The sequence below is a fragment of the Saccostrea echinata genome, unplaced genomic scaffold, assembly GCF_033153115.1.
Source record: "Saccostrea echinata isolate AGI-Se365-2 ecotype Australia unplaced genomic scaffold, CSIRO_AGI_Sech_v1 ptg000017l, whole genome shotgun sequence".
NCBI lineage: Eukaryota > Metazoa > Mollusca > Bivalvia > Ostreida > Ostreidae > Saccostrea > Saccostrea echinata.
Genome location: NW_026889766.1, coordinates 7310831 through 7382919, shown reverse-complemented (window position 1 = coordinate 7382919; position 72089 = coordinate 7310831). Strand labels below are relative to the sequence as shown.

At 31.7% G+C, this 72089-nt stretch overlaps 3 protein-coding genes across 3 annotated transcripts; all 3 read right to left on the bottom strand.

The window, feature by feature from the left end:
- Window positions 1-19324: 19324 nt before the first annotated feature.
- LOC133189173 (uncharacterized) lies at window positions 19325-24239 on the bottom strand. Its single transcript, XM_061324584.1, has 3 exons — window positions 23852-24239; window positions 21100-21471; window positions 19325-19707 (listed from the first exon to the last, which is right to left on the bottom strand). Exons 1-3 carry the CDS (start codon window positions 24225-24227, stop codon window positions 19325-19327), a joined length of 1131 nt encoding a protein of 376 aa, XP_061180568.1. The 5' UTR covers window positions 24228-24239.
- A 15140-nt stretch (window positions 24240-39379) lies between these two features.
- Window positions 39380-50042, bottom strand: LOC133189307 (multiple epidermal growth factor-like domains protein 10). The gene is made up of 12 exons (XM_061324702.1): window positions 49769-50042; window positions 49297-49536; window positions 48926-49063; window positions 48482-48622; window positions 47993-48133; window positions 47009-47149; window positions 46453-46590; window positions 46193-46333; window positions 43670-43801; window positions 43132-43269; window positions 39533-39673; window positions 39380-39423 (listed from the first exon to the last, which is right to left on the bottom strand). Exons 1-12 carry the CDS (start codon window positions 49899-49901, stop codon window positions 39380-39382), a joined length of 1668 nt encoding a protein of 555 aa, XP_061180686.1. The 5' UTR covers window positions 49902-50042.
- A 5208-nt stretch (window positions 50043-55250) lies between these two features.
- Window positions 55251-70766, bottom strand: LOC133189368 (ephrin type-A receptor 4a-like). The gene is made up of 8 exons (XM_061324752.1): window positions 70678-70766; window positions 70273-70483; window positions 67174-67338; window positions 66721-66919; window positions 66300-66423; window positions 62891-63039; window positions 59173-59295; window positions 55251-56402 (listed from the first exon to the last, which is right to left on the bottom strand). The coding sequence occupies exons 1-8, from the start codon at window positions 70680-70682 to the stop codon at window positions 56260-56262; spliced, it is 1119 nt and encodes a 372-aa protein (XP_061180736.1). The 5' UTR covers window positions 70683-70766; the 3' UTR covers window positions 55251-56259.
- Window positions 70767-72089: the final 1323 nt, after the last annotated feature.

Here is a 72089-nt window from a genome sequence, read left to right as displayed (position 1 = left end):
TCTTCTATGATTTTTCAGTTTTATGATGACTACAGTGTATATACATGTATATTCATGGTGGAGAATAGGTTATTGAAATGTGTTTCTCACGTTCCAGCATGTACCATACTTTTGAAATATATCTCCAAATATTTCATTTTATTATTGAAATGCATACTGCATGTATATATAAACAGTGTACTTTACATGTAAACAATAATGCACATTTATAATTAACACATCATAAGTATGCTTATCTTGCTTAGTGCCAGGTTCATGTCATCATATTGTACAGAAATCAGGGATAAAAAAGTTACTTTCATTATTTTCATTACACATTTTCATAATTTATTTAATACAAAGAATTATTTAATGACAAATAATACTCAAAAATTTCGTGTATTCTAAGCGAGAAAAACTTATTAGAGCAATTAAAAGAAAAGGAATTAAGGTTTTCAACCTTAAACATGCTAAAGGTGAATATACATGTATATAGAATCCCCCATGATATATGGTTGAATATGATTTTTATTTTTAAATGAATACATTTTACAGATGACAAAATAATAATATCAGGGGTGTAGCTCCAATTGTGGCAACTGCCTCATAAGATTTTTCAGCAACATCCCTTAATGCACTGCAGAAAACATTTGTTTTAAAACTAATGGTTTTTATCCCATGTTACCCCTTTATCCCGTGGATATCACTCATTGGATTTTTTTTTTTTTTTTTTTTGATAATTGATAAAAGGAATGTCCTGTATGGGATTTGTGGTTGGTTATGATTTTTATCCAACTTGTGTGTTTTTATCCCCTCACCAAGGCTCGGGGATAAAAAAAAAAAACCCACACAACTTGTTGGATTAAAATCATATTCAACCATATATCATGGGAGATTCTATATATATTCAAGATTTAAACAAATCTATAAAATGTTGTATTTTCATATAAAATTAATAAAATATGTATTGTAGGTACGTTATGTTGCATTTCCATAGCAAAGTCTAAACTGTGCCTATATTTCTTTGTAACAAGAATAAAAAAAAGTAAAATGTAAGTATAAGAACCAAAATATCATTTTTACAGTTTCATCGGGATATGACATGAAGTCAGTGTGTGATCAAATCTATAACGTCCTTTGGGCATTATAGAATTTGATCACCTGACCGACTTCATGTCATATATCCAAATGAAACTCTAAAAATGATATTTTATTTCTTAAATGTGTTAGAAGTTTGACCATGTTGAAAAAACATTTTTTTTATTTTAATTAATATATTAAACCTTTTTAAAAATTTTTGCAGTATCTAATGATTATATGCAAACTGAGGTTTAAATATTGAAACTGGTAAACCTTACGAAATTTCTGTCCAAGACAAGTATGATTTTTACATTCTAGGCCTAAAACCCCTATAAAAGAACAATGCATTTTTCTTCGGGTGGCTTCGCACCCTGAACCCCCCATTCATGGCTCCTCCCTGGACCTACTGGGGGCCTAAGGTGCTCCCCACACCCCGGCTGCAATTGTTTTGCCTCACTAGAATTTTAAGTCAAGCTAAGCCCCTGAATATACCTACAGCTATCGTTAACACACAAGATTGTTGTGCTTACCTTGTCATTCATTTTGTAAACACTGAAAATGCAGCACATTACAGAAGTTGTTGAACGTGAATGAATCGCTAAAATGTACGTAGAAATGATACCCATATTCTTATTATTTTGTTCATCATCTCTGACATTTCATTAAAGCGAAACACCCTGAATTAATGTTGAGATCCCGGGTTTCTGATTGAACACGGTGAAAATGAAGTTGTTTAACGAAAAACCAGAAGTGCATGCATTTATATTTCTGATTATATTTTAATGAATTTAATTCACTGAAAACCCTAGAAGTATTGTTTTTTTTTATTATTTTAATAAGAATGACCATTTAAGACTGCTTAAGAATTATTTTCAACTTAGCTTTTGTTTTACAACTTATGCGCGTCATCATGCGCAGAAGGCGCGAATTTTTAAACCCGCGACCTACCTTAAAAGGAAACCCTCGTTCATCACAAAGCATGGGATTTTATGCCACTTGTTGACTTTCTAAGCTTTTTAAAAAGCTAACCTCTTAACTTACATTATTTTGTAATATTGAAAGAAAAGGAGGAAAACAGACTGAATCAAGAAGGGATGTCCCATTTACCAGATGGAGGGCGTTTGTTTATGATTGGACTAGTCCACTTATGGGATAACCGGGAAACAAGATAGTAAGAATAATTAGCAAATCCATTGCTTTAATGCCTGCCCATAAACAATGTGTTACTAAAAAATGAGATAAAATTTGCACTAAATTAAAAAAAAAAATCTGAAGCTTAAGAATCAGTTTAAAAGAAAAAAAAAAAACTTATTTATTTCCATAAAAGTTATCACACCCATCTAATAGAACAATCCAAGAAAAAGGCGCCAAATTAATTTAACCGAAATGATTGTGTCACCCCTTTCGTAGAAGACAAATGGTCTGATCCAGTAGCTAAGAAACGCAGAAAAAATGTTACATGGACATGTCCGTATAGGGAATCGCAAAGAATAAACAGGTGCATGCAAAAAAAAAATGAAGGAAGTAAACATATCATTATTTTGCATTAGTAATTCTGCGAACCGTATCTGTTAAAATGCAGGTAACAAATTCCAATGTAAATCAGCTTGCACAAAATCTAGCTCACTAAGTATGATCGCTTAGTTTCGGACCATGGAAAAAACTATCCTTGTACTGCCTGACTCTCGTGCCTTAGGTACATATAATAATCTTTGTTTGCTCATTATTACAACTGCATTTTCATGAGTATATCGTATAGCAATTTTCAGACAGGGAAAAGAACACCTCTTTTGTTAACCTTAAGAAATAACCCTTTTGCTCATAGAAAAATGAAATCAGGTAGTTTTGATTTTTACCTGTCCTTTGGTTGGGAAATATATTTCTACACTATAGGATTTACTAGGTTTTTTATAAGATACGAGGGGTGATCGAAAAGTTCGCGAACTAATTGAATAACTTCCATTAAATAAATGTAATTAGGTTTCAGTGTTCATTATTTTTTTAAGGAGTCCTCTCCGATTTAAATGCACATCTGCCATTGTTCTGCCCATGCGCGAATCACGTGATACAGGCGGTCACGTGACATGCTCCGAAGCGTTACGTTCACAGAAGGTAAAACATTTTTCCGAGTCTTATATTTCTTACCATGCAAGTTATTTTTTATAGCAAGAACAGTCTACTTGTCAAAAATGGCAAAATCTCGGCAATAGGATGGTTGGATAAGGATATCCTTTCCCAGAATGAGCATGGTGACCAATGCAACCCTAATCTTCTGTCTTGGGAGCGTCGTTTATCCAATGTGGATATAAGGCATGGCGCCTTCTTTTTATCATATCTGATATGTTTAAAGTCTAAAGTAAACGATATTTTAGGGATTTAATAACTATATTATTGTTAAGATATTCAACTATTTTTCTAACTGAAACTTGGCGGTCTTTCATATCAAATTGCTCAACTGAGGACACATCTCTTCCCCAGCTTGCTTTTACTGGGCAAGAAACCAAACACCATTTTTAACCCTCTCCCTTCTTTCACTGAAACAATCAATCCAATTAATGATTGAACTCCTGGCAAGTCTTATGCCTTCATGAACTTTGTACAAATTATTATATGCTACTGCAAAGGAATTTCCAAGAAAAATATTAGACTTTACAGCCGTTCGTTGCTCGAGTACGACTGAGTCAATCATTTTTTGTCACACGTAACATATCTAATGACGTCATTTTCACATTGTGACGTCACACACATGGAGCAAAACATTACATAAAACTGCTATATATAGAACACGTGTATGACTATATGTGTGCCAAATTTCATTCTGATCTGAATTGTGGTTTTGAAAATATAGAGATGGTTTGCGAACTTTTTGATCACCCCTGGTATAATAATATTCTTGTATTCATTTCGTTTTAATATTTTTTTATTTTAAAATTTCAGATTGCTAAAAGAAGAGATTCTGCGAAAAATAATCATGTCCTAGACCATTGAGACAGGTAGGCAGTACTTTTTGCATGCCTATTCTTCTCATGATCGAAAATTCCACTGTATTCATGGGCCTTCTCGATCTGATGACCTCTTCATGTACTTGTCAAGGAATTTTTGTTAAGTAGTGCCCCCTTAAAAAAAAACCTGAAAATGTTTTGTTACCCCTACCCCCCCTACCCCCCCCCCCCCAAACACACACACACACACACAATAAAACGAAATTTCCCCAACCGTTGTTTGATAAAATTTAAAAAGTTAATTCTTTTTGTAATTTATAATTTTCTTCAATTTTTGAAGGCTGGAAGCGGAGGTGTCATTTTTGACTATGTTAAAACCCTTGAATTTCTTCCTCTATAATTGAATTAGACGCAGGGAAAGATGTGTAGAGGTAAAAGTACATGAATGATCTTTATTTTGACGCTAGCTCGTGTTACGTAATCTGTTTCCACAAACCATTTCTTTTTTGAGACTACATCTTTCTAAAATAATAATAATACAGTGCTGCTTGGTCTTATTTTAAACTGTTATAGTTTGGTATACTTTTGTTATCTGTCTTTAAAGAATTAACATTATAATGTTGTGGATGTTTAGTCATTCTTGATATATGTGGAATATGGATTTTTGTGAAACCACACATTCACCAAAAAATAACCCTTAAAAAAAAGAAAAGAAAAACATTCAAAGTTTTCATATGAATGCATAATCTAAATGTAGAAAATTACATTTTCCTACGGGATCTTAATGATCAATTGAAAAATTTCAAACAGTGTAAAATGCTCCAGGGTAGCATAAACTCCTTTTTAATCATTTTAGTGAAAGAACTACATTACACAATATCAAGGGAGTACAGATAATGGTTAAAGTGTTATTGTAGCCTGTAATTGAATGTTTGTTTCTGCATATATTGATAATTGTGACAGATCATCATCATAAATGTATACTTTTATTGCTTTTGCACTAACTCTCTACAGTGTGCATTCCATTATGAAATGCTTTGAAAGTATAGCACCTAATGTAAGATCAATCACGGGTATTGCTCGGAGGTATATTTATGGTATTGGTTGTAAATGTGTTATTATATAATTGACAGTTTCAAGGATTTCTTTTTCTTCATTTAAAATATTTTAAAATGAATGAAGAAAATGAGTGGACGCAGGAGACACTAGTTCTTTAAAAATGTCACAAAAATAATCGACAAGAAGAAATGAGACGCAGACTAAAACAAACACTGATATACAGGAAACAATAAATTGCACTCATTTAACGTCAGTGCCCAGAGGCTCTATAAAAAAAAGTTTGCTTTAAATGTACCATATACAATCGCCTGTTTGGAAGTAAAAAAGCTTCTTACCTAGCATTTTATATTTTTATCTTTCTTTTCCGCGACTATGATCATCTTCTGTAAAGTTAGTCCTTTTAAATTATTGCTTTATCGTCTCAACGTTTTGCACTTTCAAAATTCTAAGCGACAGAAGATAAAACCTTAAAGAGAATGTTTTTTTTTTTTTTTTTTTTTTTTTTTTGTTTTTTTTTTTTTTAATAATTTTTCCCTCTCAGATATTAGAAATTATGCATGTATTTCATATGATTGTAATTTATACCATTCAAGAGCTTAACCATAATGAATTAGTTGTACTATTCGAAGTTCATAGATAAATATTCTGAAAATGAGATTTTAAGGGGGGGGGGGCTTAGAAAAAGAAAACTTGAAAACTTGTCATTTATTTGTATATTTAATTACCGTTTAACGGAAGTTAATAAATTTCATATCATTGAAAAGAGCTGGAAAGTTTGCACTTATTTCGATTTTCCTTTTGTATTTGTATGGCGCAATAACTTCGAAAATGACGTCAAAATCTCTTGTTTCTTCCATTCATATGTCGACTCAATATATTCCAGTGAGCTTGAAATAAAAGATACATGTACCACAGAGTCTGACACATCTGTTTCATATTTAGATATTTTAATAGAAAAAGACGTTAATGGTAACCCAACAACAACGATTTATGATAAACATAATTACTTCAACTTTTCAATCGTCAACTTCCATTACTTATATAGCAATTTACCCTTATCACCTGCAAATGGGGTTTATGTCTCTTAGTTGATTCGATTTGCAAGAGCATGCTTTGCGTAAAAATAATTTCTAAAACGAGGCAAGTTCTTGACAAACAATTTGATGAAACAACGATATCAACAGTCTCGTTTGAAGTCATCATTTTGCAACGACCTTGTCAGCTCATACAACCTATCATTAGGTCAAATGCTGACTGGCGTTTTTCATTCTAATTGTTAGACCATTACTTATACACTGGACTGTCAACGGATTTTTCTGTTTTTCCCCGATCAAGGAGCGCACGGCGGGTATTACCCACCTCTAAATTTTGAGGTCCGTGTCTGCTCTGCTTCTTTGTATTGTTTCATTGGACTTTCGAGATTGAATGCTATTCATTATCTTCATATTTCATGACAAAATAGGACTGTTAAATATAAGGGCTCTTGATAGTAAATCATTAAAATGTTGTGTGGTTTCAAGTTCATTTAATTTCTAAGCGCATGTGTGAAGTAGTGGCAACAATATTGTGTTGACAGTTGCTGATACATACTGATGTAAGCTTTTCAACTGCATCAAAATTTTTGACCTTGACTTTTCCTTTGACCTTGACCTTACTTTTTCTTAAATTAGTGTCTAGATCAGTTTTGAATAAACAGTTCAAGATATATTTATCAAACTTCATAGGCTGATATATACTGCTGAGAGATATCAATTGCATCAACTTTTTTGACCTTGACTTTTCCTTTGACCTTGACCTCACTTTTTTAAATTGGTGTTTATCTACGTTTTAAATAAACCATTTCTGATATTTTTATTGAACTTCTATGCTAATAGTAAATACATACTGATATAAGCTTTTCAACTGCATCAGCATTTAGACCTCAACCTTTCCTTTGACCTTGACCTCTCTTTTCTCAAATAAGTGTTAAGCTCAGTTTTAAATAAATCATTCAAGATATTTTTGTCAAGCCTAATATGCTGATATGTATTAGTGAGAGCTATTCAACTGCATCAAAAACTTTTCACCTTTCACTTTCCTGTGACCTTGACCTCCCTTCTCTTTAATTTGTATTTTGCTTAGTTTTAAAGAAACAATCTAAGATATTTTTATGTAAGCATGCACTTATACATAATTTTGTGAGAATTTATCATCTATATCCATTTTTTTTTAGATTTTAGTTTCAATTTTAAACTGTTCAAGATATTCTCATCAAACTTCATACACTCATACAAATTTTCATGTTGAATTAGTAATATACATTCGGCGGGGCATTTATGTCCTATGGACATATTTCTAGTTTTCAAATCATGACCTCCGAGGATAGGGTCAGGCCACAATAAGGGATCAAAGTTTTATAGAGATTTAAAAGGGAAAAAAATCTTCAAAATTCTTCTTTTTAAGAACAACAAAAGCATGATTAATATGGAAACATTCCCAAGAAGTGTAGATTCAAGTTTGTACAAATCATGACCCCATGGGTTAGGGAGGGGCCATTTTTTTCCTGCCCTTATTTGCTATCCACATGGAAATGCAAATTTTAAAACCATTTTACACATCCACAGGACAAAATCAATCATTTCCAAATGATCATGATTTACGGCTAGTGCATAAAATATAAGGGAAGTTCTGGGAACCAGGATGTTTAAACATGTTAAATATTTTTTTAAAAAAATTGACCCCCATTTGACCCCCAGGGGGAAAATAAGAATTCCGAAACCTTACTGCACATCTATAGGACACCACCAACCATCTCTTAAAAGATGATTAGGCTACTGTGTAAAATGTAAGAAGAGTTTGAAAAATAAGAGTGTGACAGACGGACGGACGGACGGACAGACAGACATGAGTAACAACAATATACCCGAACTTTCTTTAGAAAGTGCGGGTATAATCAGTAATACTTTTCTAGTTTATACATTAGCTGCGATCAAATTTAAAATATCAGACCAGCAAATAAAAAAGAAGTAAAATCTCTTTTGAAGAAAAAAGACAATGACAACTGTTATAGTACAAATAGAATTAACTAATTAAAGTATCTTGCTAATATTGACAAATAAGGCGTTCTAACATTCTGATCAGTTAAAAAAATCTATTTAACGTTATACTTTTACATTTTCATTTCAGTAATGTGTTAATGAAAAGAACAAAGGGGATGTCTCTGTTGATTTCATTTTGTCTGAGTGTGCAACTTATTCTAATTCAATCTGCCACTTGTTTCTGGTAAATACACGAAATGTCAGTTTTAATCCCTTAAAATATTAAATTTCAGAATAACTCAAGTGTTCTTTATATTAGTTCAAGTGTGAGCGTGAGTGGTTATTTTTTACAGGGTAGTGAACGAGTGTTTTGAATCTTATTTGACTCCATATTTAGCTGTTTCTCTTATGTCCCCGTCTTCGTAATGCTTTAAATGAAAATTTCATTTAAGCACCTTTATTGCTTGCACAGATTGATTAAGGTTAGCACGCCTCTCTTTACCCCCTTTCTGGATATGAAAGTCAACGTGAAAATATTTGTTCGAATTAATTTAGGTAGCATTTAGATAAAAACACAATTTTAAGTTTCTTGTTCTAGAGACAGCCGAAACCGAATATTAAGCTTAATCCTTTCTATAAAGTCCATAAAATTGCATAAAGTCCATTAAAATTGCCTGCAGTGTCTGAATAAGGTCAGTATAGATCAAGAGATCCTGTTTGAATATCTATAGGGATTAATTCTTCCGTACATAAGTATTATGTATATGTTATAGAAAACCATGAATATTACGAACAGTACTACTCAAGAACATTACAACAACACGAATCACCGAAAACAGCAGAAGTAGGGAATCACCTGCTCATTGGTCAAATCCGCGGTGATTTGCCAAGTAGCTACACTGTATATATTTTACAAACGAGCATGCAAATGTAACAAACATATTGTAATTATATATATTGTTCGTTGTATATTCTTTCAGCGTTGAATTTGTTAGAATTGATTGCCTTACTCTTTTATATATATTTAGTAACGAAAAACATTATCTGAAAAAAATAAATGCGTTCAAACTACATTTAAAGGTATGAAAAGTATAGCTTATTGTGATATATTTTGGCAATGCCGTATATTATTGGGTCCATGGGAAGCAAAGAAATTGCTTGATATTAAAAGTTTTTAATAATTTTATTATTGACAGTGCCAAATAATGTTCTTTTTTGAAGTATATTTTGTAAACATTCCTTGAAATTAATGATAGAAATTACATTGAACATGGTAGTTTAATTACAACATTCTGTCAAAACATTTCACAAGATGTAGTCACGTGATTGAAAGAAAATTAACGTGTTACATTTGAAGTTGCCGTCAGTGATCTTTTAGCGTATCCTAGGGTAAAGGACATTTTTTTTTAATCATAAATATTTACGTAATGTTTCAAGCATTCTGTTCTAAACAATTCATTGTGGCATCCCAGGAAAAAAATACACGTATACTTAAGCCACATCAGTGAAATATCCCGAAATTTCCTTACTTTATGAATTTAGCATTCATGTATAGTAAGCAAATGATTAACTGAAATCTATGTAAATCGTTTTTTTTCCCCAATGTCATAGTTATTAAGGACAGTTGACAAAAACAAAAATATGAATGCCTGAATGGTTTATATCTTGGACCAATTTAGATTGTGAATGATGCAAATAAAAAATTTCTAAAATATTAAGCATTTGTAAACATTTTATGATGTTTGAAATCTACTTTTCTGCACCTTCTATATTAATGTATACATTTTTTTGTCTCTAAAAATCACATTATGGTGAAACTGTGAATAATTAATTGAATCTATGCGGTTAAACTTATTCTTTTTACTCAACTAAACATGATCAAAGTTATTTTCAAAATTTTTCATAAAAGTTTGCTTGTATCGTCTGTCCTTGATATTCAAACCTCGATTTTTAAAAATTTGGGATGACGAATTAGGAAAGACTGACTGAACGCTAGACGGAAAGATGGACAGACATCAAATGTCTACTCATCAGAGTAATACCCTTTCATGATTGGTATGGGATTAAAAAAATATGTCACTATCAACAGTTGATAACGATTGAGGAAATTCTTCAAAATCATTCGTCAGTTTTAAATATATTTAATATTCTCAACAACCGAAATGAATTTTAATTACCATACCTATACTGGATTCCTAAACTTCATAAAATCCCTTACAAAAATGATACATAGTGAGTTCCATTAAATGTTCTAGCAAGCCCCTTTCTTTGCTCCCCACTAAAAAATTAACAACAGTGAAGGAGAAACTTCAGGAGAACTGTGCGACAATATAGTTGAGAAGTGATGAAAATCAAATGTGGATACTTAATAACTCCAGGCAACTCAAACCATCATGATTTAATTGACAGTATAAAAAGTCGAAGTTTTTATTCGAAGCATATAGAACAGAAGAAAGCTTAAGGGTCAAAGATTTTAAAAAATCGGGTATAATTGGAAGACCTGTAATAATAATTAAGTCATTATCAGAAATTATGCGTCTCGTAAAAATACTAATGATAGAGTAACCAGGTGATGGACGATGTTTGAATAACTTATGCAATTTAATTAAGATTTACCTGTATGATCCCAAGTGATGATCAACTTTAAAGTGCTCAAAAATACTAAGAGTACTAATTTTATAGCCTTCAGGTTCTGAGCTGAATGGCAATTATCATTACTCTCATACATACGATATTGAAACATACGCAAGGCTTTTTTTTTTACTTCTGTGAAATTTTACGCCTTTAATTTTTACGGATTTATAAAAACACGTAAAAATTAGTAATAATTAGCAGCACGTAAAAATACCCATTATACAGTATCCTCAGGTAGTGTAGATTCAAGTTTGTTCAAATCAAGATCCCCGGGGGTAGGGTGTGGCCACACTTTGTGATCAAAGCTTTACATAGGAATACTTACAGTGGCTGAAACGTTATTGTTGAATACACACAGAAACGATCACTTTAAACGAACGATTTCGCACGATTAACGCACGATTAAATCCGTTACATGAACGATCCTTCACTCACAAGATTTTACATGGTACACGGACAATCACGATCACTAACGCAAACCCAAGATTCTTCACCCAAAATAGTTAAAAATATATTTAGGAATGTATAGTTTCAAAACGAAATTAATCTTAATAATTATTTTAGATTATTTAGATTACAACTATTTACTGGTATGTAATTCACCGACACAATTAAAACTTGAGATGCAAGTTTGTTTGTATCGTTCGATATGTTAAGATGTAATTTATGATCGATTGCCACATATTAAATCAGATGATATAAGTAGGCCATGAACATTGATTCCATTGGATTTTATGATGCCGAATTTAAGAGGAGGGTAGGATTTAAAATAATAATGAAGGTTTCACTTGAAATAAATCACCCTTTTATTTGTGTATCTGCAAAATAAGACATTTTTAAACACTTCATTCATCAAATTTTGCAGAATTTATTAAAATTAAGAGACCATCCAGCATAAAAGTAATCCCTTCTATCATGTCACATATACTATCAAATTTAATTAGAATTAGTTTAAATTTAGAAAGCTATATTTTTTTTTGGATGTATTGCTATTAATGAAAATATCTAGACCACGATTAGCAGTAAACTAAATTAATATCAGAAAAAAACACAAGTTTTTAAATACTCTTCGTCATTAATCGTTAAGCTATTTTACGAGAATACAATATTGTACGATATACTTTTTTGTGGTAATTTATTAGCGATAATTAATTCATTCAATTATGTAAATAGCACCAGAGCAACACCAGAAAGACCGTTCAACCGGACGTGTTTTATACGGGCACAGAACTAGTGGTTAGCTTAGTAGTCTCTTTAAAAAAATGATACCCAGAATTTTGTGGACAAAAGTCTGACAAAAGTCTGTGGACAACATCACTTACCTAAGAACTTTGGTTAGAGAAAAGCAGAAATCAGTTCAGTATTGAAAAGGAGAAGGCGAACAAGGAGTGCAGAATGCCTATAGCTTCAGATGTCTGAATATGTGAAATTAGTATTTAACGTAAAGCCCTTACGAATGAAAGTAATGAAATTATGTCACACGAAACTTTTCTGTTGAAATTTTTTTCAGGAAAAATCATTCTATGATTTGAAAAAATGTATTATTCTTTGGTTTCGATCACAAGTAACAAAAATTCTGGGTATCAATACTGTTCGTTATCTCCATATATTTCATTCTTTCTAAGACACTACTAAGCTAACCACTAGGCTACATAACTCATTACAAATATCAGGAATTAAATGTTTGTGAAATGACCCTTGACTAAATGTACTTCAAATATTTCTCGGAAATGTAGGATTGTTGAGTCATAAAAGTGTATTTTTCAGGTATACAGGTTGAGAAGATTCTATCTTTCTTGTTTTTGTTAACTGAAATTTGAATATTATTACGCATACTTTGAGTATCATCTTTCAAAAAAAAAAAAAAATGGAGCGAAGACCGACTCATATCGAAAAAAAAAAAAATGTGATATTATATGAAAAAAGACCATTTTTGCTTCCTTTGGTATGTATGTGCTATATCATAGCAGAATAATTTCAATATTTGTGAGATTGTTGCAAATTGTGGAGATTTTAGGCACGTTAATGTTTAGTGAAATATGAAGAAGTTTTGTCATTATTGAGATTTGATTTTTTCACTTTTTTGTTTGTCACACAAGAGGTAATTTGCTCGCCTTGGTCACCTATCTTCTGAACTATATGTGGCCCCACCCTACATGTACATCTAGAGGGGCAGGGGAGGGGGTAATGATCAGAACAAACTTGAATCTACACTACCTGAAGATGCTTCCATATTTATATGCCTAATCATGGCTTTAAAAATGGCCCCGTCCTGCCCCCTGGGCTCATGATTTGAACAAGCGTGAATCTACATTACACATGATGTTTACATATTAACATAACTAATCATGGCTTTGCTGTTCATAAGAATAAGATTTAAAAGATTTTTCCTACAGTGGCTGCAACGTTATTGTTGACAAACCAATCGTGTAGAATCGTTCCTGAAACGTTTAACGTGGGGATCGTGTGTGAATGGGGCTCAGTTGTTTGCGAATTTAATCACGCGTGATCGTGCATTTAGAATCATGCAAATTTCATTTTGTCAGTTTCTGTATTTCTTAAGAGTATATTTAAAAATGGAAATGGGAAATCCAATCTTCTTAATAGACTACTGATATATTGATAATTTTTTCTAATATTTACATGTATTAGGCAAGTCATACAATCTGAAGGATGATCCGAAATCGCTGTTTAGTTATTTATTTTTATTTAATTAATAAAGTTTCTGTATAAGCACAAGCTCTCATAAGTGTGTACGTCACTAGATATTTTACTATATTCGGTCGGCTAATATAGATGACATGATAGCCTGGATACTTACCTAAATTTCATAAATTCTGAGAAATGTTGAAGTTTTAAAAATTCGACAATTTTACTGCTGCACAATTGTTAAGAGAGCTCTCTCTATATATAAAAATTATTTTTTTCTTGACAAAATAAAACTTCATTATTATTTTGAATCTAATATGCATTATAAAGTCCTATAGAATCAAAACTGACGTCCCACTTAATTTATCTAATCTAATATGCGGTAATCTTTTATAAATTGCACCTTAACATATAAAACAATTCAAAAATGTTTTCAAGTTTTTATGAGTTAGACAACTTAATAAAAATAGTTCCGCGCCTGTATGAAACACGTCTGGTTGAACGGTCTTTCTTGTGTTGCTCTGGTGCTATTTACATAATTGAATGAATTAATTATCGCTAATAAATTACCACAAAGAGGTATATCGTACAATATTGTATTCTCGTAAAATAGCTTAACGATTAATGACGAAGAGTATTTAAAAACTTAAGTGTTTTTTTCTGATATTAATTTCGTTTACTGCTAATCGTGGTCTAGATATTTTCATTAATAGCAATACATCCAAAAAAATATAGCTTTTCAAAATTTAAACTAATTCTAATTAAATTTGATAGTATATGTGACATGATAGAAGGGATTACTCTTATGCTGGATGGTCTCTTAATTTTAATAAATTCTGCAAAATTTGATGAATGAAGTGTTTAAAAATGTCTTATTTTTCAGATACACAAATGAAAAGGGTGATTTATTTCAAGTTAAACCTTCATTATTATTTTAAATTCTACCCTCCTCTTAAATTCGGCATCATAAAATCCAATAGAATCAATGTTCATGGCCTACTTATATCTGATTTAATATGTGGCAATCAATCATAAATTACATCTTAACATATCGAACAATACAAACAAACTTGCATCTCAAGTTTTAATTGTGTCGGTGAATTACATACCAGCAAATATTTTTAATCTAAATAATCTAAAATAATTATTAAGTCTAATTTCGTTTTGAAACTATACATTCTTAAATATTTCTAACTGAATATATTTAGACTACATTAATTAAAAAAAATATAACTTCAATATTGAGTAAAAATGCAAAAGGAAGTAGGATACTTTGATAAGGAAAAGTCTGAAAATACGAATGAATTCTGTTTTCAGTGAAGTGAAAATTTGTTTCTGCATTTTTAAAAGAAAACGTCTAAAAGATATGGACAACGTTTTCTATTTTTTTTTGTAATATGTTTTATGCACAGGTAGGTGAAGGCTTCCCTTAGAATATTAAAAGTGCACTCTGTGCCTTCTCTTCTCTGAAATACTAATATATAACTTCAAAATAAAAATGACGTCAAGTCATTGAAAACTTGAACTGTTATGTCAGGGAGAATGTTATAAACTTTACACATTATTTCAAACTGCATGTCCAATGTCAGAATGCTATTGCAGAATACACGTGTTTTATTTATATTTTTAAATCTTATTTGTCCGAATATTTTAACTCAGCTAAATTACACTAAGTTGAAATTCAAAATGCTTATGAAAAATGTACTTTTGAAATGTAGTCTGTTTTATACCCGTGGAAAGAGGTAGAATCCATTTTGCGTGATATTCAAATATAAAAATATATGTATATTGATGCGACACATTCAGAGACTTGTGTAAAATATTTCTAATTGTGAAATTATTTTTATTGTTTAACACCGAATTGACGTTGTACGGAAATACATGTATGTTTGTAATTTATTTCATTAATCGGAAATCTCCTCTTTCAAAAGCTACGTTATTGTAATCGTTTGAAAGATCAAATTAAAAAAAAAAACAGATATGTTTTATAAATAACTTTCACTATTGTAATTAATTACTTCGATATCAGTTACAATGTTTTACGGAGATCAAATTTCTGTGACTAAACAGCTTTATTTAAATATATTATATATGTGCATAAAATAGTGTTAGAAACATGAATAGCATTTATTATTATATTAGTAATAAATATTCTATAATAATATACTAGTAGAAGTCTAGATGATTTTAGCGTTCAATATCTTGGTGTTTTATTGAACGCTGTGTTTCCATATTATATACTTAGATATTTGTAATTTGGCTAAAAATTAAAAGGTTATAAGCTTATAAATGTAATGATCTATTGAAGGGCATCTACCTTGCAACTGTTCTGATTGTTTGTTTATTGTTTAACGTCCCTCTCGAGAATTTTAAACTCATATGGAGACACCACCACTTTCGGGTGGAGAGCTGCAAATTTTGACCTATACTGGGCACTCAGGGTCATTGAGCAGTGAGGGATCTTTTTCGTGTCAGCACCTACTGCGATGCGGGACCTCGGTTTATACGGTCTCATCCAAAAGACAGGTCTCCACGTCCCACAGTGGGATTCGAACCCGCGACGTTAGGATCAACTCCTTACTCCGCGACTCTAGAACGAACGCTCTAACTACTGCTCCACTCGGGCGACTGCCTTGCAATTGTAAATTAGTGTCAAAGATATTTCTGAATAATTGCTTTGGTTAATCATTTATCTCAAATTACTTATATACTAAACACAAATCACATATTATTATTCTTGTTTAAAATGGCGCTTTTAGCAGCGGTGTTTGAAATGCTGGGACTACCACAGGACTACTTCACAAGCACTGGCAATCTAAATAAATCAATATATTTTCGATTTTCGTTCCTTTTATTATTTTTAAATCGTAAATATTGGGTCAATTGAAAATCCTTCCCTCTTTCATTTTCTGAGATTCTGGATAGATATATATTTTGTAGATATTGTTCAATATCTTGAAAAAAAACCCAGCCTTTTTAAGATTGAGGCTGCCAACAATGACAAAAACGAAACACCACCTTATCGTCGAGTACTAAATAATAGACAAAAAGGAAATGCATTAGAAAACTGAACTGCATGAATTAAATCTTTTTACTGTGGAAAATGATCGGCGAGTATTTTTTTTTTTAAATTGCCGATTTCTCTTATATTTTGTTCTTCATTTTTTGAGAAATGGTTGTACTGGTCGTCTTACAATGAAAAATTCAAGATTTGTCTTTGCACTTAGAATATAGTTAAAAAAAAATGCGTTTATGTCCATTAACACGAACAGCAGAGCTGAACCGAAACGGTGGATGGAGTTGAATATGTAAGGAATCAATGTACTACATATACGAACTTCTATAATAATCATGGTTATCAATTTCATATGATTTTTTTCGTGCTTTCATCACATATGTACATCTTTTGAAGCTTATGTTATAACTTTAACCGTCTATCTAATTTTTAGACAGTTATTAGTAAATATCCACTGAACAGGTACCCGGAAATTTCTCACCGTGGCAATGGCCCTGCACTACCATAGATTTGTCTGTTTTGCTTTTGTATTATCTCTTCTATAGAGTATGATAACTAAAATTTTGTCATCTGGAGAGAAGGAACGGTTGTATGGAAAGGAACATTTTTAATAATAATTAAACATTAAATACTCATTTTCCTGCAAAACCTTAACTAGAAATGACGTCTAAGCATAGTCAAATGTTCTTCATGGTTCTTTAGGATCTTGTGACATCTCTGAAAGTCAGGGGTCATTGGTATATGAAAGGACAAGTTTTCAATGTCGAATACATTTTCAAACAAAAAACCTGCCGTTGGTGTAAACCTATAGGGTTTGAGACAATTATTTTAATCAGAAAATAAACATACTAAACCATTTACAATGTACTTATGATAGAGTGCATAAATGAGTATTATGTATTGTACATTATAAAATACGATCTACGGCGTACTTCACGAGAGACGCTAAGAGCCACTATACGATCAGCTTTACGACTCACAACTTTCAGTAAATAAACTCTTTGCAAACATTTTGGGTTCATTGGCTTACATTGGTATTGCTGAATAGAAATTAAACGGTATGTCATAATAATCTGTTTATTGTATTGTTCGTGATTTTTATATTGGTTTGATTAAGTACAACGTGTATGTATCATGTCCTAATTTGTTTATTCAGTTTCTGGCATTAAAATAAAAAACAAAATAACGAACAATGCAACTAAACTTGAAACATAAATCAAAACCAGAAGACCCGTTGTACAAATAATACTTTGATTTTTATCATGAGGAACAGACAAAGAAGATAAAGTATCATTTACACACTTACTGCATTTTAATACATCTACAAGGAATTGTCTAAAATATTAAGTGCCTGCTGAAAATTGACGTCTTTAAATATATACATTACTGATTGCTAAATATATACATTACTGATTGCTAAAGATATGAAATGCATACATTTATATACACACTGTTTGACGAATATATGCACTGTATATATGTTTCTATAATTTGATATTTGAAATCATGCTCTGTCTTTCATATTTTGTAACATTATTTTATGCAAACATTATTTAATGTTTGGTAATCCATGTAGAATTGAATCTATTTAATTTGAATGAATTGATTTACTTTTGCATGACTGCAGATGTCCATTCCTACGTAATAAGTTGGTTGATAGGGAATGACAGTGTGTGTACATTGTAACTTTCATAATGTGTGTGAGTATTGGTTGTATGGGAGGTGGAGAACATTGGAATACAGTTTTAACTACTAATACATACAATTGTACATATACACACTCGGTTATGAGCATTGAGGTTAACAACTGGTTTGTTTACATGTTGGTTCCTATGGGAATTGCGTTCATATGTATAGTAAAACCTAGTTATGTATAAGATTGAGGAGGTACGAATCGTGACTCTTTATTGCGAGAAGCACTGAATTTTGTATTTGAAGGCTTACTTTGACATTTAAACCTGCCCTATGTACTAATGTATGGAATGATAATAGGAGGAAAAAACATTCTGGAATGAAAACTAAGCAAGAGTTGGCCAATTTTGGAAGGGAGGGGGTTCAGGGTAGGTTGGTTGCCGTTCCCTTTCTAGACAACGTAATATGTGCTTTGAAATGGCCTATTATTATCGTTTGATTAACTGTAAAGCTTAATATTTAATTATATCGCAAAAGAACTTCCGTATATTGTTCTGGTGTAGAAGTATGCCGTCGATTGTGAAGTCAGCGCTTCTCGCAATACGATCAATATCTTCATCACTACCCATTAAAGAAATAAATAAAATGAATAAAATCTATGATTGTTATTTATCCTTGTTGTAAAATAAAATACGTGACTTCTGTAAATTCCACTGTATACAACATTCCGTGTCACAGAGAGCAAGCGCTTGCCTGAAGCTGAATGCAGCCAAGCAACTCGATCTGTAAAAGGCAAATTATTTCGACTACATTTTTTTTGACAAAAAAGGTATTGTTTATTCATTTAAGCATTTTAGACGAACGTTCGTTTAATTTGTTTCTGCAATTACAACTATCAGCTTCATGTATATTAAGCTCTGTTCCTCTAAAAAGATATACGAGGGTGGAACATATGTCACTGCATCACACCTCATCATGATCTCATAACCATATCATTTTTCATTGGTAGCCCAAACGGTACTGCGCTTTCAAAGCTGCTGTTATTTACCTTTTAGGGAGCATCATTACCAGCATTACCTTTTAGGGAACATCAATGACTAGGGTAAATTGTGTTTTTGAGGTCACCCCAAAGGTAGACCGGGCATGATTTCTCGGTATTTCATACATAATTTTTATGTTGTTTATAAGAATGAAATTACATTTATTATTTGTTAATGTATAACAATATAATTACAAATAAATATCGTATAGAACTCTATTAGTTTCATCTTAGATCCAAATAAAATAAAGGTTATTTTGAATGCAAAAACTTTTTGTTACATTTCACATAGAAGTATTCCAAAAAACAGCGACTGGTAACCATCAACTGTCCCGAATTTAACTCCTACGGAGACATGATCGTTCGAGGATAAACGAAGGACAGTGGCAGCGGAAGTATCGTCATAACCAGAATGGCGTCCGTCCGACCTCGTTTCGAATATTTCCACTCCATTTACTCTCAGCGCAGTACGCACAACTTTGCTTTTACCCTCTGTATTATACAAAAACAAATACAATCCATCACGATCGGCAGTGAACACTCCCGTGCTTGTTGAGTAACCATGGTGATAGCCTCCGTGAGCTATATTATAAACAACTGGGGTACTGGACGAGCCACCACTTATATGAGCGAGGAAAGCTGGGAAAGTTGATTTTGACACTATAAAGAAAAACAAAATGAAAAAAAATAATGATATCTAACAACAAAACATAACCAACAGTTTAGCTACTGAGCACTGTGATTTGTATAGATTATGGGATATTCGTTGTTAGAATGAACATTTTCTCTTTTTTCCTACAGTTGTTAGAAAATGTTACTTCAAAATGTTACCAACAACTATAACAACAGTAATGAGGATGATGATAGTAATAGTATTGATTGCTCTGTCTTCATTTTCATAGAAGTCAATCACCGAATAATTAAGAAATTTATTTCTCATAAATAAGAGTCCTCTGTTTCATTTATTGTTTATGGTTGCAAAGAAAAATAATAAATATGAAATTTTTGTAGACTAAAGCCACTTTTTTAAACTGAAAAATAAATTACAAATGAAAATCCGAAAACTCATCGAAAATTCATGGTCTATATTATTTAGACTTCTATTAGTGCATAGAATCCGTATTCTAAGTACTCTTTTTAGCATATTTGAATCCCATACTGAAATCTTAGAAAAAATGTAATTTATTCCATCGCCGCGTCTTTATGTTAAGAGAACCCCTGCGAGCATTTGATTGATTGCTATGATCTCACTAATTTCCGTGATAAACGAAGTAAAATGTACACAAACTTTTGAGAAATGTAGTTTACGCGAAGAAATTTTTTTATTCTGCTATTTAGCACATTTAAAAACATCGTGCAACCTTTTTTTTCAACTCTCGATCCGCTTGTCTTTTGTCAGTTAAAAGAAAATTTAGAAAACCAAGTTGGATAAACATCGGTAACTAATTGGCAAGAAATATGGAATATATATTTGCCTTCTTTCCACAAAGTTAGGCAAAATCTTTGAAACCTGGGTATAATAGTAAAAGGTTATTTCGTTATCCGGGGATACAGATTAATATTTTCATTTTTTAATTGCATGATTTGGTTCTAGACCATGCTAACTTCACAGAGAAGGTAGAGATAAAGTTTTGCTAAAATTCGATAGAGTAAATAAAACAAATAAAGTTTCTCTATAGCTATGTTATGTTGAATCTCAAATACAGGTACTACGAAATTTTAAATTTTCCTTGAGGGAAGAAGAGAAATGAAATAAAAACGACTCGGCGATCACCAGAAAGGTTTGTCGTATATGAATAAATACCAGTTAATTGAAAGGAGAAAGCCAGTGACAGAAATATATTCTAAATTGTGAATAGATTTAAAATCTCGTTTCAAACTATATGAAAAATTAAGATTTTTTTTAAGTTAACTGGATTATTTGTCTAACAATCAAGTCAAAAGAAGGCAAAATTACGGACCATAGAATTAAGTTTCTGAGAACTTTAATTCCCACTTTTACCTACTTTAGGTGGCATATTTAATTTATTTATGGAAAAAGTATCAAGTTACCGTTTCTGTCATCGACCATCAGCCATCCTGCAAACATGGACTTGGCTGCCATTCTCCCGGCTTTGATAAACACAGAGTCGCCAGTGCTCATCCAGGCAAATGACATGTAACTGCTGCTGTCATATTTCCCGCTGCTCGAGTCTACCCATACCTCTGGCTGAGAAATTCCGTTACTAAATGAAAACTTGCAATTGAATTCGTAACTTCCGTAGATAAGTCCTGACATCATGAAAACGTAGAGACCAGAATGAGGCGCCACAAACTTCCCTGTAGATGTGGAGTAAGAATCATCCGTGTCTAGGATTTCGTTGTTAAAGATAATGCGAGAACCGTTCACATCACGCGAAAGAGAGGCATAAAATACAGCGCTATCTGAAAATAACAGTAAACAGTATAATGTAAGCCATGATAGTTTCTTTTTTTATATGAAAGTAATAATCAATACAAGACAGAAACTAAAGAAAAAAGCAGTAAGGAATCAGTACTTAATGCTGTATATGTTTTACACTGAAATTTTGCAACTATTATATTTTCAACCAGTTTGCCTCCCGATCAACAAGAGTTTATATGTGCGAAGTTATAACGGAACAAAAGTTGTATGCAGTGCATCCTGTATGCAGTTTTATAAATGATCATATTTACAGAAATTACGTCCGGACTATAATTGTACAGCTCCATAAAAGTTCAAACAAAAATATTCGCGACTTTTTTTTGTTGCTATTGCCTTCAAACTGTAAGCAAAAGAATGTTTTCAAAAAATAGAATAAGGCTTTGATCATATTAAAAAATTCTAAGAAATATTTAAACAATTATTATTTCAATGTCCTGACACTGAAAAAAGCTCATGAACTGAACACACATGCACACTTACCATTGTGTCGTATAATAAAGTCGGGGTTTCATTTTATTTTTGTAATGGTATTCATGTGAGAACTATTAAATCATTTATAGATAACGAATTTTATTACTAATACTACTATGGATGAAACTGAAAATAAGCAAATTCAAAGAATTATGGTCCCTGCTTTCGGTGTCTTAGTGGAAGGGAGATGCCGTTATCATCACTGATAAAATATTTGAAAATTAAGTCATATCTGACGGCCAAGGTCACGGGGACAAATATCATAGCACATTTAGAAACATTTTGACACAGATCATGCACTCGTCAAACATGGATTCCCTATCATATGTCATTCAGAAGTAATCACCGAAGTTCAATTTTTTTTGAAAATTAGGTCAAACATGAAGGTCAAGGGGTCAAAGATAATAGCATGCATAAACATCTTGTCACAGGTAATATACATGTTAAATATGGAAGCCCTATCTCTTCTCAGTCAAAAGTTATATGCAAAGATAAAAAATTGAAAAGTAGGACAAACATCAAGGTCTTGTCACAGGTAATGTACATGTATAATATGAAATCCCATCTTTTCTCAGTCAAAGGTTATGACCAATTTAATGTAATGATAAAATTTTTAAAAGTAGGCCAAACTTCAAGGTCAAGGGGTAAAAAATCATGGCATATTTGAACTAGTCTTGTCACAGGTAACGTAAATGTGAAAGCCCTATCTCTTCTCATTCAAGAGTTATAACCAAGGTTAAAGTTTTGTGACAGACTGACAGACGGAGAGATGGACAGACAGACGGACAGACGAATAGGATTTAATGTCCTCTCGCTTTCGCAAAAGCGGGGGATTATAATAAACTATTAACACGAACTAAAATTATATGTTGTAGATATATATTTTTATAAATAAATAATAAATGAGATATTTTAATATAATTGAATAAATAAAGATGTCTTTCTAATACTAACAAGGTATTTTGTGATAATCAACTTTTGCTCAAAAGGTTTTAAATTGTATAGAGTTTTGGTGAACATTATTCAGCTTAAATTTGATGGTCATGGCCATAGGAACCGGGGGGAGGGGGGGGGGGTAGAAAACGTAGAAAACATAGAGCAACTGCATGTATATGCCTGTGACCCCTCAATAATAACATCTGATGACCTTTTTTCCATTTTTCGTTTGTCAACGAATTTTTGGTAGATGATAGTGCCAACCCTCAACCTGAAAATTTATGGTTGTGTCTCCCCCCCCCCCCCCCCCCACAAAAAAAAACAAACAAACAAACAAAACTGAAATTGCCTCCTACGGGCCTGGTGGTTCGAGACATGCAGTACCCATGGTTTTCTTAATTTTTAATCCATTAAAATTTCATTTCTGACAAAGAATTTTAACTACCTTGACAATGTCAAACAATTCATTACCATTATATTGAAGATATACAATAACTGTTGTAAGTTCCATCAACTGGTATTAATATTGCTTTCTATTAAGCGTATTTTGTCATAGAAGAAAGAGAGCTCTTCACTATTGCATTCATGATAAAGTTGTAAGAGTTATTTCCCCTTATGCATACAGTGTATAGTGAGATAGGTATCATTTGTATATATATATATATATATATATATATATATATATATATATATATATATATATATATATATATATATATATATATACATTGTACCATGATTTCAATATATATCTATTATTTTATTGTACCCTTCTCAGTTATACCACGTTTTTATATTGATTTTTTTAAAATCTAGTTGTTATTAATGTTGAAAATTATGACAGATATATAGTGAATCAAGATATCCCTCGTGTATATGTTAGGAATTTCCGTAATATATGTAACCACTTCTACAGAATTATCCATTATTTTTTTAAAAATAAGAATATCATACCATTTTTATTGATCATCCAGCCAGAAAACATCGTATGCATCGCTTCTGCACGCCCGCTTTCTACTCTGACCCAGACTTTGTCCTTTCTTGTAAGGTTAAGAACAGCGAAGGAAGTTGTTGTGTCGTAGTATGATGAGGCTTGGTCAGACTTTGACGTTCCCATTTTTAATCCGTTCACTAAAAGGGCACATTCTGTCAACTGTCCGTAAGTCTCTATGCTCCAGGAAAACACATAAAAACCTGTTGTAGGCGCACTAAAAACTCCGGAGGTAATGTCGTACCCGCTTCCAATATTTGAGATCACATGATCGAAAATAATTACTCCAGGACCGGAATTACTGTGGGCTACCACATGGAAGGCAACGTGGTCAGGCATCACTATATATTTTCAAATATGTTTTAATAAAAATATAAATAAGGAAGGAAAACTGGAGAGAAAAGATAAAATTATTTCTAAATTATACACATAATTTAAGAAAAGACTTTGCATGCAACGAGTCAAATCCAAAACATTTCAGATTTAATAATAAAATATACATGGAGTACTGCATTCAGTGAATGCAATTATTGTTGTTTTATACGTCAATACGTTGATTTAGTCAATTGCGGAGTACACCATTCACTGAACCCGAAAGGCGAGGTGAATATTGAACCTTGAAGGTGGCTAAATCATCGTATTGACCGGAAAAGGCGCTGCAATAATTGTTTTATTATGTAATTCAGTGAATAAATGATGAGCGTTAAACATTCCATGCCATCCTACTATGTATTGAAGTCCCAGCCAAACACGATAAGAGAAACTAAGTTAAAATAAACATAACCAGTTGTATAAATTTTGAATATATTTTTCAAATTTATGTTACTTGCAATGTAGAATAAAAATAATGTCAGAAACGTTGGATCAATTTTCAAGGGGTAGGGAATGAATGAAAAAGAAATGACAACGTACAGTGTGCCTAAAAAATTGACTAGAACCTACCCTCCAGCCACCCCCCCCCCAAAAAAAAAATAAAATGAAAATAATCTTCCTAATATCATTGTTTTATTTGGGAGGGGGGGGGGGGGGTAGGTGGGAAATGTTAGGATCCAATCTCAGGTAGGGCAGCCTTTTAATGAACATTTTCATACTACATCAAAAGTAAAATTTTACGTTCATACAGATAATAAAGGTAGAATCGGGCAATCTCCCTCCCAAACCCAACACCGATCGTTATTTCTTCACTGGAGAGGAAAATGGGTGTAAGAAAAGCACTTATCAGAACCATTTTATAATTTTGGAATTTCCTGGTCTATTTTTAACGTTGAAAAAATCCTTTTGTTCACGTGGATGTCACGTGCAGGTGAACACAACGAAGTATTTTTTTTTATAATGTTGGATGTCAGCCAATTAGATATCTAAGAATTATTCAATCAGAAAATTGATACGTGTACAATTACTGCAAAACCAACTTTTATTCGCGTGCGAGCAACATCCGCGAGTGTCACGACCTAATTTGACTCGCGAATATTAATTGCTGCGAACCAATTATTCTGCTTTGTATTCGTACAGAATGTTTCCTAAGTCGGAAAAAAATCGTCGCGGATTGATTTCAAACTGACGAATAAAAGATGATGCGAATAAAAGTTGGTTTACAGCATTACCCCAGAACGTGATAGGAAAATTTGAAATTATTATTATATATTAATCAATAAAAATGCAAAACGTTGTTTAAATAATTTCTGAAAAGGTTCTTACATATGGACAGTGCTTCCGTGATTGAGTTAAATTCTTTCTCAAGCATTTCCGTTTTGATAGCCTGATTGTTGACAAGCTGCTGAAGAACTGATGTTTGAGCTTTTAAAGTGTTTATATCATCTGGCCCAGAACATGTGGCCGAGTCGGAATAAAGCGTTTGGCTTGTGCAGAAATTTATCCACTGTATTGCGGATAAAATGGTCCAAAATACAATCTTTCTTTCTGTTGCCATGATGCTAACTTTCCAAAACTCCGTCACATGAAAATAAATTTCAAACCTGTGGAAGTAAAGGAGACATTATGTTATAAACAAGAGTCTGTGGAACACATCGCTCATCTAAGAACTTTAATTAGAGAAAGCAAAATTGGTTTAGTTTTGAAAAAAAAAATTATATACATAAGTGGCCTTGTATCTACACTTTTACCCTACCCCCCAACCCCATTTTCATTATGGATCAAGAACGGAGTTAAATATCCTATTTTGAAACGACTACTAGTATATTGAATCGCTGCCCATAACTTAAACTAATACTAGCATGTTTTTTCCCTTTTAAAAAATGCTTTATAATTTAGGATGCCAAAAAAAAATTTTCAAAACAAAAGGTTTGAAACAAAATTTAAAAAAAATTTATAAAAATGGCTCTTGCCCTTACCCTGGGAAAAGCTTGAAGTCACTGAGGGCATTTGAAAACATAGCACGTTATATTTCATTATATATCGCTCAAACACGTGACCACAGTTTGTGAAGAGTTTTGGCAGGATGATGTACTTAATCCGTGATGATTCGATATTATACTGAAAGGAAATTATACATATGTAACCGTGTAGTTTGGGTCTAAAAAAAATATGTCGTTGTCCGGGTAAGAGGGAATGTTGGCAGTGAAATGAGTGGCGCTGCGGGCCGGAAGTAGAGTGCTGTATTCCTAGGGCTCTTCCCGAAAACACATGTATATGATAAGTCCAAAGTAACGAGTAATCTGGTTTCCGAATTTATTAAAGGTTTGAACGATGGACAACACTTTTAACAATAAAGAATTAAAAGCGGGGACACAGACGGAAGTGTCCGGTAATGCGTCTGGCCTCCGAACTGACCTATACAAATCAGACACTGGTATATAAATAAGTTCTTTGACAATAATTAGTGAATTGAGTAATAAAATGACAAGTGTTGAGTAAATCACAGTGTGTGAAAAGCTTTGATAAGATGGACATAAAAGAAGGATGAATTGAATATAATTACTTGAATGTTTTTACAAGGTATTAGAAAGTCCTCAGGGTAATTGACACTGTGTCCCTTTGTAGTTCAAGACAATTGTCCAGTAAGTCTCACTATGCAATTATAATTAAATAATTAAGTAAATAAGTCCTAGTCCAAGAATAAAGATTTGGAATTCATATCAAGAAAAATAACTATTAAAACATATTCAAATTTAAAACAAAAGTTCAAAATAAGATTTACAAAAGAGTCAATTTTGCACGGTGATACATACCTAAAAATAAAATGTTATCAATTATTACTGTGCGACACAATAATAACCAAATACATTTTTATGTAACATTTCATTCATAATTTTCATTATTCAAGGCAATATATCGAATCAAACGATATTTAGTCACCTTAGCTATTGAGAAAAGGAATTAGGGGGTCAGACTTTTAAAACTAAAAATTTCAAAAGTTATTATCAAGCGTGTCCTCACGCCCGCCTGTATAGCAGCTGGTACCATTTTAAGTATAAATTTTGATTAGACAGTTAATTTTTCTAAAAGGATGAGATTTCAATGTTCCATTAGTTCTCCCCATAGCTCATAAGTGAAGTTTACAACTGAGTATGTAAGTCAAATTTGGCAATTCATTTTGTCCAAATATTGCCGAGTTGTACACAATTCAGCAATTCATGGGGGCAATGCTGTGCTTGTAGGTTGTTGGTAATGTTGAAATTTCGGCAACCTGTGTTCTCTTCATGTGAAATGTGGTTGTTAAAAATGGTCTGGGTACATTGAGGCCCGCCCTACAAGACTATAGCGTGCCGTTTCATCATTAATTCTGACACTGAAGTGTCCAGGAATTTAACGTTACTAGACGTTTCATTTGCAATATGAAACGTTTCGTCAGTTGAATAAACGGAGCTTATTTTCTGTTTCTTCCTGAAAAGATCTGCTTCTTTAACGGTCTTTGACCTTTCCTGTTTCCTTGAATCTTCATTCATGACAAGATAAAGTGGACTGCGACACATTAAATTACTCAACAATTTCATTCTGTTGGTGTCATTAAATTAGGTAGGCAGTTACCAGATCCCTTTTAATTTCAGTAAGGCGTGAAATCTTTAAAGAAAACAAAATTTGTTCCATTTCTCACCAAACAATTTCAAAACAATCGCTGCAAAAATATGTTTCAACTTATCCAAACTGTTAAATATATGGCTTCCAACCCAACACTCAAAGGCAATATATACAATATAAAATAATTTAATTTTCCTTACTTTTATCACTTTGAACTAATTTAATTCTTTGGAGAATTTTTTCTGTTCGCTTTCCGATGAATGTACTGTTCAACTTTAGTAACCGAACTTCTTTTCACTGTACTTTTTGATAAGCTGCATGATTCTCACTGTTCGATTCTATCCAATAACTGTAAGAATGCGACTGTGCTATGAAGTAATACTATCTCAAACGAATGAAAACTTTCAATTTTAACGTAGTGTTACTGAAACAATTTACAGATTTGTAACGTGAATCAGGCTATTCTACTCCCTAAGTTTTTCGTTCAACGAACGATAACTATTGTGGGAAAATGCAATAGGTCTCCGAAGAGGTTAAATATGATGAAAAGTATGACGACGACAGGGAAATATGAAGTTTTATGGCCCTGTCACGTGATAATATAGAACCAATCAGATAACGCGTTGTACAGAATAATTATAATGAGGTATAATAATTCTTTTTGATATTTCATTGCACTCCACTGGACGAATCACCGTTGATCGTTTGCTTACTGACAACAAAGCAAGTTTCTGCCTGCTTTATGTTGTAATCGCTTTCAAAATTACACGTGCAGATTTTCATAACTTACGTAATCGATAACTTAGTAAGTTCTTATACAGACAATATAACATAACGGACAAATCTTTATTTTTTTAATTTTTAAAGGAAAATTATACCCGCCTTGCGTACTACAGGCTTTTAGATCTGCGCACGAGAATCGTGTAAATTTCCATGCAGTCGATATATTTCTACGCTGCTGTCGGCATGTGAATTTTGTGCACAATATTTTGAGTTAGCGAGATAATGAGTATGTACATGAAAAGTAACATGTTTTTCATTGAAATTGAATTATAAGCATTGGCTATATAAATTACATTGTTCATGAGAAATGAATCTTTAAAAAAAACGAATCGCACACTTTTTTTATGAAAGCCTTTGACAGCTTATGTCTTAACTACAAAAGTATTCTAAATTGTTAAGTTTGTAAAACAGTAAAACTTGTCCAATCTAGACATCTAGACACTACTGTTTCCAAAGAAACTGGTCGGATTAGACAACGTTCCAGATTAGAAAACATATAAAAAATATTGAATTTAGCGCAAGAGACTTAAAGTTTACACTGCACATGTATTAGACAAGATTTCGGAGCACACAACATCCGGATTAGACAGGTCTCACTGTAACATGTTTCAATATCGATAGTATCTGAACTGAAAAGGAAGAGTAAAACAGGCAAGCTAGGCTCTGTGACCGTAAAGTGAGAAATTAGGTTATTTAAGGTTATTAAAATCTTGAGTTATTAAACAAACATGTTTAAATAATTGAGAGAGAGAAAAAAGAAAGAGAGAGAGATTAATAGTGAATTAAAGAAATAAGGTTTATTTAATAACATAATACGTTTACAACAGCTTTTATTTTTTAAGTGGGATGTTTACTTCAATGCATTCATATTAGAAAGAAGTAGGAATTTTTTTTCGCTACTTATCCTCATCTGATAGTATCTGTTCATTCGATCTCGTTACTTTCGCAAACTTGTACGAAATCAAGTACATGTAGTTGCTATATTTCTCTGTCTTTGAAACAGATTACATCAGTGGAGAGGAGATGAGCACTGAATTTCCTTTGCCTAACGATTGTTCTTATGGGAATAATACTAAGAAAAAAATCTGAATTTTCTGGTCTTATTTAAGAAGTGTAGGATCAAGTAATTAGCATCATCAAATGCATTTTTCTCTCTGCAAATATAATAATCACACGGGTATAACTGCATATTAATATTATTGTCCCTCTGTAAACGCCTTTGTTTGCTCCGAAGATGGCTGCAATAACTTTGAATTTGTAGATAATATATCTGTTGATATGTGTACTATGATGCAGATTTGAATGTCCATGTGTATATAGCTAATACATTTAATGCTTAAACAAGTTATAATGATGACCGACAGAAACTGGTATAAGGGGGATGAAAATGAGAAAAGATTAAAAATGTTTAATCGGAAAACACAAAATATGAGCATTGGTTATAAAAACTACGATAAGAATTAATGTCTGACATTTGAAAAACAAATTGAGAGAAAGCAAACACAGAGGACGAAGGAAATGTAGAAAGAAATTTGTGATAAAAAGTTTGAACGCATGAAAAAATGCAAACTCTTACTAGTATCTTTTAAATACCTTTTCTATCTGATCGCCGTCCGTTAATGGAAAAACCAAGAAAATAGGGAAGAAAAGACGGTCATGTGAAAGTTAAGATAAGGAAATTTAGTCGGAAGAAAACATATTAAAAAATCGAAAGTCCTGATTATTATCTTTAATTTCTGACGTCCGTCCGGACACGGAAGAAACAAAAATAAATTAACGATAGATTGCAAAAATAATCAATATAAAAATGTTTAAAAGAAGAGTAAATGTGGAGATATTGAATATATTTTATTGGCCTGATAAATTTACATATTTTCTGTGTTCGCTCTTGTTAATCACAACAATTAAGGAGGTTGGATCATGCCATCAAAAGTAATGAGAATTTTTTATCAAGTATATTTTAAGAATTTATACACATAACTTAATTAAAAATCAAAACAAAAAATGGGGGTCAATGCGCTTCTTTTGGCACTACAGAGCATTTAGTTTGACCTTTTTGCACTGTAAATACGTCTTACAAATAACTCAATTTTTAAAGTTTTTCCTCCAATATTTTTTTTTTAAATAAATTATGGGAACAAACACAGTCTTATTTCATCTTGAATAGACACATTAAAATTTGTGACAACTAAAAAAATTTCAAATTACTCCGCATGTTCATTTATTTGACCTTTTTGCACTCAAAAAATTTCATTTTTCTGGCATTAAAAATTTAATAGCAATTCTCTGTAACCGCTTAAACTTCTTTGCCACGCATGGTCACCGATTTTGATGAAATTTTGCCCATTATTACAATTTGACACCAGAAACATATATCAAATAAAATTTTGCTGCTATGTGTATTGGTTGCCATGGTAACAGCCAGAAAAGTTGAAAAAATTGATTTTCAGCTACTTTAAATCTTTATTAAGCCTTAATAAAGACTAAGAAAAACAAACAAACCATTCTCCCAAAAACATGACACCTTGTTGCCACTTATGCTATAAAGAAACTATTCAGAATTTATCTCTAAGTAAGTGGTAACCATGGGTACATTTGGAATACATTTTAGATGCTGAAAAATGCTGAAAAAGGCTCTATAGTCACAAATGATAGATGTTACATGATCAAACTCAATCAACAACGTAAGAAAAACAATGAAAAATATTTGACCTTATGTAATTAGGTATTGGCAATATTATTCTAAAAATAACTTTCATGGTTGCCATGGTAACACAGTGTCACCGTGCAAAATCTGTTGCTATGATTGGGTTAATGCTACTATCGTGAGGAGAAACAATAAAATTCATGACTGGCATATATGCATCCTTAGAACCTTGCAACACCGACAACAAAAGAAAAATTGAGATTAATTGTTACTTTGCAGTGTAACCATGGAAACAACTTACTAGTTGTTTAAAGTGATATTTTTTTTTGCTGCTTTAGGAATTTTCTAACCTTTTAATCAAGAAACATATTATTTGAATCACCTTGAATAGTACTTATCTCGTAGAACTAAAGTTGAATATCATATATTGATAAAGGTTGTTGAAACATACAACACTGTTGCTATGGTTACCAAGAAGAGAAAATGTTCGATTTTGTTAATTTTTTGTCAATATTAGACCCTATGTGCCAGCTTTTTGCATCCAGTTAGAGATTGGGTGATAGTCAAAATTGAAAGTCAGGTTAGTTGTTCACATATATCAGTCATTAAAGTTTTGGGAATCTACATACAACGGTACGTATCCAAGGAAACAGAGTATTTTTCAGATTTTTATGCATGTTTTTTTCGCCTTATTTCCATAGCAACGAACTATTTAAAGAATTGAAATTGAATTTTTTGAAATGTGAAAATTAGGGTCACACCAAGGCCTTTAAAAATTGATCATCAGTTATATAGAAATATGCTTTTTAAAAAGATAGGATAAGATTAAATCACTAAGAGAATAAATTTAAAATTCCTTCGTGGTATTAAAACCATGGCAACCATTGCCAACCTATAAGAAATATCATATTTAGTCCTTGGTTTATGTTACAAGGATCTCTTCTCTATTATTTGCTTGCATTTCAACCTATAATTGTTTTTATTTATAAGTGTATGACTTCATATAATTAAATGAACAAAATTATTACTTTTGAATACTTTGTTTCCATAGTAACGTATGTTATAGATGATTTACCAAACATGTTTATCATGCATTTAAGACACAAGGCCTTCACCTTTCAGAAACAGTCATTGCCATTTGTTTGCTTTGCTGCAAACGTTAACTGTGGGACTCTGAAGATGTTGAAAAATGCCATTTTTCAAACTTTAGGACGTGTTGCTATGGTAACCATGAAACGTAGCAACCAATTTTTGCCTGATTTGAGTTTACGGTATCAAAAACTTTTATCATAGTGAGTTTGGAGAAATTCTGAGACTATGCGTGCCACAGCTCCTATATAAAAGTTCAAGTCATTACAGAGAATGGCTCTTAACAAGCAAAAATATCATTTGAAAGTAATGACATTTTACTGAATTTAAGAGGAATGGTTAAAAGTATCTTATATATTTAGAAAAGAAAATAAAAAGTGGGGGCCTGTGATGTTAATTTTTAGATATGACTAAAGTAGTGCTAATTTTAAGCTTAAAATAGGGATATTTTTTTCTTGATTTTCACAATATATTTGCTATATTTATCAAATATGATGATAGAATTCATGAAAGTTTATTTAATATATAATTTAGGACCAATATAAAACAGTTCACTGCACAAAATTACTCTGTGTGCTAACTGCATGTAAAAATAGGAATCCAAACTTTACATACTTTAAATACTTCGAATGAGAAAAAATGATCATTTTCTTCTAAAAAACACCTTCCGCCACAAAATATAGTTCCTCACTTAATACTTTTGGTATGGAATTTAATCATGGAGTTTTAACTGAATATAGTTTAAATGGCATTATAGAATCCAAAATTATTGTAAGAATTAAAACTTTATGCAGAGTTTTTGAAATATAGGTTAAGATATAAATCTGCTAAAAAGCTCAGGAGCGAACCTCGTTAATTATTTTTTATCAGATTCACGGAAAAGTTATACACAAGGGGAATAGGTTTAATTAAAAGAGTTCTAAGATAACCAATGAAGCAAGTCAGTCAAAATACGATTCAATGATAGGTTATATCAGGTAACAAGATCTTTATAACTACTCTAGAATGTACGAAATGCTGACGATGGAAAAGTTGAAATAATCCCGTTTGTCATACAGTTTATTTTAAGTTGGCCCTTATCGTCTATAGTCAGTAAAATATATAAATATGAAGCAGATATGACAGACTCTGTGGAGTCTTTAATTTCAAATTCATTGGGATATAACGAATCGACATATGAATGAAAGTAACTGTTGTTAATTGATTATACGTTGACATATCTAAATGTCGAGTTGAAGGCCACAGCAAGAGTCTTCTTATTCTTGTTGATGTTTTTGAATTAATTCTATTTCAGAGGAATATAAAACATGTTGGCTAATAAAGGAGCACAAATAGTGCCCAACGAAACTCTAACAGTCTGTTGGAAGACCTGATTTCCGAAAACTACTTGGATATTGACATGTGATTTTGAAGAATTTCATTTTTAGAAAGTGAACTGCGAGTATAAGTTGGATTTCCTGAAGTAGAAAAAAAACAAAACTTCTAAAATACAGTTATAATAATAATTAGCCTTTCAAACAAAGCCGATATCGTTACAATCCTTGTCGGCTGGAACCAAAACAAATTGTATTTGCGTAGTCTTCCTTTGATAAGTGAGCCCGCGGGCTGACTAGTTATCTTACGAAGAACTTCAAATGCGCTTGCTTGTTCTGGAATTCTGGGAGGTAGACTGGTACCCTGACATTGGTTAAGCTAAGGAGCGCAAACGATTCTGGGAGGTTGACTTAGAGTTAGTCACTCCTGTTGATTTCGTTTCAGTAAAATCAATATTGATTAAACAACGAAATCCCTATTTTAACACCATATACCAATAAAATGTAAATACAGGTTAAAACAGTAAAAACGTTTGGTGCTGATTTCTTCGGAAAACTGCTTATATTGAGGTTTTGTAGTTTGCATATTTAAACAGTTTTATAATTTAGTTCGCAGTATTTAACTGGTTCGCATCTATTCATTAGTAAAACGTGTTCTACGCAACGGAGCATAAAATTGTATAAATTCATTTTACTCAGTGCTTGGTGCGTCAGTTGAAACTCTTTTGAAAAGTATCTTAAATGTATTTTACATGTGTATTCTATTCTGCGGCATAAATATTCATATTGGATTATATTTCAGATTTTGAAGCTTGGTTTTACTTTCGTTTTCATTTAAAGAATTTCGATCCCGATGTTAATTATCAAATTGGCTAATATGATTTGTAAAGGCATGCAAGGAATAGATCGAGAGAGAGAGAGAGAGAGAGAGAGAGAGAGAGAGAGAGAGAGACAGCTGGCTTCGCCTGCTACATTCTTTTTTAGCTCACCTGAACTGAAAGCTCAATTGAACTTTTCTGATAACCCGTTGTCCGTCGTCCGTCTGTCAACTTTTCACATTTTCAACTTCTTCTCAAGAACCACTGAGCCAATTTTAACCAAAGTTTGTAGAAAGCATCCTTGTCCAAATGAAGGGCCAAATCCCCTTATAAGGGGAGATAATCAAGAAAAGACAAAAATAAGGTGGGGTCATTAAAAAATCTTCTCAAGAACCACTAGGCCAGAAAAACTGAAACTTATGTGGACGCATCCTGGCTTAGAGTAGACTCTAAATTGTTCAAATCATGACCAGGGGTAGGGTGGCGCCACAAAAGGGAATCCAAGTTTAACATTGAAACATATAGAAAAAAAATCTTTAAAAATCTTCATCTTAAGAACCACTGGTCCAGAAAATCTGAAACTTATGTGGAAACATTCTGGGTAGTGTAGATTCTACATTGTTTAAATCATGACCCCTGGGGATAGGGTGGGGCAAAAAAAGGGAATCCAAGTTTAACATTGAAATATATAGAAAAAAAATCTTTAAAAATCCTCATCTTTCATCTCAAGAACCACTGGGCCAGAAAATCTAAAACTTATGTGGAAGCATTCTGGGGTAGTGTAGATTCTACATTGATCAAATCATGACCCCTGGGGGTAGGATGGGTTCACAATTGGGAATCCAAGTTTTTCATTGAAATATATAGAAAAAATCTTTAAAAATCTACTTCTCAAGAACCTCTGGGCCAGAAAAGCTGAAACTCATGTGGAAGCACCCTGGGGAAGTGTAGAATCTAAATTGTTCAAATCATGACCCCTAAGGGTCAGGTGGGACCACAAAAGGGGATCTAAATGTTACATTGAAATATATATAAAAAAATCTCTGATATCTTCTTCTCAAAAACCCCTGGGCCAGAAAAGCCGAAACTTATGTGGAAGCATCCTGGGGTAGTGTAGAATCTAAATTGTTCAAATCATGAACCCCTGGGGTAGGGTGGGGCCACAATAGGTATTACAACGAGGAAAATCTGGTGAAGAACGGCAGGACTAAAGTTACTTAGTGGAGCGTTTTGGCCCATGGGCCTCTTGTTTCTATGTTCGTCTGTCCATCATTAAATTATACAATTACATGTATGCTGTGGGAATTCAGGTTGGCTTGTAATTATATAGTTATAAGCATGAAAAAATTCGCAATAAATTTGTAAAAATGTTTTATTTTATTTTCAAATTCTACATTATTTCAAATGTCAAGTAAATCATTAAATCTAGTTAGTAAAATAAGAAAAGTTGATAAGAAAGGTCGATAGAATAAAATATAAAATAAAACGCAAAGTACAGGCTCTAACAAAGCTTATATGTTTATGATGTTACATGCATGATGCCTGTGTTGTTCAGTAAATATTTATTTTATTATATTCTAAAAGTTGCAAGTTTATTTTGCAATTGTCATTTATTTATAATTTTGATTAGGGGGTTCAGTATGGCTGCTAAGGATAAAGGTGTCTCCTCCTTTGTCTGGGTGCAGTTGACCGAGACGATCTCTACCAGAGAGCACTTTTTAAGTTTCACTAACACCCGTTAGTGAAGTTTACAAAGCTCCTTCTGAAAGAAAATGCCGACGTGAATAATTCAACGATCTTTTTCCCTAAATAATAATGTAATTTATAATAAAGTTTGAATAAATGTCTTTGACAAATTAAGAGGGCGGATCCAGAAGGGTGGTGGTCCAGGGGATTCAGACTTAGGAAAGTCTTAAAATCAACGAAAGTTGTCCCCCAAAAAATTAAATAGAAAATTAAATGTAAAAGTGGCTACAGAATGTTACGTATTAAAGCAAAAGTGTAAATGGGTGCGAGGTTAGTGTAGGGGGTTTTGAGAGCTACCTAAATGTCTTTGTGGCGAATACGCCACCCCCCCCCCCCCCCTTTTCCATAAAATCCCAGATCAGCCTGATGTGAGCGGCTACTGACTTTGAATTATGCTATGAGAATTTAAACATAAATAATGAAACTTTTCGTTTTTGTATTTAATTCGCAAAAAATGCGAGAACCTGCATGCATGGGGTCGTTTTAACCTCCAACTCTCCTCTCCCATGCTGAAAAACTGGATCAATTGGCCAAATCGGCTAAAAATAATGCTGAAATCGTTTTTTCTTACACAAAATTTCGTTCCTTATGCTTTTAAACATTATCACGAAAAAAGAAAAATACATGAGGCATGTTTTTATTCAAAATGAATATCGATAATTGGATACACCTTATGTACATATCCAATAAGGTCATAATGCACTAAATAATATGTTGTATCAAATTGTATAATAGCATAATTTTCATCTATATCACTGAGATACATGTACCAATCGTTGTAAAGCCTGAATTTTTTTTAAAATTATTTTTATGATACGCAACTAAATATATTTTTAAACGTATCAAAGACATGTAAAAATTCCTTTTTTGAATATGTCAGAGTTTTACAGATGATTTACATTTTCACTGTAAAATTTTAAGTTAATGTTCGTTACAAAATCAAACAAGATACAACTTTTTAAGCAAAATATGCCTTGTTTCCTCTTCAACATCGTTGGATGTTAAGTGCCTTTTGGTATGTATAATTTCTCAACAAATAGCACAGAAATTAAAAATAATGATTTTTCTTAAATTCAAAAAATTGTAAAAATGTATTTAATTCACAACTAATGTTATGAGGATTCCTCACACTTTCTTCAATCTTTATCAGTATGACCCTATTCCCTTATGTAACATTCTACGCAAAAACCCACAATGAGACCCCAAAACTGTACGCCATGCTCTGGGCCATTTTGACACATAATAATATCCTGATAAACCCTTTAATAAAAGACTCGAAATCAATTTCAATACAGGAGAAGTCAACCAACAAGTATATCTTTTGTTAACAAAGCATTTTCCTGTTTGTGTATTCCTCTTTTGTTTGATAGTTTCGAAAAGTAATAACACGTTTATAGATCAAAACACATTTCATTTAATATTCTGCATCATTAAAAATCTAAATGCTAAATAGAATTTTCGTGTTTTAATTTCCTTTGCTTACATAAAAGCACAGTTTCATTATTGGAGCATACAATGTAATAAACATATGCTTGACATTTATTTAAGATATTCTGTAATAAGTTTTTTTTTTTTTTTTCGAAAAATTGAAAAGAAGTTAGTATAAATTTACATTGTCACATACATGTGTATATATTTTCACCAAAAATATCAAAATATATAGAGGATATTCAATGCTTTATAGATGAATATGGAATTTATTTCACGAGTGGGACAGGATTTTTTTTATATTTTCACGAGTGCGAAGCACGAGTGAAAATATTTAAAAAATCCTGTCTCACGAGTGAAATAAATTCCATATTCATCTACAAAACATTGAATTTCCTGTTTATTACATTTTCTTTCATTTTCCCTTTGCCTCTGTCTTTTCTTAACACAGTGTCATAGGCTTGACGTCATAGTTGAGCGGTTGAGACGTCATAGCAGTTGTGAGATTGAAAACATTACATAAAATGGATTTTAGCAACATATTTGGGAAGAAATTTGCCGTTTTAGCTCTATCAAGATGGTTAGTTACTAGCTCTATCTTATGACAGGCCAGAAATTATTTTTTACTTCCTTTGATATCCTTTCACACTGTGAGAGAATATCATTTTGGTATCCTTATCACACTGTGAGAGAATATTACTTTTATTCAATAAATAAATCACAGTATTTCACTGTTGAAAATATAATAAAATGTTGTACATAAATAATACGCACGAGAAAAATCTGTAAAAGTTTTATAAACGTGTCTAAAAAGAAATGGTCCTACACATTGCAGAAACATCAAATAAACTACCTTCTTAAGAGTAAGCTATGATTAGTTTATCTACTTTCATAAACATTTTAAATTGATTCCTTTTATCCTTTAAATACACAATATTTTTTTCACCAAAGAAAGGTTAACTCTTGCTTAATAAATAATTTAAGATTCTTTTTATCCAAATTAGGAAGGATAAAAAAAAACCTGCACTACACAAGCACAGTTCATTATTGAAATCGATAAATCTCACATAGTGATGGTTAGAACAACATTGTCTTATTTTATTAAAAAAAAAAAAGAAAAGAAAAAAAGGGGGGTCTAGTTGGATAATGAATCCGCAAATCAAAACTAAAACTTTTCAAGTGCTATCTCTTTTTGTTATCAAAAAATATGGGTTCATAGGCATTATTTGTCTTGATTTCTATCTCTTGATAACCTTGGTTTTCGTCTACTACATTATCTGTTAAGGTGTTTGATGACGATCCCATGGTTTCTTCGTATCTTTCATAATTTGGTTTTCTTTGGTACATGCTCAATCTCCTGCAGAACAGAATATAATAACATTCAACTTTGCAGTCATAGATCTCAAATTATAAAGGAAACGTAGTACATATAAATCAAGTAATGAGAGAAATTACACACTTTTCTTTCAATGGATTTCATTACCGTATTGGAATTGATATAAGTAATGCCAACACAACAATGCCGATGACAGCAATAAACACATTTACGGTCATGTTACATTGATTCAAACTGTTGCATATTCTCAAAGGGAAAGTCATTTTAGAGTCCAAACGCACTGTAATATCAAATTAAAAATAAATTATATATTTATTTTATGTGAAATTCTTTGGAACAAACGAACGTATTCATTATGTTCCAAAAACGTCTAATGCTTGATACAAGTCAGATAAAACTGAATTAAAAAAAATGTTCAGATTAAAAAAAAAGGCGGGGGATATTCGAAGAATGAACACGAATTAAAATATAGATAAAATTTCAAAATCAAAATTCAAACGATTTACCTTCATCGCATTTATATCCAATGTATCCAGCATTACAACCTCGTGGGCAACTTCCGTCAGTTTGATTGCATGAATCATTAAAAGCACAGTTCCAGCTACACTCATGACAGCACTTCACCCCGTAATAGCCTTTTATACATTCTAAAACACCAAAAATGATGTTTATATATTTCATTTCTTTACGAATATTTATTGTAGTTGATCTGACTCGGAACTTTTCTCTAAAGGTAAATATACAATTTACTTTCTTTTCTTGTATTGTAAATATACTCACCTGTCCTCGTTTTCTATAAGAAAATTAGTATTATGTAATGCATTTAGTGGTTGATTAGTGTTGCAAGAACCATTCAGGTACAGATAACCGTTGTTAATTCATTGTCTATTCTTAGGAAACATGTCTCCGATTTCAATTTTTATTCTATTTCATATATTTATTTACTTATTTATACGTTTGTTGAAAACAATATATTAAAAAAAAAATATTTTTATGATGAAATATTTACATTTCCAATGTACTTTTGTCCGAGATAAAATTTCAAATAGTAAAAATACTTTATTTCTACATAAATCTACTGGTTCATCGATAGGCGTGGTGAAAAAAAAAAATCATGTGCGGGGCGGGACAAATAGAGACAGAAGCGGGTCTTGTAGCACATGAATTTGCAGAATCAAGAGCATGTAAATATAAGGAATAACTGTCAGATTTTTTGGTTTCATGATGATGATCAATCGATTGGGTTGCGTGATAATTTTATCCATAAACGCCGAAGGCGTTTATGGAAATTATCACGCAAGCCAATCGATTGATCACATCATGAAACCAAAATATTAGACAGTTATTTCTTAAATATATGGAGATAACAAACAGTATTCTAGCTCAAAAGTCCATTAAACGACATAAAATAGGAGCAGAGCAAAAAAGGACCTCCAAAACATCAGAGATATAAACCCCGTATGCAGGTGATGAAGGTATATTGCTGCGGTCTTCAGATATTTAAAGCTCAATGTTATCCTAGGTGTATTTATTTTTTCTTTTCTTTTCTTTTTTTTTTAATTCATCTTCTTTTGCTGTCTTCTATTTTTGGAAGGCTTTTACCAACTATTTATAAAATTTTCTTTCACACTCAAATAAAATACTTGGGCATGTGGATAATGATGCTCCTCGAAATTATATAAATATATATTAAGTGGCGAAAACTAATAAAGGTTACAAAGTTTATCGTTCATAAAAATTGCAGACTGAGCTTTGTATAGTGTAAAATCACTTTTTTCACGCAGGGCTTAATTTTCGTGTCTAATGCTGGCCCCGGGGCCATAAAACTTAGACAAGCTCACTTTTGATCTTAGTCTCACTTTTCCACTATTAATTCTTTTGGTAAAAATGAGACAGATCCAAAGTGAGCTCGTCCAAGTTTTATGGCCCCAGAGCCAGAGCTGAGCGACACTTAGAGATCACTTTAACCTGCGTCAGTCCGTTTGTTCGTCTGTCACACCCTATATGTCTACAACTGTAAAAGATATGGATTTGATATTTTTGCAAATATGCTGCTTGGCATTTTGGCTTTTGTAAATTACCATGGATACCGACATCGTGGCCTCTGAATTTGACCTTAAAGCTAGTTCATTGTGCCTATACACGGTATATATATATATATATATATATATATTTATAATTTAAGAGGTACATTTTGCCTTTAAGCATGTGCACTGTTTGACAAAAAACATCATAAAAATTTCCAGCATTACAATCCACTTTACCTTGACCTTTGACCTACTTTGCAAAATACTCCAAACGGTTGATCTCTTTTGATTTTGTGAGGCAGGGTTTTTATGATAGTATCTTGTTTATGAGCTCATGACACTGTATTTTGAAACTATACAGTGACCACAGAAACTGAAATTTAAATACTATGAAAATACATCAAGATTGGTATACAAAAATGATCCTTGTAGAATACTGCAATAAAGAAAGACTGAAATCTCTTTTGGAGAATAGTTGGATTCAAAACGTATTTAACATGTTTTAAAATGAAAAATAAATATTTCTATACATATATAATATACAATTTCAATTTTATTATTCACTTAAGCTTTGAAGGCTGGGGGTTCATAGTTCTATTTGAATGTCAGACTTTTGTGATATATGCTATTTTATAGGTCTTAATATTTGTGGATTTTTTCTTTGCTTTTATATATCACCTGTCATTTCCAGGGCATGGCACCAAATGTAATAAGAGATGAGAAAAAATGACAATAATAGTAGCAAATAAAAAAACTGATCACCCTTCGATTTATTGTTTCTTTAATGATGTTACTTATATAACCATTGAATAATACAATAGTTCGTGGCAATCTGAGTTCAAATATGGCACTTTATATTGTGTACATCAGTTTAAACATGTCTCTTTTTCAATGTAGAATTGTTTTTCAAAGATGAGGATTTTTTTTCAATGTTTTAATACTTTACATGCCTTGTTTTTTAATAATTATTCTTTATTCTTTGTAGCATCATTAAGGAAAGAGCTCGATGAGGTGTAAAATTATGTTTATTTTCTATTTAATGACAGGCCTGGATTTACTTAATGATCTGGAGTATATTTCTATTTAAATGTCAGATTTTTTAGGAATGACTCTAATTCTTGGCCAAATTATTCGGGTTTAACCTGGTTTGGGTCAGTTTACGCTTTATAATCCGCGAATCGGATTAAAAACAGCTTAAACTGATCCAAACCAGGTAAAACTCGAATAATTTGGCCAAGAATTAGAGTCATTCCCTATAATTTAATTTTAAAATCATTAAACAACCATGGGTGTAAAATTTCGTCGCCTTTTATCATTTCAAATTTGCCGCTCAATAATACAACCGTAGTAAAGGAAGTGAAGGGAAGTTGGGGAGGTAAAAACTGATACATAGACCTAGCAGTCATGTTTTTTTATATACATGTGGTAAGATCGAGTTATCTTTGAAGTTAAATGGACATTTATTAAATCTGGAATTTTCCATGAATTCTGAGGACTGGAATGAGAGGACTGCATGGATACAGAGGATTCAACTGGTTGTCAGGGGGTATGTCCCCATACAAAACCAGGTTAGACAGAAATAATTTTTGTTCCTTTCTGGATGTTAACCAATCAGAGGCTAGAAAACAAACAAAATTAAATTATTATATGATAAATGCTATTCTATCGGTTTTTTTTTTTATTTTTTCTTTGTTGTTATTATTCAAGATCATGCTAGCAGCAAATTAATAACTGGCCACCTTTCGATTTATTATTATGTTTAATGATGCTGTAAAGCAAGCGACACAAGTGTTCCTTGGAAATCTCTAGTAGTTGATTTTGATATTCAAAGTTTATGTTGACATGACATGGAAAAGTACAGTGACGTATCATGCTACCATAGCTTTTTTTCCTAAAGGAATAAGATAAATGTTGTGAAAAAAGGCAGAAACATTACAAAGCCATTATTTAAAAGAGAAAAAAAAAAGAAAGAAAACAAAGCAAATAAGTTCTTGAGATGAATTTTCAGTCTCATACCTCATAATTGTGAATTGCAGGATAAAATTGAGATGAAATAATGCAAACGTATCAATATTTACCATCACAATTGTCACCAGTGAACGTATCTTTACAGCCTTTTGGACAACTTCCGTTTATGTTATTACAGATATCTCCATCTGCGCAATTTCCACTACAAGTGTGGCCACAATTTACTCCATATTTTCCTGGTGTGCACTCTTGCAAAAAAAAAAAAAAAAGATCGTTAGAATCATTTTACTACGCAGGTGCCAATGTTTGTGTGCGATCATTTTTTTTCTGTTCCTGAGAAAGTGATTTAGTGGGTACCTTGTATTTATAAAGGATTCAACTGCATCTTTGATAAAGTACTTGTTTGCTTGGATATGAATTCGTATGTAAGGAGGAGAAAGGAAATCGACGAATATTATTTTTCCCACGAATAATGATGTTTCCACAGTGTATGTCAATAATATCAAAGCAGGGAATTTGTTACAGCCAGCCTCTGTATGGCAGGAGTGAAATAATTCACGAAACGAAACTACAATGTATATTTCTTTACAAATTCTCTATTATAATCGTTTATTACCGGTAGACATATGTTATTCGTTAATATTTTACCTTTGTTGCACAAGGGAGAACCCGTCCAACCTTCCTTACATAAACATGATCCGTCCAAATGATTACAAGTCTCGAGACAGTTACCCGAGCAACCAGTCAAACACTGAAGACCATGAAATCCAGGTTTGCAAGCTGAAATTAAAAGGGCGTCTCTGTAATTTTTTTCAACCATACGAAGATTATAGTATAAATACATGTTGAATAGCGTTAAAGTTATATATACAATGGTTTCCACTTTCTTTGCAAATTATCGTACTTCCTAAACCTATTCTTTGAATTTAAATATTTAAAAAAAAAAAATGACAGGAAATTCTAAAAAGATTTGGATTCCTGAAACATCTTTAGAGAAAAAAAAAACGTTGTAACCTAGATAATAGATTTGATTTATCACAACAAAAACACACACATTGTTTCACTGAAGAATTCCAAAGTAGAAATTAATAAGAGACTTCACGTTTAGGGAGATTGTCCTCATTTTTACTGTAGAAGAATTAAAATTCAAGGAAAACAAAATAATACGACGTGTGCTAAGCAAAGAAAGGAATTTAAGAAAAGCTATAGTAGATATAAAACTGTTAAAAAATGATAAACCTCTCCTTTAACAATAGTATATAGTATAGAAAATATTGATAAGTAATGAATTCAGTTTGAATAAAACTTCTTATTCCAAGTTAACAAAGTCATCAGTTTATTCTGCAAATTTGCAGTTTGATTTATTTTTCATGTCCATAAACAGGTCTAGACGATTTCCAAATATGGAAGTCAAGAACGACAACTGAAAGTTGCTATATATATACATCATATACACGAATATATTTTTCTGCCCAATCAGACAACAGCATTTTTACACATCCCAAAACATATTTCAAAGGAACAAAAAGAAAACACGTGCTTTTGGGGTTTTTTTTCCTTAAAAAAGATTTTTTGATAAAAAATCTTTAGAAGTAAGATGAAAGTTTGGAAGAATAAGGTATTCTCTACATATTTGCCGTGAACAAACCTGAATTTCCATCTCGGGAAAGAAAAAAAAAATTAATGCATGTAACTATGCGGTCGTTTACGGAGGAATAGATCGCATCGACAAGCTATTATTAAGTACAATAAATTATAACATTTACCAGAACATACTTAATGATAGTAAATATAATTTTGCTTAGCTGTCCGATTTTCATCGATAACGCGTAGTTTCCATGCGTATAGATCTACTGCACACAAGTATTCATCGTATAGACTACATGTAGTTTTAAAATAACACGGGTTTCATGAGCGCCGAATACATGTACCATGTTATATACACTTTAAATGGACCTAAGGAAAGGTGAAAAACGCAGGGAAAAGGGAATGTTCATGAATTCTTTTTATCATCATATCTTTACCTCGCATACCAGAAATTAACTACATGGACGATTTTGTAATAAACACTCAGGAAAAAAATTAAGAATGTTATATTCTCATAGAAAACATTTTCATGTCAGGCTCTAAAAACTAAAAATCCGCCGTATTTATATCATATTTCTTAACACAAGTTAAACTTTTAGGGGTTGTTATCTCGTAGTTAAAGATTTTTAATCCCACTCAGAATTTATTCTAAGCTTTCAAGTCGTGTTCGTTCACGGTAGAATTGTCACATATACCACATCATTCCTAAATGTGCATAAAGTTTACAAAAAGTTTGTTCCAAAAAAAAATTTTGAGCAAAAAACTTTGAAACCACGTGATTTATTCATTTTTTCATGGGTTTGTCTAAATGCCGTTATTTGATTGGTCAGAAGGATTAGCACCTTGTTTATTCTGTGTATTTATAGCAATCCACGGTTATCGTTCTTGACTTCCATATTTGGAAATCGTCCGGACCTGATAAATATAGAATGAAAATTTTTACTTTTCTTCAACAGAAACTAGAAATTTTAATTACAAAAGGTATAATTCATACAAGTACAACCCGGGTGTTTGATATGGCTATAATTGATTTGAAAATATGCATAATTAATTCTAAATTTGATTTATTTAATGTTAAAAAAATGCTAGATCATTTTTAGTTTTCATAAATTTATTTCTTGATCATGAAAGAGCTATTTTGGATGGACCATTTGTGCAATATATGCTATTGGAGTTTTTCTATGCTAAATGTTGTTGTTTATGTTTGTTTATTCAAAATTTCGTCATAGAATTCTAAACTTGTCGGAACGATTTTCTTATCTTCAAGAAAATGGATTTATCGTATGTGTGATCAATGATAAAAATACATGGAAAGGTTCCTTATCGGAATGATTTTTTCTTTTCTTCAAGAAATTATATTAATATTAGGTGTGAGCAATGACAAAAGTACATGGAAAGGTACCTAATTCGAAGATGATTTCCAGATTTGTTGAAATACTGGAACATTTTACAACTTGATTATTTTGAAAGAAAAAGGGGAGGAAAATCTTTAAATTCTCAGTTAAGATTTTTATGTTTGGTCACGAAACGGGACGACATTACATCAGATACTTCATATTCAAAATTCCAGGTTTTGCAACTTACGTAAGTTACACTGCATTCCTGTAAATCCACTTGAACATCCGCTTTTACAAGATCCATCTACATGATTACAGACGTTGGCGTTTCTACAGTGATTACTGCAGAAATGTGAACAGCCTTCTCCGAATCTTCCAGGTAAACATGCTGAAATAAATGTAATAATATAATTACAGTCCAACTTATTTTAAACTACAGACTTTTTCTTTCCTTAAACTTAATGTCATGGTATCTCAAACATGATATTGTTTATTAATAACACTAACCTTGAGAACAATTGTTACCCATATACCCTGGTTTGCATCCATGCTTGCATATGCCACTTTGATAATGGCATGAATTGTTCCTGCATGCCAAGCTGCACGTCTTAGAACAATTTTGTCCATAAAATCCTTCAGAACACTCTATGCACAAAAGTTAGAAGAATGTTAAGAGACAATGCTTAAAGATATTGGTTTTAAATATATCTTTGTTGTACAAGTAACCATATTCAAGTGAAAAATTCTCGAATGTGACGTTAAACAAGAGGCAAGCTTAAGCAATCAAGCAAACATCATCTTTAATTTAACCTAACATTTTCGCAAAAATTAATAAAGATTATAAAATACCATGAATTCTTAGGGTAAGATTATTGTAGACTTCAGTTGAACCTCAGGAAAAATACATATAGAGCAAATATCATCTATAACAATTTAAGACATTCTCCCGCAAAATTCGTCCCTTAATATGTATATAAATGAACAGATATTGGCCCTGCTTAACGAATGAAATGAATCAGTAGTAGATCATTTATTTTATTCTCAGAGCCGTAGGTCTGCTTACTTTCATTGCATGACTGTCCTCTGTATCCAATTTTGCAACCTGAGATGCAGTGTCCGCTGAAAACATCACAATCAGATTCATTCCTGCAGTTTGTATTACATTTGTGTGAACAATTCACTCCATAGAATCCAGGTGGACACACTGTGAAACAATATATAGAGTATGCGTTTCTGTTATGCTTGTTATTCCTTTTTTGTTGAGGGGATTTATTTGTATGAGATGCCTTACACATAAGTAAGATCTAATGTGAAGACACGCTGCTAACATAAAATGTGAATATTGCGAACAATAACCAAGGTTACAATCCAATAAAGCAATACAAATTTGGAGAAAAACAAAGATGGACAATTAACTGGAAGTCACAGAGGTGCAACTAGGTTTAATGTTGAAGTAAGCATAATCTGTCTACACGCACACCCGATGTAACCCTTTGTATTGAAGTAAATAAACGGAGAATGCCTTTAATAAATTATTTTGAAAACAATGGTCTACCAATTTGTATAAAAAATTTCGGTCAACATTTGACCATAGGAAGTGTTGAACTTCCTAATAAACTTATTGTACCGACCATAGAATGCAATATGAATTAAGTTCTCAAAATGACTTAACGTTTTTTTTTTCGATACAGTTAACTTTAAAATGTGCATAAACTTGAATATTCTTGGTAATGCAAAGACACTATGAAATCATAGAAAAGCCATTTAATGTTTACAAAAACATACCGGTCAGCTAAAGAGAATCGTTAACTTATTTTCGATAAATAATGCCTTACGAGGTTTACTTATTCCATATCACAAAATAATGGAACATTTTTTAAATTTATAAACATGTTTAAGATGGTCATTCAGGTTTTTGAGACGTATTGCATTTTTATACATGTACATTTAACTAGATTCTATATTTCGCTTCAAAGTTCACACAGAATGACTGCAAGAATATTTGGTATCAATATAAAAAAACATATCTACTTCAATATTTCTTTACCATCATTACAACGAATCCCATAATAACCGATTGCACATCCACCATCACAATTTCCTGTCATTCTGTCGCAAGTCGCACCATTTCGACAGTGTTCACTACACTTTTGCACGCAGTTGTTCCCATAATGTCCAATCACACATGCTTAGGAAAGAATAAGATAATTTCGAACAAATTTAGTCACCTTGCATTATGATTAATGGTCAAATTTTACATTTTTTTTTTTTTTTTTTTTTTTTAGAAAAATGCTTTTATCTATTGTGTCGCAATTTTAAATGCATGCTCTTGCACACTGAATGTGTTAAAAACCTATATGCCAAAGAAGTCCTGTTGTAAATTTTTACATCGTTTTTCACTTTGGCATATGCCTAATAATATTAAAAAGGACAGGACGGCTAGGATGATCCAAAGAGAATAAATAGGTCTTGCCAAAGCCGCCATTCTAATCTGAATTTTCTCTACAATTCTTTCTTCCCTTTATGTGATCCTTACCCTGGTTACAGAGTTGTCCTGTCCATCCTGCACCACAACCTTCTGTACACAAACCTGTCACGTGATTACAGGTTTCATTGATCCTGCAATGTCCAACACACATGCTCTTACATTCAGGTCCATAAAACCTTTCTTGACACTCTGCGTGAAAAAAAAAAAAAAACAAAAAACGAAAAAAAAAAAAAAACATGAGAATTTCTTATTAAAATGCAGCTAAACAAAAAGCAAGATTGCCGAACATTGAACTTCTGTTTCTCGAAAACTGATATCTCGAATATCAAGAATATGTCGAAGTGATTTCGAAGTCCAAACCACTTATTCTTTAAGTATTTTACCCCTTATATCCCGAATCCTCGGATATCTCTAAGTTCTTTCTCGGTCCCATCGAGTTCGAGATAACAAGGTTTGACTGTAAATAAATATATAAAAAGAAGCAGGATATACCCTTTTCACAATGAGCACCGAGCCATCCATTTTTGCAGCCAAGACAAGACCCGCTCAGGATACTACATCTTTTTTCCTGGCAATTTTCTGGGCACTTGAGTGAACAGTTCACTCCATATTGTCCCTGTGTACTGCATCCTTAAAAAATGAATATTCTGATACTTTACATGAAAGAATACTTTGTTATGATATAAATCAGTATGATTGATGAAAATCAGTATGAATTATGTTAATGACTTTTAAATAATAATGATATGTTTTTTTTTTAAATATGTCTTCAACATTCAAATCTTTATCAAATACCCTTCACTTTTTTAATATTATTTTTTGATTTTGCTAATATGCATATTATATAAATAGCGGAAGCAAACCTTGAACTTTCACTTCACAAAGCTCCGTTACAGAATTAACTTCATATCCTTCAGGGTAAAGTTTTCCTGACAGTCTTTCATTGTGATAGATGACGTAACGCCCATGACCAATGCATGTTGTATTAAAATCAAGGGGAGGTAATTCAGGTCCGTTTCTGTAACACTGCTGACCATTTTCTTTCCTTGTTGAATTAGACAAGAACAGTGAAAATCCTGCAAAACGGCCTCTCTGCCTATTCTCTAAAAAAGAAAAAAATTTCTTTGTTTGAAATCTTCCATATCTGAATTTATTTATGATACAAACTGTAACCTGGGAAGTTGCTGGAAAAAAAACCCCGCTCAATCTGTACAGATATTTCTTTAGAAAATGTGTTTTAAACGTGAACCTTTATTTACAATGAACTGAATGAAACAGGTGTATGGCTGAATGATAAGATGTTTCAATAAAGCACAAACAAACTTTCAAACGTACCATGAATTGCACCATAATCTTTGAATTGAATCCTGATATTGTACACACTCTTTATATCCCCAAGATCGACATACCACCAGGTGTAATGTTTAGATTTATTACTGCTTATCACTTCTAGAGTTGATGTCCTCATACAAGTCTGTATGGCTCCATCCACAGCATTCTGTGCTTGATAAAGATGGCAAGTTGAGGAAATACATGGCCATGTTTCATATTGCTGGGCTTGATGGCCAGAGGATAAATCGTCTAAAACAATATGGATGTGTTTGCAGACATTATTTCTATTGCAATTCCGTACCTTCAGTTCAGTATCATTTTAGAATCTTGGGTACAACGAAAGAACGCCTTCAAGACGAAATTTGTGGGAACAGAATTTACATTTATGTTAACCAATTATAAATAGTACGTTTTGGTAGTCCAGCCGTTTCCTGAATCGGGAAGAGTTGTTTTAAAACACATGTTTCCGGGCTAACCAGGTTCAAATGGATTAGTGATGAAGATAAACGAGAGAAAAAAAACACAAATTTAAGGAACATTAAATGGTTGTGTTTCTTCATGTTTAGATCAATGCTAGTATCGTGTTTCAAACTATGATATATAACGTAGGTAATGGGAAGGAATACAACGCTGAGCTGCTCTGACAAAAATTGTTTTAGCTTTTTTTCAAATTACTTTGATAATGCAATACAACTGTTTTGTTTTCCTCAGCTCGTAATACCTAAAGGTAAAAATAAATCTGGGATAAATTGATACAGTTAATTAATTAATGCAGGAAATGGAAATCTTTTTCAATTTATGAAGGTCACAGGTAACAGGATACAAATGAATCCCTTTCAATCAAATATATATATTTATTACATTTTCAACAGTGACATACTGTGATTAATTCATTGAATAAAAGTGATATTCTCTCACAGTGTGAAAGGATACCAAAGTGATATTCCGTCACAGTGTGAAAGGATATCAAAGTAAGTAAAATATAATTTCTGGCCTGTAATAAGATTGAGAAAGTAATTAAATCATCTTGAATAAGACTAAAACTGCCAATTTTTTCCCAAATATGTTGCTAAAATCCATATTACAATGATTTCAATCTCACAACAAATCTCACAAAGGCAAAACGAAAATTAAAGAAAATGTAAAAAACAGAAAATTCAATTTTTGTAGTTGAATATGGAATTTATTTTACTCGTGAGACAGGATTTTTGGATATTTTCGCACTCGTGAAATTATCAAAAAATCCTGTTCCCCTCGTGAAATAAATTCCATATCCAACTACAAATCATTGAATATCCTCTATATGTACAATAGAAAAGTATTTTTTGTAAGATTCAGAATCTTTTTGTTTTGTTTTAAGACTTTAAATTAGAAATAAAATTAGTAGGGAGATGACAACACATAAATACTTACCGAAACCACATATAGGAATGCAAAGTAAAAGAAAAATGAAATTTTCCACAAACATCTCGTGTTAAATGATGCACTTTGAAAATAATATCGAAGGCAAGTGTCCACTAATTATAAGGAAGAGTTTAGGAAATGTTTCTATAATACAGCTTTCACAAGAAATTTATGACGTATTCACAAAAAGGACTGTTATGTATTTCACTTTAATTATTACCTTTACAAACAAAAATGAGGGAAGTTATGCTTTCAATAGTTATTCTAAAAATGTTTTAAGCTTGAAATATTATACATTGATTTCAATCACCTTTGGGAAAAGTAAACATTGTTATAAGGAAGATTTGATTTAATTCTAAAACAGTCCAGATTAAAAAAAAAAATACTCTTCTTTTTCAACTTTCTAGATGTTTGTAAAGCAGTTCAGCCTTACTTGAACTAAAACAAGTTTTGCTGCTAAATAATTCTTGATAGGAAAAAATAATCGTTTGTAGACACTCCACATGACGTACGTTTTTTTCTCACTCTTTGTTATATAAACATGGAATTTTAAGCGGAAAGGTAATCAACACCAAGTACACAAGAAGAAATATTTTCTCGTGGATTAATTCCTTTATTTAAACAATGAAATTATTTTCTTTCACATGATATTGTAAAAAAAAAATACATAATATATTACAATACATAAGACATTATTACATCAATATATTTTTCATGAACAAAAATAAATTTTATGTTCATCTGAAAATAATGACAATGTCTTTTATATGCGTTTTCATTGAAAGATTGTTGACCGTAAATTATGGACGGGAAATTAAGGTCATGAAAAAAAAAAAAAAGTTTATTCATTTAAGCTGCTTTATTAAGTAGAAGAAAAATACTTTGAAGATTGCTCCCGGTAAAACACTTTTTCATAAGCAACTAGTAATAGTTTTTTAAAGGTATTTCAAGGTCACAGGATCAGTAAGGACTTAATTTCATTCCACAATTTTATTCTTTTGCATAGATTGAGGTTAATACATGTTAATATATCAAAAATCTTAAATGCAATTAAAACATTGATGATATCAGCAAATTTGGAATACTGTATGCGTCTTATGTTTAAGAATGTTTATGAATGTTTGATTTTTTTAAAAAAAAAAAAAAAAAAAGATTAATAAAAGTATACCTTTAGTTTTCTTCACAATATGATTTTTGTGCAGAAACTCTTAATGGATTTTTATAATATTGTGCAAATGGTGAAAATAATAGGAAATATATATAGTGTCTAAAATACAACATAGTAACATCAAGTATTGAATCACTTAATATATGATATATATCTAAATATATTTATCATCTTTTATAAGTAGAAAATCAACATATCCAAAAGAAAAAAAATCATGAGAATTTTGTCGGCAAATCACAGGAAATAAATAATATTAAATGAATATATTTGTAAAAATCAAACTAGGACACGTAGGTCGCCCGTTCTGTCGAGGAGCTTGGCGATGATTATATAACTTGCATATATCTGTGTTAATTGCGCAAATTTTGGGGGCGGACTAATTGTGACATTGTTGTAATAGAGATATTGACAATTATCAGCGAAGAGAACATGTTTTTTTTAACCTTTACCTGAAAAATGCTGTAAATTCTACTTCTATAGATAAATATATTAACTGACTTTAAAATGATTTTTAATTTTAAACATAATTTGTTTTCAACAATAAAGAACTACTCATTTTACCCATTGTTTTTAACTCTTTTAGAATTGAGATTTGTAAAATAATTTAGATAAAGTATTGTAAAATTTGGTAATGTGCATTTTAGTAAAATAAATGTATACTCGTAATTTTGAATAATAGCTGGATATTATTTCATTGTTTTAATTTTAACAATTGTACTCAAAATTCCTTACTTAATGTAACAAAGTAAAATTTCACCCAGGGTAATAGTTAAAAAAATGGTACATTCAACTTTGTATTCAGTGACATTGTCTTAATAGAAACATTAAAAATAAGCTTATAGATAGATGTATCGTCTGTACACGGTATCAACGTTATCGCTTGTTGCATTACATGTCTAAATACATAATTAGCTCTGCTCGTAAACTTGCTTCCATCAGTACATTTGTTTTCCAAAATCGCAGATCTTGCTAGTAAGGATCCTTGAGTCCAACTTGTATATTGACATAGCAGTAATTTCAAAGTGTATATTTGCTTCTACCTAGATCAGGAATCCATCATTTGATTCTCCGTTTTTCGTCTTCCATAATACTAAAATAACACAGCATACGTTCGGATCAATAAATGCGCCACACTGGGACAATTTCTTGAATTTACGACAATTCCCTCGCACTTGACATCAATGGCGAAGGTTTACATTTTTAAATTTCTGTAGACTTTGAAACGTCATGTCATTACGTAATGTAAAGCTTCTGAATATTTTTAATGAAAGCGCTAAAGCTTTACGGAGGATTCTTGTGTTTTCTTTTTATATTTGTTTAATATTGTAATCTGATTACTGAGACTTTATTTCAATTTCGGAGATATATATATATATATAGAACATTTTTAGGATAGTTCTGAGTTAATTGAATTTGACTTTACATGTTTGATATGACGTTGGGTACGATGTGAATTTTGTTTAACGCTAAATGAAAAAAAAATATTAAGATTCATCAGTGTCACACATTAAATAGATAGATGTCAACGAGTCAGAATCAATATGCCTGTATGTGACAGAAATGGGTTTTAAACCAGTAGATATAATACTCCTCATGTACAAATCTTGATAGAGCTGGTGACAGTGTAGGTTTACAATTGGATTACGATACAAAGTTGACAATTCCTTCAGCTCCTTGCTTAACTTGTTCTAATTTCGTTAAAGAAGATTCCAAGGCAGAAAAATTTTCTGTCAATTCGTTTCGATACCTTTGAACAACCTCTAAGCTTTTCTGCAGATTTTGAATTTCTTCTGGTAAAAGCTTTTTAAAGATGTTATCATGAACTTTATGAAAATGTTTACCAAATCTTTCTTCCATAATACCTAAAAGTTTCTCTCTTTTTTCTCGCTAATCTGCTTTTCAAAACAATATTTGATGATATCCATTTTATCCTTCCTTTCTATCAGATTAAGTGAAGCTGCAATTTCAATACTCCCCAGTGCTAATGTAGAAAATAACCAGAAAGTCGACATTACCACTGCAGCCTGGGGTCCAATCACAACAGCCCAGAATGCTCTATTAATCACCCAACCTAATCTTCGTTCCTAGATTCCGATATTCCAGTTAACATCTGTTTAATTTCTTTTAGTTCCTGGTTAATATGAGCCGCCTCCTCTAAAATACAATTTACTTCCCTATCTATGATTTCTGGAATCTTTGCAATCATCCAAGTTTCGTTGGCTTTTTCTATTCTTTTACTAATTTCTCCATAAATGCTCATTCTGCTGAATGTTGTTAGACCTGGTTCAGCATATAAATTTGTGGGAATTGATGTATTCACTAAGACTATTCGTAAGCTTCAGAAGTATTTTTTTCACGTCAACTTCAGCATAGCCCTGCTTCTGTAGATGAAATAATGCAAATTATTTTGTATGTTGAAACCGTGGATTACAAAGTACATACGCGAAATTTATTTCTGTGTAATTTTGCAAGGAATACCAATCACGAAATAGCAAAAGCTTCTTTTATTTTAATGTTGCAAAAATTCGTGCAAAAACTGTTCATCAACAATTCACTTGTAAATTCGTGTTATCGTAATTAAAGGTATCTGAATAACAACGCGATGGTGTTAAGTATTTAAAACAATACCATATATATATATATATATATATATATATATATATATATATATATATATATATATATATATAAACAGTTCGATTCGATTTGTCTGAATCCAAATCTGATTACACTGAAAAATAATTAATGATGTTAAAAATATTAATATCAAGATACATTTTAAGATTTACGAATATGTGATAAATATAATGTTCGACTTCTGAGAATTTTTCTTTCTGCAGAAGCATAAAAACAGCAAACAAACAATCGAAAAAGAAACAACAATCAAGTGTTAAACAAGAGACAAGACATATGGTCATTTCACCGATTTATTTCACAATTTTTATCTGATTCAATATACCCCATCTTCTGTTTCCAAGTTTTCCGTCATAAGTTCAAGCATCAAATTAAGTTACAACCTAAAACTTTTTTTTGTCAATTTTTCTTGTACAACATAATTCAGTGAAATGCATTGTCTATGGTTGGCGCTATATGCCTTATGCAAGCATTTAAAACATGCCTTGTAAACTTCTTGTGTACGCCACCTACTTGGTACACAAAATCAGACATCATTGCATTACAATACCTCGTATTACCACAAATCTGCACAGAGTAACTTATCCAAGTTGAAATTATTCATGATTTGAACTTATCCCAGGTATTACATTAACATTACTAGAGGAAATTGTATATTGTGTATACTTTTGTTAATTCCATGTCATTATCTGGTCAATAAATACAATCACTCAGCTTCCCTGTTTTCCGTCATAAGGTCAAACAACAAGAACAATATTTGGAAAAGATATTTTACGTTTTATTTTATATAATTTGAATAATGAGGAAGTTGTAAATTTATATTAATTGTATTGTTAAAACGACTTATGACATTGCGCTTGTTATTTTATCTTCAACTTTTTTTTTTTAAATTTTATCTTCTAACAATTCATTCGACCTATGTTTTAACATGATAGGGGGTTTACACTGATCGTACAAGCACAAGTATAATTTTAGCCTAATTCCTCAAGAACACAGACATCATACGTCAATGAAAATTACAACAATCATGATGTAAATTATATATCATATAAATAGTGTGACAAACAATGTATGGTTTGGGTACAACAATCATTGATATACTTGTATATGACAGAAATATCAAAAGCCATAAGATATATGAATAACAAATTAGCAACATAAAAGACTACATGTAGTCATATTTCTTTAATATCATCGAGTATCAAAATTGAGTTTAAGGCTACAAAACTTTCGAGACAAAAAAATGTGTGAGGTATTCTTTGCTATATACTTTGGGTCTTTTTCCATGTCATTTCACTTTTTTGATAATTTTATTTAGTTTTTCAACCACAGCATCAAAACGGTATCGATTACTGGGTTCCTTTTCCCAGCACTTTAACATCACATCATAACAAGACTTGGGGGTTCCTGTAGGAGGAGGCATCCTATATCCTGAAAAAATTGTTATTGAAATTAGACAAAAAGCTGAGGCGTTTTATTTGTTAAGAATATGCACGCATGTTCAAAGGAGGTTCCTGTTTATTAACTTTTTTTGCTATTAATAATTATTAATACGGGGTAATTAAACTTAATTTTGATTGAAAGTTATTTTTGCTTGCTATATACAATTAGTTCTAAATGACTTGAGCCAAACGTTTTAGCTAACTTTCTTGACATAAAAATGTCTAATTTCGACATGTTTGCTTGTCATTCCCTTGTAAATTTTTTTTTTTATTTTGCATATTTCAACTTCTTTAGAACCTAAGCCAATTTCAAGAACTTGATACAAAACACCCTTGAAGAAATGATATGGATGCAATTAAGTTTCTCATAACACCAAACGCACTTACTAAGTGGATACAATATAAAAACAAACATAAATTGTTGTATCGAAATAAATATCAATAAATAAAAAAAAAATAGAATTTGTCATTTAGATTCCCTTTGTATATGAGATATACTTGTAGCTATATATTTAAACTTCACTTCAGTGTTTTGCAAAGTGATTTGCATACTTTTACAACTCCAACTGTGTTTTTTTTTTTCATTGAAAACTCTTTGTTAGTTATTGATAAGTGTGTTAATTTCTCGATATTTACAAATCAATGTAAATTTCGCCAATTAAAAGGTTAAATACCTAAACATGTATGTACGGGGGATTATCAAAAAGTTCGTGGGCTAGTGCCATAAAATTAAAACCGTTTTAGGTACACCAATGAATTTTAACACATTTAGTTAGCATCATCTTTTATCTATAGAATAAACCATATATCATAAGTTTTATTTTTTAATATATTGTTAATGTTTTTGCAGGCTATGGTTTGTCCAGGCGGCGCTACCTCGTACATGGCGTTTATTCTGCCTGAGTTAACTGAAAAAAAAAATTCTTTTAATATGAGCATATGTCATCCAAAAGCCCCTTTAATTTAGGCATGTGATTAATTTTATCGTAAATTCAATATGTAATGTCCAAACAATCAAGAGATTGAAAATGACGTCAGAAAGGGGATGGGGTTTCTTTTCTCAACATTCTATAAAGTTTCTTCCCTGGAGACTCGTTTAGACCTAGGAAATGTTTAAACGGGCTGCAGAGAAATAAAATGCATCCAAAGTACTTTTTTTAAATGCCAAGAGATGAGAGATTTACAGTTAATGTCGATTTGTAGTCAGGATGTCAAAGGTCAGTCACGTCGAATATGACGTCGATCATGTGTGGTAGATATTGAACTCCGACAAGCAAAATATGCTGGCATAATCAAGTAAGGATTTTCCCTTTGTATAGATCCATTTACAATATTTTAGGCATTGAAAGCAGCTGTTCATGAAATTTTAAAGTCGTATTAACAAGATGGGCTTAAGTCCTTACTTAACACCAGAGAATCTCATCAAGATAAGTGTATGAGGTAGAGGGAACGGACACTGAGAAACAATGACATTGTCGGACGTTATGAAACTAAATGGTGACAGCGCCGGGTGATCATACAATGTCTTTTTCATTTCATAATAATTTGGCAAATTATCAATGTATCAAGCTAAAAATTTCAACAGTTCTTAAACTTTTTTTTTTTATGTTCCCTATAAATTTTGAAGCACAGACTACATTGTATTAATTTTATCGCATCAGTCCACGAATTTCTTGATAACCCCTCGTATGTCAATTTTACGAACGTCATTCTTTCTGAATCAGTGGATAGGGACTATGAAATTTAAATAGAATTTTAATTCTTTTAGAAAGCATTTTTAATTATATTTACATTTTTATTTCACACATAAATGTAAATATAATGAATCACTGTATTGTGTGTCGGGTTTGCCAGGTACATTAATTACATTAGGAAAAGTGAAATAATCTATGAATTCGCCCATTATCCACTTTCCCAACAGTCTTTTACATGTATGCCCTGGCATACCAAACAAGCTAGAAAGTTATTTCTTAAACAATTTTCTTCAATTTCAAAGATATGGCCAATAAAAGTGAAACAAGCAATTAATAACTTGTTCACAAACAGAATTTAATTCGAATTAGTTAAACAGTTACAGTGAAATAAATTTGAACTGCGTTTATAAGGAGAATTTAATGCGAATTTGTTTAATTCGATTTAATTTACTGCACAACAAATTACTTCGTATTAGCTCCATGTGTGCACAATTAAGTTACATACCACATGTTGTGGTCAGATAAAGGTAATTTGCAATTTTTGTGTGAAACACTAGACAAAAATAACCTTTAAGCGATCACCTATTGACGGCTTGAAGGTGGCTTAATGTGGATGAAAGATGTAAATGTCTTTACGCAACCATTAAGCCACCTTAAAGTTGCAGTTGCTTAATGTCCAATCTTCTTCAGATAGCATTATGTCATATTTAAGCGACAATTACGCAAGTTTTGTCCAATCTTTAAAAAATGATTTTTCAAGTTTAAATCAAATTGTAGTATCACTGAGGCAAAATTCTTTTCAATTCATAATTTTGTCTCTCTGATTTTAATTTTTGCCAACGCATATAAACTTGGTGACTTAGAACTGCTTCTGCAATTGCTTTAAAATTTTCGTTACAAAGAAATCAGTTTCAAACTTATTTGAATTTTTTTCATTCCAAAATACATACTTTATAAATTCAATTTGGTATGTTTTGTATGCATGAACTATATCATACAAAATCATTGTTGATTATAATTTTGACATAGATAAACTTACACAGAACTTACGACTATCACTTTTACCTTCAACAACTTTTCCTGCAGCTTCCCATCTTTTCATGTCACTGTAAGGTATTTGTCCAGATGAAAAGATTTCCCACATTAAGATCCCAAAACTCCAGACGTCACAAAAGAATGTGAATTTTCCTGGATTAAAATAATCAAAATAATCAAAACTAATTTTTTTTCCAACGTTATGTGATCTGTTTTGATTTTTTTTTTTCAAAAAAGCTGTATTTTTTCCAAAAGGCTGTTGAATAGAACTCAAAGTAATGAAATAAATTAAAACATATGAAGTCACAAAACAAACATTTATTTAAAAACGTCCTCCTTGTTATTACTTTTATTATTAGAAATGTTAGTAGTAGTAGTAGTAGTAGTAGTAGTAATACAATTTTTTGTACATATCTAATGTTTCTGCTAAATGACATTTTTCATACTAATTGTTAGGCCATTATTTACACACTGAATTGTCGACGGACTTTTCCGCAATCTCTCGATCTTGACAAGGACCTCACGGCGATTGTGACCGGTCGGCAGGGGATGCTCACTCCTTCATGGCACCTGATCTCACCTCTGATGCTTTAGATGTCCGTCTTTGCTCTGTCCCTAATTTGTATTGTTTAATGAACTTTTGAGCTTGAATGCTATTCGTTTTCTCCGTATATTTCATGTATGATTCGTCAGGTATTTCGAAGGGATGAATCATTATGAAAATTACAAATGCTTTTCTTGATGTTTAATTTTCGCTTCAATTTTTGGAAATTACTTTCAAAACTAAATTTTCTCCTTTCAAATTCTTTAGAAGGGCTGTTTTTTTTTTTTTTTTTTTTTTTTTTTTTTTTACTAGATATAGTATAACATGTAGATGTGCAATATTCAATTTCTACATCATAACTTCCGGTAACAAAAATAAGTTAATTAAAAAATTGAATTTTTTAATTCTTTTTTCGTTTTTCAATATAAATTTTCTTTGATATGTATAGGTTTAACAAAGTGACTTATTAGAATTGCTAAATTCTATTTTATACCAAGGTCAAGGTCAAGAACGAGCAACACCTCAACACCACGAAATGTCCTTCATTCCTATAAGGAACGAGTCTTTTCCAGGTAGTATTTGCAGGATACATAACTTACTAATATATTGTAAGACTTAAAAGAGGCATTAATATGTCCTTCTTTTCATTTAATGTGAACCGTCACAGTAGCTCAGTCGGTAGAGCGCTCGCTCAGTGATCGGAAGGTCGTGTGTTTGAATCATGGCCGCGACTGACCTAAGTCGACAAAAAATAGGTAGCAACTGTTCCTTCGCCAAGCGCTCGGCACTTTGAAGTTAAAGTTGCGGGTCTTCTGGATGAGACCTTAAAAACCGAGGCCCCGTGTCACGGCAGGCGTTGGCACGATAAAGAACCCTCAGTGCTCAATGGCCCTGAGAGCCGAGTAAAGGTCTAAATTTGAAGCCCTTCACAGGTATTTGGTGACATATCGAACGGGACGTTAACCAACATTCAATCAATCAATAATCAATCTTTCAATGTGTTAATGGTCAATTTGGGATTTTAAATTAAAGGTAAACCCTTTTTTAATATTAATACATGTACATAGTATACATTTGGAACATATTGATTTGAGTCTTAATGATATCATTGATTATTTGAAAATTTGCATAAAATTGACATTAAACATCTAGTTATCTAGAAAATGACATTAGACGCGTGAACAATGTAAGGGGGTTGTTTATTCAGGCGCCACTTGAAGTTAGGCCTTTCAACTAATTTTTCAAGTTGCACATATGGTAAAAAATATTGATAGGTAGATTTATAGGTACGTGAAATTCACAAAATTAAATTTAATCTTTTCCTACATTTAATTAAATCATTAAAAATTGAATTATTATTAATTGGTTTGTACGATTTTGTGTTCTAAGGTCAAGTTACTCAAGAGTGAAAAACTATAAACAAATTGCCGATTTTTGAGTTATCGTTTATAGAACTGGCATACAGGCTGCTTCATTTTGGATTATTATGCATACAAAAGGGTTTCTTGTATTGTTGGGTAAACAAAAAGTTTGACCGAAACAAGGAGAATGTCTTCATTCTACCTGGAATAACGGGTGAGAGGACTATATTCAAGATTTATTATTCTCTTTGACAGCTGTCATGAAGAAGAAAATACCATGTCATGTTTTTTTGTATGTGCATTTTGTGCTCCTTCTATAAAGATATATATTTCTGCAATTATATGCATTAATTAATTATCTTATTCTTTTTCTAATCACAAAGAAGAACGACAGAGTATAAAAAAAATTGATTAGGTTGAAATTAAAAAGGGAGTTAAATTTCACTTTATATTTTCATTAAAAAGTTCACTTATATAGTATTGTACAGTGTCAGCTAGTAACTACATGATAAATAAGTTTGCCATTTGTGCTAAATTTTAAAACCATGAAATTCCGCTGACAGTTAAGGAGCACTTGGAAAACGCTAAACATTGACATGCATAATATAACAATTACATGAAGCTACCTCGGACCTGCAGTAAACAAGTTCCGGTAATGAGCAATCGTTCCTAACGTCGAACTCTAGCGGAAGTTGAAAGGCCTACCATTTGTACTGCATATTCAAAATTGATTGACAATTGATTATATTGCTACTTGTCTGCTTTTTAAAATAATAAACATCATCCGTCCTACGATGATATGGAAAAATATGCATGGTGAAAGTTTGAAATTAATTTTAATTTGAAATTGAAATTAATTAACGAAACAATTGCGTTATCTTATGTTTGCCTTATGTAGAATACATGTAAATATATAGAATTACAATGTACATTTTTGTTTGTTTTATTCATGAACAAAAATCAATATCTGTATATTTAACAGAAAAATACAGAGGAATATCGTTTGCTAATGCGCGTGTGTAATTAAGCAAAGAAAACAAAAATAAATCCACATGGTTGGTTAATTACATTTCAGCTATGCTAAGGAAGGCAATGGGAAATGTCATCTTTAATCTTCTTAATATGTATTAGTTTACTATCGATAAATACAATATTAACTTTATACATGTAGGTAAAGTAATATAGTTACTCATAGAGCATATGTTTATTTCGCCTAAATGCCAGTGACGTTGCATGTTTCAGTTATTTGTCTTAACTGGTATACAACAGAATTTAGCAGATTGTAGAAAATGACATTAGTGCAAAGACGTCCTGAAGTTTTTAACCAAATAATTGAAACACGATCTAAGTCGATAAAAAAAATCGTAGCAACTGTTCCTTCGCCAAGCGCTCGGCACTTTGAAGTGAAAGTTGCGGGTCCTTCAGATAACACCTTAAAAACCGAGGTCCCGTGTCACGGTGGTGATGGCACGATAAAGTACCTTCACTGCTCAAGGGCCCTGAGTGCTGAGTAAAGGTCTGAATTTGAAGAAATTCACCGGTATATGGTGATGTCTCAATATGAGTGAAAAATCCTCGAATGGGACGTAAAACAACAATCAATCATAAATAATTTTTTTAATGCTGTCGCAAAGATACCTTCTAACCGGTGCATTATAAAATATGAACTCGAATCTTAATTGACGTGGCTGAGATGTGCAATTTAAGAAAAGAAACACAAAAAAAGTTTACTAAAAGCTTTAGCGCTTTCAATTAAAATCTCAGAATCTTTACAATAAGAAATTTAGCAACATAGGGTAATACCGTCATAAGAAGTGGACCATTAATACATAATCACATTTACCTGACAGTATAGACTCAGGTGATGTCCATTTTCCAGCATAAGAATATTCACCGATAAATTCATACTCATCCCCTACTTCTGACATCCGGAAATTGAAAATCTTAACTGTAGAATCTTCACCAACTAAACAGTTTCTTGCTCCAAGGTCTCTACACAATAAAGAAAAAAAGTAGAAAAAAAAAGATATTTGGCTTACGAAAGACAATTATTAAAAAATAAAAAACAGCTGGAGATTCGTAAATCTCTATTTTGTCATTAGCTGTCTATGTATATAGGTACAAAGTTACGAAGGTTGAAAAAATTCACCATATATATAATTCTTGATTCAAATTTGTTAAGCATAAATCTATTGACATTTGATGAGGTATATTTGTGATTATACAAACCTGATTAAGTATTTATTGACTGAGACGTTATAATCAAAAGAAGACTTCTATAAAACGTCTCTAATTGATTCTTAAATAATCATGAATTTTGCCATATTTTTCAAATTTACTTTTTTTGTACCCTTCAAATTTGTGTTGCGTAAGAGTCATTTCATATATTTTGTGTAACACACGGTAATGAATGAATATTCATTGCTTTGTTGTTTTTCCTTATATGTGTTACAGTAAATATGTGAAATCGGGAGTTTCATGTATATCCTTAACCGTTCAGTAAATACATTTATTTATTGGCTGTTTTAGGAAGTGTATGTAATTACTGAAAAGACTGGAGAAATTCATGTACTAAAACTTTAGAAAATTTTACACGTTTTTACTGAACTAAGCGGAATGGCTAGACATATATTTTAAAATATCCAATGAGTGTACAAAAACTTGTAATCATGCTTTTAAAACAGGACTTTTAAAGATTTTTTTTCTACAAAGCTGACGTTCGTCGTAGTTTAATTTCCTATTCTGGGCAAGAGTGTAAAATTCCATTTAAGTTGGAATGCTTTAAACTGAGATTTCATCATCTAAAAAATACTGATATTAGCTCCATTACATTATTTTTATTTAAAAAGATTTTCATTACACTATTTTATTTAAAAGATTTTCATTACACTATTTTATTTAAAAAAAATTTTTTTTTGGCATTTTTCCACAGAAAAAATAAAAATTGTTTATTTGCAAATTAGATGCTTCAGGGTTTTAATTTGCTGTAAACAAATACATAGAAGAATAGTATGGGTATCTAAAGATGTGAAGAAAAGGCAAAAAGCGATTTAATTTTTTTTAAATATATATATATTTATAAGAATAACTTTGTATTTATGTAATGACCATTTCACACAATTAAAATATGTTGCGGCATAGACAACTCATTATTTAAGAAATAAGGTTTCATTTTTAAACATCTGTCAAGATATAAATACGAGTTGGTTATGTGATCAAATTCAATAAAGCCCCAACCCGTATTTTTATCCCCATAGATGTTTTAAAATGATACCTTATTACTTATATTTACATTTGCGACTTCTGCATAATATATATTTGCCTGAAAATAATCTTTAAGACATGAAATGTTTTATTTTTTTAAAGTTTGATCCATTGAATGCGCGTCAACTCTTAATGACGTCACTGAGAAATTACGTCGATTATTCATGACGTGAAAAACCTGTGTTTATACAGATATAGATACGTGTTGCTTAAATATTGTTTATATAAAAGAAAACATTTGCAAATATAGATATAGGGAAAAAGTGTGTATCAGTATGTGTTTCATTTTTGTGTCACTTTTCACCCAATTGTTTTTAAACACTCTTGGACTTTCACATATTTAAAATTTGCATTACCGTTGGAGGCATTACTGTTATCTTGACACCTCTAGTTCCTGATGATTTTATCGGTAGGTTTCAAAGATATTCATATATAGTTTATCTTATTTTAATAAATAATTAACTGAATTTACTGTGCATATGTTTATATTTATGATTCATAATTTTAAATTATCTCACCAAAAACAGAGTCAGGAAATAGATGTAAAAAGTATTTTATAAATTCAGTAAATACACGTATATCCTAATTGAAAACAGTAAATGCACGCATTTCCTAAGCAGACTAGGAATTTCAAGTATTTCCTAAAATCCAGGAAATACATGAAATTCTTAATTACACATATTTACTGTAACACACACGCCGCACACCCTACACACAAACACACCCTCAAACACACACACAGAAATATATATATATATATATATATATATATATATATATATATATATATATGTATATATATATATATATATATATATATATATATATATATATATATATATATATATATATATATATTGGGGATGTCAATTTTTAATCGGTTAACCGGTTACCCGGTCGGAACATTGGTAATTGGTTAGACAATCTGTAACCGGTTAGTCGGAAAAAATTCATATATGTGTTAATTTTAACACAATATCCTGAAAATTCAATCAAAGTATATGAATGAAAATTTATGAAATTTTAGCATTTTCACTTATCTATTTCTTAGGCTGATCCGGAGATAATTAAAGTTCTCTTAATTGACATCGTGGGGGTAATTAGTCAGCTTTCGAAATGTTAATTGCTGTTTAAACACAATGTCGCTACCCAGCCGGTCCCGTGTTTCTTTAATGATAAATTTTAATTGAATGATCGTTGAGTACCGTGAAGTGATTATAATGTGTACCAAACCACTCTATCGTTTGTAGTTTCTATCTTATATTATTAAACAAACATTATAAATTAAGCGATAGTTCAGACTTAGTTTTGATCATGTGAAAATGCATATTGAACTTCTGGGCCATCTCTTCAGAACTTTTTTTTAATGTATCTGATTATTGAGGCATGTTTCATGGGTTTCTAATTTTTTCTTCTTTTTACTTTTCTTTTGTTTTGCTTTAAATTTGAAATAATATATATATATTGTTCTGATAAACATAATGCTACTTCATATATATATATCTATCTATATATCTTTATAGTCTGTCTATTTGAGTAGAACTTATACAATAATGAAATACGTCGAGAATTTTTGATACGATTAATCGGTCAGAACATCTTGCGGTTAACCGATTGGCAATTCTGCATTCGATTGCCAACCCATATATATATATATATATATATATATATATATATATATATATATATATATATATATATATATATATATATATATATATATATATATATATACTGTATTCCTAAAAGTAACTTAAATTTCGCTATTCATGAGATGCCAGGTAAAATAAAACTTTCAAATCGTGCACACCTGTTGTTCAATATACATGTAAATAAAACACTTTACATAGCTCTCTGATCGTCTATCACAATTGTTTTCAGCCCGAACAGGTCAGAACTGTTGGTTGAACATTTTTGCCCCCTTACCTCAGGGAAAAGATTGTTCATCACTAACATCAAATATCCAAACACAAAATGGTGACATTTACCTGTGAATACATTTGTTGCGATGTAAGTAAGCCATTCCATTTGCAACATCCTGACACATTTCCATTTTCTTTCTTGAAGTTATAGAGTCTCCTGTCTTTCTTAAATAGTACGTCAACAAACCACCTGAATAGAAAAGTTTACAATTTCAAATAATTTTTTAGTGGTGTTTGAAAAGTCTTAACCCAAGAATTTTTAGTATCATCTCATATCATGCAAAAAAGGGTATAAGAGAAATTAGGTAATCAAAATGCATATACAAAAATTGCAACGTAATTGATGAATTGACGTAATTTTTTCACATTAATATTAAATTTACTTTTCAATCCATGAGTTTCTATGTTTTACATCTGCAATATGTAAAATGTATTTTTGGTCAATTGTATTAAAATTTATAGTTCCAAGATATATGTATGATATTACCAGAAAGATATTCTATGACAAGTATAACAGGTTCCCGCAGTGCTGAAAAACCAATAATATTAACGATATTTCGATGATTAAATTTTCGTAAGAAATTGATATCTTTAAAAACGTCTTTCAAATCTTCTTGTTCTTTCTGGATAAAAACTTTCTTGGAATCATATGATCCTTGGAAAAGGGATGGGAATTTTTGTAGATTCTGAAAAAGTAATAAACATGTTTTTAATGTTTGTTATAAAAATAAATTCAACGAGATATTCCTCTGGGAATTAGCAGTATGTATTGGTACTGGTAAACCAAAACCTAAATTGTGTCATTGGAGACAAATTTGGCTTTAAGGACACGTATATTATAGGTTAAAACTTTAAATAATAAAACTTGTATTTCATTTGGATCTTTGATTTTGTAGTTAAAAGCTAAATAATAAATAAAGCATATGTGAAAAATCCTTACGATCTCACTCTTTGAATCGAGAAAGATTTTGTCGTATTCGAGGTGAATTCTTTCTCGAGCAATTGGGTTTACCAACAAAGCACGCTCTGTTGATGAAAATTTTTCTCCCGTTGTCTTCAAGTGATTCACAAAGTCTACAATTGTGCCCTTTGGTCCGACTTTCTTCTAAAATGTATTTCAATGCGTATACTTTGTAGCTTTCTTTTGTCCATTTGATTTTTTTTTGACTGCAGCTATCAATATTATCCAAATCAAACATCGTAGAAAAAATAAGGTAAATGCTATCTAGAATGAGTGTAAGTGGATACGTAAGACCTAAATTTTGACACGAGACTAATGGGCCACAAGGCTCAACTTAACCACTTTGAACAGGGGGTCTTGATTTGATCAAAATGAAATCTTCACTACCTGAGGATGCTTCTAAATTAATATGTCATCATGGCTTTGCTGTTCTTGAGAAGATGATTTTTAAAAAAAAAAATATCCCTATATGACCCCTATTGTGACCCATCCTACCCACAGGGACCATGATCTGAACAATTTACAATCTACATACTTCAGTAAGCTTTAACGTCAGTTTCACCTTTTCTGATCCAGTAGTTTTTCAGAAGAAGATTTGTAAAGATTTTACCTATATATTTCAATAGAAATTTGATTTCCTAGGGCCCCACCCTATCCCCGGGGACCATGATCTGAACAATCTACAATCCACACTACCTCAGAAAGCTTTCATATCAGTTTCATCTTCTCTGGCTTAGCAGTTCCTGAGAAGAAGATTTTAAAGATTTTTTCTATACATTTCAATATAAAACTTTGATTCCCTATTGCGGCCCCACCCTACCCCCAGGGGCCATGGTCTGAACAATTTACAATCAACACCCCTCAGGGAGGTTTCACCTAAATGCCATCTTTTCTGGTCCAGTAGGCTCTTGAGAAGATTTTTCCTACAAGTCAATGACAACTTTGATGCCCTTTTGTGGTCCTACCATCCCCAGGGGACATGATTTGAACAATTTACAATCTACACTATCCTAGGAAGCTTTCATATCAGTTTCATTTTTTCTGGTGGTTCTTGAGAAGAATATTTTAAAAGATTTTTTCTATATATTTCAATTCTCATTGAGGTCCACCCTACCCCAGGGGCCATGATCAGAACAATTTTGAATCTACACAACCTGAAGAAGCTTCCACGGAAGTGCCAGCTTTTCTTGCTCAGTGGTTCTTGAGAAGAAGTTTTTTTTTAGTGACCCCACCCTATTTTTGCCTTTTTTCTGATTATCTCGCCTTGGAAGGGGGATTTCCCTTCATTTTAACAATTAAGATCCCCTTTACCCAGGGAATATTTGTACCAACTTGGTTTAAATTGTCCAAGTTGTTCTTGAAAAGAAGTTGAAAATGAGAAAAGCTTTAAGATGGATGGACAGACGGACAGTCTGACTTACGCCAAACAACTGGTAATCAGAGAAGTGCACTTGCGCTTTCAGCTCTGGTGAGCTAAAAATTCCAGAAAGGCGGTTTAATGGCCCCAGTAATATGAAATATCTTTAGCTCGAGTCAAAATCTTAATGCTGAAATGATGTAGAAGTGAAGCAGTCCAAATTAATATTGCAAGAATACAATGCTGATACAAATTTGGAGCTTATCTTATAATTATCTTAGACAGTTCATTATTAAACTTAAATCTAGGTCTGTCTCATAATCCTGAGACATATGGTTTGTAATAAAAATATTTAAAAGCATTATTTAATGATAATTGGCATTAGAGATTTCGAATATGTTTTCATTTATAACATAAATTGATGGTACTATGAATTTCGGTTTAAGATGCAAAACTGAATTTGAGGGAAGATATAATTTTAGATAGGGAAAATTACATGTACATAGATTTTCAGGACTATCATTGAAAGACGCATATGTATAAGATTTTATTAACTGGAAGAGGAAAGACCAAAATTAAGCATGTAATCGGAAAGAAAGATGTTCATTTCTTCTATACTTTTTTAGTGGCAATCGGGTGTGATCTCTCTGAGTTGTATCCTATCAAGGTTTTCGAGTTTGGTCAAATACAGAATGATTCCGTAATGTTGTTTGCTGCTTGTTTTTCTAAACATATTACGCGTTTGAATTTTGGAATTTATTCCTGGAAGACAAAGCAACCACGTTATTGTTTACCATTGTAACGAAATCTCTTGCCTTTTTTTTTAAATTTTGAGTTATTGATTTAATTTGCAAAAGGATGGTGATGCTTACATTGTATAATGGATTGACGCTTATAGTGATATGTTTTCAATCCTCATTCACTTTAATATATATAATTAAACAGATACAGTAGAACTTCTTATAAGGAAGTGCTAGGTATGGACGATTTTGCTTCGCTTTAAGTCCTTATATCTGTTACGTTAACAGAATAGAAGTACAGAAGTACATTTATAGTCACTGGGCATGAAAATCACTTAGTTGAAAGCATCAATTCATTATGATTGCTAAAGGCGTGCTTTACTGTATAACTATAACGAACAAATTTTAAAACGAAGTAAAATCGTCTGTTCCTGGCACTTCGTTATAAGCGTATTTTACTTTATGGTACACAGTTGGCAGTGTGGTCATTATCGAGAAAATTATAGCATTAGTTTTGTCTACGAAAGTTTTGCATAACCCTCGTATAGGGCGTTATGATTTTTTTCTATACTGTACTTGGGGAGGGAGATTCAGTGATTAGGCCTTGCACTTGATTTTCAAGCACCTGCTCGACTTCTACCGAAACAAACTTGCATGCATTGCTGGATGGCTATGTAGTTTTGGAATAAAATATTTACAAAGAACTGCTTTACGAAATCTGAACAGGAAAACTTTCAAAAGTATATTTTAAATTAAGACTGGGTACTCACAGTTGTGCATTTGTGGTAAAATATATATATCAAAATTTAATACGTAGCGCATTATGCAAAAGGATATAGATAAAGTAGCTTTAAACGAAAGATTTCGATATAATTGGATCAAATGAATGAAAACCTTAAGTAGTTACAAAATATGGTAGCATATGATGAGACTGGCATTTTTAGTTATATATCACATACCACATATGAAATGAATTCTTACCACAACATCACTGGGTAAGATCTTGATATGCATCGGTTTTTCTTGAAAAGCAGAAATAGTATAACTGCATTTATCTTCTGATTTACTCTTTGACACGCGAACCAAGAAATCGCCGTCTTGCTTAAAAAATTGGATCTGCTTCTTCTCGGGGAATAAATCCATGGAACCACTGCTCTTCTTCCAAGTTTCCTCCAAGGTCACCATTTTCATTCTGTCGAAGAAAGAATTTAATGTTAGTCAAATTGATAAATGAAATACATGATGTTTAATGTAACTTCTTCAAGATGTACACAAAGGATGTGTTTATTGAGCAATATAAAGTCAGTCGAAAACATTTATTAACTCAATAACATAATGAAAGATAAACTATTCTTTCAATTCAAAAAGTTCTCATATGATGAAAACCTCATTTTCTTTGGTAACTTTCTTGATCACTAGAGTTCCAAATAATGAAGCGATGTCCTCTTCTGTTAGTGTTTTGACATCAAGAATAGGCATACAATAATCTAATGAATGAGGGACATTCATCAATTCTGGTTTTATTCCATTGTATTCTAAGATGCATTTAGTTTCTCTGCTTTCAAGCAATAATTTTGTTTCATAAAGGACTTTAAGGATGTTTTGTTCGGCGGGGGTATTTTCGTTTTCCTTTTCTTGAATTTCTGTTTTGTGTTGTGTTACTTTTTCTCTAAGTTTGTTCCCAAAATCTAGAACAGCTTTACAAATGATATCTTCCTGAGCCGAAATGACTTCAATCGTATTCTTGGTTTTTTCTTCGTGGATAATATCTTTCTGTTTTTGGAGTTTAAGTTGAAGAAAACTTTCAATTTCGTTTATATCTTCAAGAATACCCTGCCTCTTTTCCTCTAGAAAATCGTCAAGGTCTGTAAAATCATGTTGCCTGTGAACTCCAACAACGCATTTTGAGCAGACCGGGATTTTACAATTTCTGCAGAATATTTCACAATTATTTGACTTGTGCGAAACACATTCATGCCTTTTTATTGTGTCAATTTCGCTGTTAAACCCTACAACTTCATGTATTTTTCCTTTGTCGGATAAATGTTTAGATTTGCATTCGCTGCATAGTTTAGCGTTGCATGGTTTACAGTAATAGTCGGCCGCATTAACACAAACAGAACATCGGATGACGTCCTGTGCAAAAGGAAGTGATGATGCCATTTCCTTGCCTTTCAATATCAGCAATGTTTCAATGTCCATACGTTATTGAAATACATTTTAACTGCCATACCATTTCTTCTGTTTTTGTCACCTAAATATATAGATAAACAAACAAAAAGAGATTAATTTAGTATTACAATAAAAGATAGCACCATTACTTGCAAATATTATCATTACATACAATTTCTATTATTTTATGGACAATTTCTTTTCGGGCATGTTATACGTATATAACCATATAAATCAATCGTTCTCTGATTGTTTGTTTCTTCTTGAAACGTATGATACGATTACTTGTTAGAAGAGAATTTTTGAGCATATGTGAATTCTTGAACAGCGAACGTAGGATGCTCGTTTTAAAATATGTATATCAAAGTAGTTTAGGAAAATATTTTTTTGGTTCCCATTTCTTCTTATCAGTATTTTAGTCTTCCTTATTTTGCTTGCCTTCTAGATGTCCACGAGTAGAGAAGATTTTCAAAGCATGAATGAATTTTCAATATACTCAAGAGAATCCACCCTAATGACAGAACACCTGAACTAGGGGACATGAATTTCAAAATTAAGGAAGAAATCCTTGTTCATCATAACCCTGCTCTTAGTTTTTTGCTCAATGTTCAAGAGAAGAGAAGGCG

Coding starts and splice junctions, on each gene's coding strand:
- LOC133189173 (XM_061324584.1), bottom strand. CDS start 24,227: ATGCCTGACCACGTTGCCTTCCATGTGGTAGCCCACAGTAATTCCGGT. Junction 21,472..23,851: donor CTGGATGATCAATAAAAATG/GTATGATATTCT, acceptor TGTTATTTTCAG/ATAGCGCTGTATTTTATGCC. Junction 19,708..21,099: donor GATGGTCGATGACAGAAACG/GTAACTTGATAC, acceptor TTTTCTTTATAG/TGTCAAAATCAACTTTCCCA.
- LOC133189307 (XM_061324702.1), bottom strand. CDS start 49,901: ATGAGGACATCAACTCTAGAAGTGATAAGCAGTAATAAATCTAAACAT. Junction 43,802..46,192: donor AGGAATGCAGTGTAACTTAC/GTAAGTTGCAAA, acceptor TTTTAATTTCAG/CTTGCAAACCTGGATTTCAT. Junction 39,674..43,131: donor CACTGGTGACAATTGTGATG/GTAAATATTGAT, acceptor TTGGTGTTTTAG/AATGTATAAAAGGCTATTAC.
- LOC133189368 (XM_061324752.1), bottom strand. Junction 66,920..67,173: donor TCGATTCAAAGAGTGAGATC/GTAAGGATTTTT, acceptor TTACTTTTTCAG/AATCTACAAAAATTCCCATC. Junction 66,424..66,720: donor TGTCATAGAATATCTTTCTG/GTAATATCATAC, acceptor TTTTCTATTCAG/GTGGTTTGTTGACGTACTAT.